Below are 72,089 nucleotides of genomic sequence, written 5' to 3'. Positions count from 1 at the left end.
CAGGATTCAAGGTTGTAGACGTTGGATGCTGTCCAGTACGCAGTGATGGTCAATGTATTCCAAACTCAAATCCGTGCAAAAATAGGACTGAATATGTATTTTGGGACGCTTTTCATCCTACCGAGGCTCTCAACCAAATCACCGCAAGAAGATCCTACACAGCTTTTCTCCCTTCTGATGCTTACCCCTATGATATCAGCCATTTAGTTAAAATCAAGCTCTAACTGAAGGAGCATAATTCAGACTTCAGAGATAACAACTATTTTTATATTTATGTTTTCTTGGTCTCTTCACAGCTGATATTAACTTCATATGTTAAAACAGCAGCTCAAGAAATGGGGCAACATAGACTTTTTTTACCTCTCTAGCCCGTTTGGGGCTGAGTTTCAACATGCTTTTTGACAAATTTTGAATTTTTTTTTTTGCTGAAATTGAGTGCGGTTTATACTTTTTGGATCGTTTTGATGTGCTGATATCAAAAATAATTTTTAAAAAATGAAAAAACATTATTAGCATGCTTTTCGGCACGAAAAGCTATTTAAAAAGCAACAACTACCACACTCCCAAACATAAGTCATGCTACTGAAAACATTTTATTTGATTTTTGTATTCATTAATGTAATCTTTATATTCACATAATCAAGCCTAATTTTCACATAGCTCTGTAAGGATTATCTACCTTTATATTCCAAACAAAAACACGTAATCAAGCAGCCTTTCAGCTAGACAATTTATCTTTTTATGATCTGCTTACCATGCTTCCATTCTGCATCAAATTGTGTAAGATTTGGCTTGTCATGGTCAAAATATTAAAGAAACAATTTACTCATGGAGCATCAACATTGTTACGGGGAATGAGATTTTGCTGTGGAAAGCGTATTGACGATTTTTTGTTTTTGTTTTTAGCTAGTGTGGTCAAGGGCATGGGGCAGAATAAAGTGGACTTTTCTGTGACAGGAGACTTAATCCAGGATGCAAGTTTGACCTCAATAACTTCAGGGCTTGGAAGATATCCCATGTCAAAAGAAAGGGAAAAAAATGTTGCATATGGTTCGGCTTTGGATATGCCAAGGCCTTGTCTGATAGGGGGGCAGGGCTAGATGTGACCCTTCTGTTTGTTGTAGCGGTGCAGCTTGTATGAACACATTGATGTAATTGAGAGTTCCAGGACCAAATTGACAATAGGCATAAATTTGAGGGATGTCAGTGTAGGTTAGCCCAAAAAACTTGATAGTTACACAGTGGAGATAGCCCAACAGCAAAGCGGAAGAGAAAATACCAAGCACCCTCAGAATAAAAGTCTCAGCAAATGACTGGAGGAGAGTCGAACACAGAAAACCAATATCTTCTGTTAAGTCATATACAGCTTCTTTGTAGATATTTATTTAATTCTATAAAATGTGAAATTAGCTTCTGTTGTAAGATTGCAACTTTGACTAAGCTATTTTATAAGCATATCATTACATGCTAGAATCATTATTGATTAATCAAGATAATGATCCTGGGCTGATGCTAGAATCATTATTGATTAATCAAGATAATGATCCTGGGCTGATGTAGATGAAGAATCAATCCATGGTCCATCTGACGAACGCACGAGGGGCTGATTTTCACTGATGTTCCTGAATGAAGATTGATCAGACTTGTGTTTATAACCCTTGAACCTCGATGGATCACCGAATGTACTTGGATCCATGACTAATTCCTGAACATCACCCTTTCCTTCAAGCATTTTTACTACTGCAGACATTTTAGGCCTAAGTGCCGGAGATTGGTTTGTGCATAGCAGTGCTACTTTAATCAATATAACAGCCTCTTTCTTGTCGAATCCGGACCCTAATTTTGGATCAACCAACTCCATTATGTCTCCATTTTGTTGTAAATTCAGAGCCTGAAATAAACCAAAAGGAAAAAAGTAACTAAAGTGACTGAACATGAACAAACAGACAACAGAAAACAAACATGTAGTGGTTGTTATGCTATCTCATGTTCGCAAAAAGTTCAGACTTGATTAGAAGAGAATGTATGGAATTTAGCAGTTAACTTATGTTAAGCTGGTTGTAAAAAGTATGCTGTCTTCGAAGATACAACATGATAAAAAGTAGTCTAACCTAGTCTGTTGTGGAGCTTGTATTGCCTGCACAGAATAAATGGAACTCATACAACTTACCCAATCTAGGAGGCATACAAAATCTTCATCATGTCGAAATCTCATGTTGTTCATCCCAGCAACAATTTCCAATGCAACAACACCAAAACTGTAAACATCTGCCTTATAGGTCAAGTAACCATATAATGCATATTCTGGTGCCATGTATCCCCTGCACGGGAAATAACTCAATGAACTTAGCTTCACTAAAACAAGTAAAAAAAGAAGAAGCTAAATTAAAGTAATTCATTCATAGTGGTACTGAGTTTGTCAGTAAATATGCCCATCTATATCGCAATTATTGTATTCTGATCAAGGTCAACATTAGTCAAATATTAGTTTTGTTTAACCAAACTACTTGAAAAAGAAAGCTGCAGTGATACTGGAGATATGCACAAACACTAGCTGAAGAGTGAAACGGGGAGATATCAGATACTCACATAGTTCCAGCAACTCTGGTGGTGATATGGGTATTGTCCTCCTCGTCAAGCTTTGCCATGCCAAAATCAGAAATTTTGGCATTCATATCCCCATCAAGGAGGACATTTGTAGCTTTTATGTCTCTATGAACAATTTTTAGAGTGGATTCCTCATGCAGGAAAGCTAGACCTTTTGCTATACCAACACAAATCCTCTGCCTAGTATGCCAGTCTAGCTTTCTCTGGTCTTCCTTTTTGCCTGTAATCAGTATGCATAGCCCAACCAATCAAGCTTTGTACCTTAATTCTTTCTGCTATCCATTCACAGTGCTTTAGTTTCTTAAATCAATTTATAAACGATACTTCAAGGAAATGAGCATAGCGTACCGTACAAAACATGTGCAAGGCTATTGTTTTCCATGTATTCATATACCAGTAACAATTGCTTCCCCTCAATGCAGCATCCATACAATCTAACAAGATTTGGGTGTTGCAAAGCAGAAATCATTCCTATTTCATTCACAAATTCACGATTTCCCTGCTTTGATTTGGCCGAAAGCTGCTTAACTGCAATTATAGTACCATCTGATAGCACTCCCTGAAACGAGAAGAAATTTTAGATAAATAAGGAAATGGATTCACTCAGGTCATTCTTCAATGTTATGAAGTGTAAGAAAAAAGAAAATACTTGATAAGTAGAAAGATGAAAGAAAAAGTTGCGCTATACTTTGTAGACACTTCCAAAACCACCTTCTCCAAGTTTGTTTTCTGGATCAAAGTCATTTGTTGCAGCTTTGATTTGTCTGAAGGTGAAGATACCAGTTACCAGATCTAACCCAACTAGTTCTGCCCAAGGAACAAAGAGGATAAGTTGTGCTGCACAAATGATTCATCAGGAAAAAACTAACTTGTAAAAATACATGTCACTCATGGTGCAAATATCTCAGCCTTGCAACACACTTGTATAAATCTGAGAGACCAAAAGTGATACATTTCAGATTTTAGACATTCATACTTCTCCTTCCTAGCATCTTAACATGAGCCATACTACTACGTGAAAAAGGCAAGCATGTGACAAAAAACCTTATATGATGAACAAATTAGGTCACACAATCATCACTGTGAAAGGGAAGAAACAAATACTTTTTGCAATCCTACAGTACACAGCCTCGAGGTTGCTAATTTTCATTTTTTAAAGTATGTATTAATAGGAACAATAGAACTCGCAGATCAAAAGAATGTTTATACAGTACCTGGATCCCTTGATTTCTTTCCTCCAAGATAACCTTTCCACCAAAGAGTAAATAGAAGCATGAAAATGAAGAACAATGGCAAAACCACAGCACCAGCAACAATGAGTCTCTTCCTCTTGCCTTTATTAGGAGGCTTGAATTCTATGCAGAAATTGAAACAGAAACAGCAATTAATGTCAGATTATAGAGTTATTCATTTCTATCTGCTTCATTATACATCAACCTACTCCATGCAACATTGAAGTGTATATCAAAATTTCAGATATAAAAGGTATGACTTACGAGATTCTATATCAATGGCTGATATTAAAGGACCATATATTCCAATTTTTGGTGATGTTGTCGTCCCTTTCCCAGCCCAATGAAGGCGGATCTCTAAAGCTCTATCCGTAACTAATGCTGTAGAATTATGAATGTATACCTTATCTACCCCTTGTGCTGCCTTTACAATATCAAAATCCTTTAACACAACTATGTCCTGCAAGAACAATTCTTCAATCAATTCGTCTCTTATTACATAAGGAATAAATATGTGATCTTTAATACCTGAATATAAACGTCAAATATCCTTCTTCCAAGACTATAGAAGGATTTGTTGTCCCTCATTACTATTTCTGCAAAGTGAAGCTTCACAGTGTAATTCCCATTTACTAGACAGCGCATGTGGTATGTGAGAGACAAAGGAGTGAGGCGTGCATTTGTGTACAGTTGAGAGTTGCTCATTCTGAGCATGGACTTATTTTGTGCCATGTAGTCATCTGCAGTAGGACGAACATCCCAGACATGTCCTGTGGTACTTAATTGCCAAACCTCTCCTTTTGGTACATATTTTGTTGCACCTCCAGGCTCATCATCTGCTTCATAGATCGTATTTCCGATGGTGGTTTCTGGTCCACCACAATTTATGTGCACCGAGTATTGGTCTACACAGAATTGTGAAAATGTTGATGGTTATCAATGAGCATTGAGAACGCAAGAAACAAATGTAATTTACTTTGGGATATACGATTGAACATAAAACGTCATAGCATTACAAAACAAAGAAGAACATATACCATAATTTTGATGAAAAAACATAAGTACCTTTTGAACAATAATCAGTCAGGCATTCAACAGGTTTCCTGGACAGATTGGCGAGAGAGAACTGTCAGCTTATCTTAAAAAACAGAAACTGAAAAAGAGGAGAAAATGAAATGACATCTTATTGGAGTAGAAGCTTACGAGTAGTTCCCTCCCCAAGAACTTTTGAACAAATTCCTGCCAAACAAACACAGAAGGTAATTTTGAATGCAGACACAGAGGAAGCTGATATTCCCCAATTAAAGGAAAGACAAAGAAAAAGAAGTCAAACTTACAGTGTTTCTTTACAATTAGTTGGCAATGGGATTTCAGTGAAATTGTTGTAAGATAGATCGAATTCACTGCATGCAAAGACAGCTTCTTTCAACATTCAGACAACTTTGCACAAATTTTTACAATACTTGATAAAGTTATTGACATAAACTTTAAAGATATTGAAATTGGATATAGCTTGATTATTCTTCAAAATCTAGGACTATTCTTAAGCAACAGAACAATCATTAATCCTTCAAAACTATAAAAATAATGACTTTATGCTCTTACACGACAACGGCAAACTCAAGTTGCCGGTAAAAGTCAATCATTTTAGTCATTCATATGACATGGTCGAGTGGATGGATAAAGAATTCCATAATTCTCTGTATTATGCATGCATTAAAGGGTTATTTATTTATTTATTTTTTTTTTTTTTATGAAAGTACACGTTTCCCAGGAAAGAATAATAAATATATTATGAACTGAGATTTCTAACATAATTCATATAGAAATTAAGAAAAATAGCATACTAGCGAGTATTTCTGCTCTCAATCCAGGTTGGGATGGATCCAGAAAGCATGTTCCTTGTAAGATACCTACACAACAAGCAAAAATTATCATTCAAATGAATATCTATCCATGACTACTGTTGCCAAATCCTGTCCTGAGAATGGAAACAATTTTGAAGCTTAGTTGATGGCTTGGGACAATAAGAATATCCTATCAGACACATAAACTACACAAGATGATCATATGAATTATCGTATACACTAAATATCAAATCTGAGCTAGTTTAATATACTTAAGTAGAGAACTTGCTGCCGGATTTGGGTTGCAAACTAACAAAAGATGACTACTGAAGAAAGCCACCCTCGTGAATCTAGAATACTTACATTTTCTCCAAGCTTACTAGGGAATCATAATTTGTTGGAAGATCACCTGTCAATCTGTTGAAACTGAGATCCCTGTAACCAGAAAGAAAAGGAAGCATAGATTATTTGTAACACTACATTATGGAAATTGTTTGAAAAAAGGTACAAATAATAACTAATTAGCAATCTAAAGTAGGCTGCTCTAAGTATGCTTGGAATTCATATTACAATATTCGTGTGGAAGAATGACAAAATTGACAATAAGGGTTAGGGTAGATTACAAAACTTTCAGTCGTGTCATTGTTGTCAAGTATGTGGGAAAAGATCCTGACAAGTTGCAGTTGCTTAACATCCTGCATCATACATTTCTTTCATGTAAGCTAAATACTGCATTGTACATATCCTGATATGACCGCATCAATTGCGAGAATGACTCACAAATAGGTCATGCCTTCCATAGGTTCTATGTTTGGAAACTCTGAACCATCTCCAAGCAAGTTACTGATTCTTCTGGGAAATAATAACCACATATAAATGTGAGATGTCTATGTTTTTATAGAAGAAGCTTTTGCATCTGTAAAAGAATACAAGATTACATATTAACTAAGACCAATGAACACAACTTACAGTTCAGTTATACCAGTCAAGAGAGAAATGTTTGAAGGAATCGGTCCTGAGAAACCACCAGCTTGGATCTCTCTGTTAATATAAAATTTGAGGCTGATTAGTTTCTGCTTCCAGAGCTGCAATGATAAGATTTAGAATTTGTGGTGGAAAGAAGCACATACAATTTATCAAGTTGTTTCCAGCTTTGAATAAAATCAGGTATTCTTCCAATGAAGTTATTACTGCTAAGCCTACTGCACTTGCCCAATAGCGAAGACAATGAAGAAACTTAGAGACTCAAGTGATGAAACTGTTATCAAATACCAAAACCTTAAGTTATAAGAACCTACAGTTCCTTTAATTTGGTCAAATTAGCAAGGGCCAGGGGTAGCTCTCCAGTGAGATTGTTGGCACTAAGAGTGCTGCAATAACAAAAATTGATGTCAACTTAGTTCAACTGTATTCATCACATGAAATTTACCATTCAATAACCAGATATGGATTTCTAAGATAAAAGGTTGACTGGACTGACATATTCTCCAGGTTAGTCAAGTTTCCAAGTTCAGGGGGAACTGTTCCTGAAAACATATTGTTCTGAATGTTCCTGCATGAAAGCAGGCCCTCAATATTACCACTGGCTAAACATTTGAACAGCTTGAAAATGAAAAGGAGACAAGAAACTGATGAATACAAAACGCATACAAGTATCTAAGTGTGGTAATCCTTCCCAGGTAACTAGGAAGTGGTCCAGTTAAGTTGTTCACGGCAACAGACCTGCAGCATATGCAATCAATTAATTCAGTAAGGCCAAGCAATTCTTTAGCAGAAAAAAACATGAAAATGCATCAATTTCTTACAATATTTCCAACTTTGTATTAGCCCATTCCTGTGGTATGGTACCACTCAGGTAGTTGGCCCACAGATCACTGCAAGGTAGATAGAATCTCTAATTGAATCGAATCATATGTTTAGAATTCATAATTGCAAAAATTTAAAGATGTAGTAATTGAAAGCACTTCTTACAGATTCTTAAGGTAAGGTAATTTCACAATAGATTTTGGGAGATTACCGGCAAGATCTTGCCCTTTGAGAAATCTGCTTTGCAAGAACACTTGGATCCATCAATTCCTCATTAAAAGGTAAAAATCCCAAACTTCAAACATTGCAAAATCAACTTTATACAAAAAAGAATATACAAAATAATAGACAATTAATGGACCCAAAATCTTTCGACACCTAGCAGTACTCACCTTCTCTTTAATTGATTCTAAAGCCTAAGAGTTTAAAAAGTTAAATCAAATCTTAGATAAACATCATTTCTTTGCAATAAACTAAATTCTCAGCATGATCATTGTTTCTTCACAATTTCATCTGAATTTCCCAACTTCACCTCAATCTTGCTTCATCCATCAACTAAACCAACAATATCACAAACTTTTACAAACTAATTCAAAAGGGTTCTGGCCTTTCAGCTAGCTACCATCACAACTTTGGTGAAATCCCAAGAAAAAAGACAATCCTAGGCTAAAAATTCAGCTATCTACAACGCTGCTGATAAAGATACTTTCTTGTTCCTAACTCTGCCATATCCACACATAGATGCTACGAAGTTAATCAATTAAAAAGGGGAAAAAAACATGGACTATTAAGAGAAGAAATATACATGGCAACAATGTGGCACACACCCCCAGGAAATGAGCAATCGCAAACAACTTTATTATCAAACATTGGCCTTTGAGATGAAGTTGGTGTTACCCAGCTTGTCTCATTACTGCATGGATCCACATTATTATTCCAGTCCCTCTTCCCTACTTGTGTTGCTATTTCAAGTAAAGCATCCACTGCAGGGGGGGAAAAAAAATTCTTTGTCTGAGTTAGTAAAAAATTACAAGGTAGATGATACCTTTACAAAATTAAACATACACAGGTACCTTCATCAGAAGCAAGAAGCCCAGCTTGTGCCTCCAGTTTTATTGCTTTCATGCAAAGAGTTAGTAGCATAAGCAAAAGGAAGCTAAAGGTCATCCTCAAAATATCAGAAACAGCGGTAGCCATCTTCTTTCTCTGTAATGAATTTGCTATCTTCTCCTTGATTGCCTTAAACCTTGATAGCCTCTCTGAAGATGACTTTTCAATGTACTGTAAGAGTCAAGCCTACATGCACCGGATCAGATAAAAAAAATAAAAAAACAAGTCCAGACGTTATCGTTTGTTTATACCAAGACACATGTGCCCTTTCCTTTTTTAGAGCATCTCCCTTGGAGATGATAAATGAAAAGCTAAAAAGAAAAAAAAAATTACTTTGCTTTTCAATATTTATTAATATAAAATAAAATATCCCTTTACTATTTTTCTTACAAAAACATTATTCTTCCTCATCTTGCAAAATATCAAAATAATATTAATTATAATAAAATTTTTTAATATTTTTTTTTCTTTTATTTTTTAAAATATATGTTTTATTTTTATTTTTTTATAAGATTATCTTGATTTGAAGATTATAAGTTTACTTGAATTCACTCAAGTTTTTTTAATTAAATATTTTTTAATTATATTTTTAATATTAAATTGATTAAAAATTATTCTACTGTATTTGCTCAGTATTTGAAAACATGGTTGTATCTATATTTTTAAAAAAATTTATTTTTTTATATATTTCGGATTATTTTGATACATTAATTTTAAAATAATTTTTTTTTAAAATTATATTATTTTAATATAAAAAATATTTTTAAAAATAATAACAACTAGATTTTCACATATAAACCATGGCCATAACTTATGAGGCACACTTTTTTTCACCTTCAAATTTGCGATTCAAAAACCTCGCCTAATAGGTCAAAGCTATAACTTGTAAAGGCTTTCGGTTTGCAAATGGGAATTGAATTGTTAGGTTCCATTGAAGTTTTCAGTGATGGTGGGCTGTAAAGGTGCTTTTTAAGTGCAAAAGTCAAAGCACGTTATGTGCAAATCACGTAATCTTGTTTTTTAGAAGATAAGAAATAATATAAAAAATCTTACTGTATTTATATAAAGATTAGATAAATTCTTTATAGGAATTGTTTCTGCACGCCACATAAAAAGTGAAATTAGCTTGGAGGAATGGAGATATTTGGAACGAAAAAAATTGTTACAATCTTCCAGTAAGATATCTTTTGTAAGCAGATTAAAAACTATTTCTAATTAAAATTATTTTCTTAATCAATAATAATCATAAAATTCCCATTATTCACATTAAGCAACCATAATGAATAACTTTTCATCATATCTTTTATACAAATATGTGTTATTAATAGTAATAAATGATCTACTTGAAATCTTCATTGTTACGTTTAAAGGACAAAAAATCTCTTTCAAAAATCATTGTATCTAGGTTGTTATTGACAATAAATGAATTAAATTCTAAATTTAATTCAAACAATTATTTTTATCTTTTAAATTTTTTAAAATTCTCAATGAAGAATTTCTATATATCTTTTTAAGGCATTCCATATATAGTTTTTATAGGAAAAATAATTTAACAAATTCTGTTAAGTGATTATAAAAGAAATTTATAACTGAAGAATTAAAATAATTTTAGAGTATACAAAAATTAATTTTTGATAAAAAAAAGATACTATTTTAATAGTTTTGGAATATATTTAAAACTTTTCTTTTCATTTTCTAAAAGAAAATTTGTGAAGCACCAGGAAAGTGACTTTCATTGGAATTTATTTTTCCATCAACATGTGCCTAATTACTCCTGTTTTCGACGGCTCTCTTGGAACAGCACGACCATTTAATTTATTTACCAGTCAATTCAATTCTTTAACGAGATTAATTAAGAAAGGCAGTGAATTAATTTGATTGTTGATGGACCTTTTCAGACCGAAATTCTGTTTATATATATATATATATTTGATGCACTTTTCTCCCATTTTAACAACCACAGGAAAATTTATGACACTTAAATTTCAGAGTCGGCAATATCATATGAAAAACTTAGATTTCTATTTAACAAAAGAATTATGTTTATAAAATGGAAATTATTTTTATTTAATAAAAAATTCCAAGTATAAAATAAAAATTACTCAAAATTTCACTTGTTAGATAGACATAAAAAAAAAATATATCTCTTTATAACTATCAATATTTTTGCTTAATAGCATGGGTATAAATATTTGCCTCTCTATTTATAATAACTTTATTAACTAAATATTGACAGTTAATTATCGAGTATTTTAAAATTTATCTATATTTTACAAGTTCATTGGATTAAATCAAATTCAAAATTATTTATTTTAGTCCAGCCATGTTTGTTTTTGTATTTTAAAAATATTTTTTAAAAAAATTAATATTTTTAATTGTAAATTAATATTTTTTTTTCATATTTTTAAATTATTTTAATACGTTAATTTTAATAATAATTTTTTAAAAATAAAAAAAATATTATTTTAAATAAAAAATATTTTAAAAAATAACTATAATTATATTCCTAAACAGCCGGACTGAATTATAATAAAACTATGGGTGCCTAAGGTATGACCATCCAAAAAGAGGGATTAGACAGTTTGCTTTAAGAAGGAATCTTTGCATGCCGGCTAGAGCGGTTTCTTCTCTAAGCATGTGAGATTATTACGCTGATAGGGGTCACGTCAAGTTAAATTTTTTCTTAATAAAAAAATAACTCAGTGATGATAATATTTTTTTAAAAATAAAAAAATTACTTGAAAAAGTTCGATAAATATTATTAATTTTATAATATAATAAAAAAGTAAATGATGACAAAAATAAATATTTTCCATTAATATAAAAAATATATCTTCTCAATATTTTTACAAGATCTTAACAATATTATTTAATAACAAAAATAAAATAAAAGAAAAGAAAAGAAAATAACTTGACAAAGAGAAAAATAAAATAAATTCAAAGCTTAATTATCAACATAATAAAAATTGAATAATGAACGGGAAAAGTTTTTTTAAAAAGAATAAAAAAAAAATCCTGATTTGAGTTAACATGACAAACCCGCGGTCCGATCATGAGACCGGGATAACCCTGCATAGAAAAAATTGAATAAAACAATAGAAGTCAACTCTCAAGTAAACTAAATAATAAAATGTAAATCTAAAAAAATAATTTTAAAAACATATTGAAAAAAAACCCGAGTCAACCCGAAATAACTTGATTAGTCTGTGACCCAAGATATAATAAGATTTGGATAACCCCATAAAAAAAAAAAAATCACGAAGGCCAAAGTCTAGTAACCCAATGTCAAAAGATGATATTAAAAAAAAAAATCTATTTTCAAAATAGAACCTCAGAAAAGACCAAAGTTAAATGAGGATAATTCTCGAAATACATGATCTAGGTCATGAGATCAATATTACAACATAAAAAAACACATGAAAAAATCACAAAACAAAATTCCTAATCATCCAAAATTTTAAAATAAAACAAATAACAATCAAAATAATGAGAATCAAATTTGGTATAAAAACTAAATGAAAGAAAATAATGAGGGGCAAAATTGAAAAATAAAAAAAATGAAGAAAAGAAAAAAAATGAGGATAAAATTGGATAAAAAAACTAAATGAAATAAAATTATGATGGATGAAATTGAAAAAAAAATCAAGAAAATAATAAAAGAAAAAAATAACAATTAAAAAATAAGGAATAAATTGAATATAAAAATAAAAAGAAATAAAATATCAAGGGATGAAATTAAAAAAAAATAAATAAACTTCAACAGAAAAACAAAAGGCAATAAAAATAATGCGAACCAAAATTGATACAAACACAAATTGACAAGACATTTTATTTTTGCTAGGGTTGTCATGAAATTCTAGGTGAGGAGAGAGAAAAGAGGAAGGAAAAAGAAAAAAAATCTACTAGATCCAAATTGCTACTACTCTCCATATGCACGCACCTAACCACCATGAAAAGGACTTTGTGATGCTTCAAATGCCATTGTGGATAGTAGTGTTTGATCATCGAGAGGCACTACATGCACCGTCCAAAGACAGTGGGTGCTTCCAACTCAGCAACGCATGCATAACCACTTTTATTTTTTATATTATTGTTGTATGTGTGCGGTGTCGCGATGATTTTTCACTTTATTGATTTTATGTAATCAGGAAAATAAAGGAGACAAGGATTCCTTGTCTTTTATTAGTGGAACGAGAAAATGGGACTCGTCACCTAGTTTTTGGTTATTAAGAATCCTAACTTGTCTTAAAGTTCGGGCACGAGGACATATTGCGTAAATAGAAGGTATTAACACCTCAAATACGCCTTACCTAAGGTAAGCTGCATTGTATGAATTTCTGATATGAACTAAGGTATTATTGTATTTCTAATTGTTGGTCCATCTAAGGTCTAAGAAGAGTCCTTCTTAGTAAGGAGATCCTCATCTTATCAGGTAAAACCTAACCGTGCTAGTGTCAACAAAGAGAAACTAATTTTTATTTACTTAGGAATACATCTTACGTGTAAGTATATAATCCTAAAAATTAGAAGAAAACAAAATATTTTTTTTTGAAATATTTCAAATATTGGCCTAGTTCTTGTGTCTTTAATAAACTGGTTATTAAAGTAAAAAATGCATGCTAAAACATATTTTTTTGGAATTTTGCTTTATGAAAATGCGATGTGATTTTGTATTTTATTATATATATATATATATATATATATATATATATATTTGCAACATTTCAGAGAAAACTAGGTACTTTAATGTCAAATTTGTATTTTTACAGTATAAAAATGCCAACCAATATTAATCTAGAATGGTGGAAAAATACTCTAGAAAATCATAAATGTTTTTGAAAGGATTTTGAAAATTTGGTGAAATTTTCTTTGTTTATATATATATATATGCCCAGCCCAATTATATGGGTTGAGCCTAACCTGATTAGGCTAAGTCTAGCCCAAAAAGAAGATGGGTCATGACCAGCCCAAAAGGAAAAAATAGACACCGGGCCACAACAAGCCCATAAGAAAATTGGGCCGAAACCAACCCAAAAAACAAAAACAAACTCCTTTCATAAGGGTGGACTCAGCCCAGCTGCGTGGGCTGGGATGATGGTCCAGCCTTAAGCAACCATGGACTGGTTACTATGCTAAGCATAGTAACGAGTCCATTATAATTAGCTGGTTACTGTGTTCATGCATAGTAATCGATTAATTATATTTCTTGCTATAGAAACATGAACAATTCACGTTTTGCATGCAAGTATACAATCAGGAAGACAAAAAGGAGAAGGAGAGTGTTACCTTGAACAAAAGGGGCTCTGGTAGCTGAGCTGGTGGTGGCGATCGGGAATAGTATCGGTGGCGGTGTTGTGGCTCACAGATAGTGGCTCCAGGCGACGGTGGTGATGCTATTATTAGCAATGAATAGAGAACGACTCTGTTTCTTTTTTCTGCCTCTGTTTTTCGTTTCCCTTTCTTTTCCCTTCTTGCTTCCCGTTGTGCTTTCCTTTCCCTTCTGTTTCCCCTTCCCTTTTCGTTCTTCCTTTCTGCCCCTGTTCTCCTATATTGCCCCCCTATTTCCCTCTATTTCTTTCCCTTTTTTCATTTTCTTGCTTCTCTCCCCTTTTGTTCTCTCTTTTTGTTTCTCTTTTTTTTTTGTTCGTCTCTCTCTCTTCTCAAAAACTCTCTCCTCTGTTCCCCTATTCTTTTTTTCTCTTCTCTTTCTTTTTTCCCTCCCTCATTTTTTTTTGGCTCTGCTTCCCTGTATTTATAAGCAGGAGGAGAGGGCCCACCGTGTCTTGTATTGTCATGGCACAGGTAGGGTGGCATGGGGTGTTCTCTGCAAGGCATGGCTTCTCTCTCTTTTCTTCAGCGTGATTACAGGGCGTGTAGAGGGGGTACGACTTATAAGTGTTTGGTCAAGTTGAGGGGAGAGAAAAAGAGAGAACACGGGACAAAAAAAAATTCAAAAACCTTCTTCTTCATCTACTACATGTCCAAGGAAAGAGGAAGAATAGTGTAGCTAAAAGCGACACTGTTTCGGTTTTTTAAGTGAATAGTGCATCAAACAACATCGTTTTGACCAAAACGCATTGTTTCAATTAAAAGAAAATGAAACTAAAATATATTAATTTCTAAATCAGTCATTAATTTTTGATTTGTTAAATCAAGTCCTCATTTGCAATTTTAATTTTAAAAATCAATTTAATTGCATCCCTACTAAAATTCCAACGCTGGCCCTAATGTTAGCTGTCTTTTTCAATTTGATCCTTAGTCTTAGATTTATGCAATTTGACCTTCAATTGATTAATAAACTTTTAATTTCTTCAATTTAGCCCATGATTATGTCAATTCTAGCCCCCTATATTTACGTGCCCTTTTCATTTTGATCCTTAGTTTTAGATTTCTTCAATCAAGTCCCTAATTGATTATCAAACTTCAATAATGATTCAATTAAGCCCCTGATTTAACCAAATCAACTCTTAAAAAATGTAATTTGACCCTAGAACTTTAATTTCTTCCAATTAAAGCCTAAATTGATTTAAAATCAATTTTTCTTGCAATCAAACCCTCCATAAATTCAATTAAACCTTCAATAAAATTTAATTGAGTCCATAAACATTTGATTTTGAACGTTTCTTCCTCAAATTAAATTTTTTTATCAACAAGGCTCTTATCGGTAAAAAATATATTATCAAATTTCAATCTTTGTATTTTTGATTTTTCTCTACCAATTTTTGGCCACTTTCTGAGCGTTCTGACATCCTCTTCTCACTACTACACATATTTTTTTTTTGTTTTCTTTCAAATATGTTTTTTTTTTTTGTATTTTCTCTTTTTTTTTTTTATATATAGAGACCCAAAAATGGATAAAAACAATTATATTTATCAAAATGGATTATAACTAAAAAACCAAGATGAAATACTAAAATTCCCTTGACTGTTAGTTTTATTATGCAACCAAAGGGTAAAAAACCAAAAGTCCATAAGCCCCATGTTTATTTATTTTTTATCTTTTGCTTTTAAGGGTATTTAAATTATTTTAATGTGCATCTAAAATGTAAGAAGACCAATTTGTTCATGTTCAATATGTAAATGACAAATGAATCCCATGGAAAAGTCTGTTTTGCCCCCAATATCTAGTTACATAATTTTGTTTTGGATGAGCAAAACAATCATTTCACTATTCCAATCCACAGTGAATTACATCTTATGCTACAATGATTGGCCAATGACTTGTAGTTTTTTCTGTAATATTCTAAGTACCACTTGCTTTACTAAATTAATGTCATTATCAAGTACTTTTTTTTAGTTCTTATCTACCATGCAAATGATCTTAGTGCTTATCCTTATATTATTGTGGATGGATTGTGCAAAATTTTTTATTTTTCTAATTTGGTTCTCAAACTTTTTTTTCTAACAATTTTGTCCTAATTGAAGACTAAATGATTTTTATTTCTTATGAAAGGTTGGGATTGAAAGAAGAGGGACCTAAATTAAAAAGGTTTCAAACATGGGTGGCGTGCCATAAGTTTTAAAAAAGGCTGATCAATAAAAGACAACAATTTATCATAAAAACCATTAACATTTAACAAACCTATAGGTTTTTGGTGAATGTGCAGTTAGACCCAAGAGAAAATATGAAAGATCTCTTCTAATGTGCCCAGACCACTTGATAAGGCAATGAAGGCGTCAGTATGGTTAAACATTGCATTCATTCGATCAGACATCGTGGAGACCTGTAGTTCTTCTCCAATTCTTTTTCCAATAATGTCCCCTTTTGCTAAAGCTTTGGGGACGACCCCCAAAACTTGTCTGCCTCCTAAAAATACAGATATTGACGCCCCCCATTAACCCAAGGCCGCCTCTCACATACACTAAATGAATCTTTCTCTCAGCTAGTACCTGACCAAGATGATTTGCTGATTCTAAAAACTCATTTTCTTTCCCAAGACTGGATCCATCGAAAGCACAAATATTTCTTATTTGATGACTTAAGGAACTTGCCATTTCTACACACTTTGATATCTGTTGAATGTGTGGGTTGAGTAGAAATGAAGGGAAGGAAGAGAAGATTTTATAGATGAGAAATTAAAAATGCAATCATACCACCTATATGTAAGCCAGCTGAAGACTCTCTCTCTCTCTCTCTGAAAACATGTGTATGTACAAGTAATTGTGATTGTGGCTCACATCTTCCCTTGGTTTTATGTCCAAGAACAACTTAAACACCTTTTATAGGTTGGAGATAGGCTTTCCATTAAGTTTTCTTAAAAACTGGTAAACAAGGTCTTTTTTAGTCAGATTCCCAAATATGTCGAGCATGTTTTTTATGGAATTATGGCCATAAATCATGAATTGCATGATGCACATCTCCACTAGGGTGCGTCTCAAGAGTTAATAGAAGATTATCTAAAGACCCCTTACTCAGGCCATCCTTAATGAATTGCATTTGATCTTCACGATTTATAGATACCATTCCTAAAGAATGACATTTTGCATTACAGGTCCATCTAGCACATTTGTGATAGACTTTCAGTCATTTTGCATGACGTTTCTTCGCAAAAGTGCTTTTACTTGTTCTAGGCATGTATGAAATGAAAGAATTGAAGGACTCACCTGCTAATCAGACATTTGATTCAATTAGCTAGCAAATATATTCAGGAATTCCATGGGTCATTAACATCCTCAATCTTGCACACCTAGCACAGTAAAGTTTTGTAATTGCATTCTGAGGCAGAGCGGGAAAATACTTTTTCAATTTTTCAAGATTGGTGTCCATTTTCAAATGAGAAGAGATGCAAAGAAGGGAGAAAGAGCAAATAATTGCAGAAATATATACGCAGATATCAGTAATCATGGGAAACTGAAAGAACCGACTAAAGAGTCACGGAGTACCGTTATCCACCATTTAACCGAGGTGAGATAAACTAGCAAAATAGAAGTCACACTAAAAAGAAACACAAAAACATATGAGAAAAATAATCAATCTTTATATACAGGATCACCCAATTCAATAGAGTCATTTTCAACTAAAAAATTATCAAAGTAAACTTTCAAACGATGTCCATTTACCTTAAAAACATTACCATTCTTTGGATTCTCGAGATCATAGGCCCCATATGGATACATGTTTCACAATAAAAGGATTGCTCCATCTTGATATTAGTTTTCCAGGAAATAAATGGAGTTGAGAATTATAAAACAAGACTTTTTGACCAACATTGAATGTTTTTCTTAGTATTTTCTTGTCATGAAACTCTTTGAGTCTTGCTTTATGAATTCTTGAATTTTCATATGCATCATTTCTTATTTCTTGAAGCTTATTTATTTGTAATTTTCACAGCTGGCTAGCATTATCAAGGTTTGAATTGAAAGCTTTAATAACCCAATAAGCTTTATATTCAAGTTCCACAGGCAAGTGATAAGGTTTTTCATAAACTAGTTTATAAGGTGACATGCCTAATGATGTTTTATAAGTAGTTCAATAAGCTCAAATTGCATCATTAAGTCTTAAAGACCAGTTTTTCCTATTAAGGGTTCACTGTTTTCTCCAAGATATGTTTGATCTTCCTATTAGCAAGTTCTACTTGTCCATTTATCTGGGGTGATAAAGGGTGGCAACTTTATGTGTGATTCCATATTTCTTCATTAAAGACTCAAAGGACTTGTTGCAGAAATGTGTTCCACCATCACTTATCATGGCTCGAGGGATTCTAGATCGACTTAAAATATTTTCTTTCAAAAACTTTATTACTGTTTTGTGATCATTGTTTCGACTTGGAATTGCCTCTATCTATTTTGAAACATAATCTACTGCGACTAATATGTACAAGAAACCAAATGATGGAGGAAATGGACCTATGAAATCTATACCCCAACAATCAAAGATCTCAATGATAAGAATAGGATTTAAAGACATCATGTGACATTTTGAAATAGATCCCAACTTTGACAATTTTCACAAGTCTTGTAGAATGCATGCGAGTCCTTGAACATAATGGGCCAGTAAAATCCACTTTGTAAGATTTTTGCATATGTCTTTTTTGATGAGAAATGACCCTCACATACCTTAGAATGATAAAATTTAATGACACTACTTACCTCATTATCAGGAATGCATCTTTGAAATATTTGATTAGGACAATATTTGAATAAATAAGGTTCATCCCAATAAAAGTTCTTCACTTCGTTCAAGAACTTTCTTTTGTCTTGGGTACTCCAATGAGCTGGCAATTGTTCTGAAACAAAAAAATTAACAATATTAGCAAACCAAGGCATTATAAAGACATAAAGTAAATATTCATCAGGAAAGTAATCATTGATTAGTGTGATGTCAAATTTTGAATCTATTGTCAATCTTGACAAATGATCCGCGACAACATTTTCGGTGCCTTTCTTGTCTTTGATTATGATATCAAATTCTTGAAGTAACAAAATCCACCGCACCAATCTAGCCTTAGAATCTTTCTTATAAAAAAGATATTTCAATGCTATATGATCACTAAAAATAACAACAGGTGAGCCAACAAGATAAGACCTGGATTTTTCACATACAAATACTACTGCAAGTAATTTTTTTTCAGTGGTAGTGTAATTTATTTGAGCACTATTTAAAGTTTTACTTGCATAGTAAATCATAAAAGGTTTCTTATATTTTCTTTGTCCCAAGACAGCACCCACGATATAATCACTAGTGTTATACATTATTTCAAAATGTAATGACCAATCAGGAGTTGAATAACATGAGCAGAAGTAAGCAAGTTTTTAAGTTTAACAAAGGCTTCTTCACAATGTTCAATCCATTCAAAAATATTATTCTTTGTTAGAAGGTCACTCAAGGGCTTAGATATTACACTAAAATCTTTGATGAACCTTCTATAAAAACCAACATGTCCTAAGAATGATCTAACATCTTTAATAGATTTTGGTGTTGGCAAGTTAGCAATTAACTCGATTTTAGATTTTTCAACCTCAATTCCTTCGATGAAACAATATGACCAAGTACAATGTTGTTTGTTACCATAAAGTGATATTTTTCCCAATTCAGTACAAGATTCTTCTCTTCACACCTGCTCAAAACCTTTTCTAAGTTAGTCAAATAATCATCAAATGAATCACCAAAAACAGAAAAATCATCCATAAAAATTTTAAGAAAAAGTTTAACCATATCACTAAATATACTGAGCATCTTTGAAACGTGTCTAGTGCATTACATAATCCAAAAGGCATCATTCGATATGCAAAAGTACCAAATGGACATGTGAAAGTACCAATGCAATTTCAATTTGGTTGTAACCTGAATAGTGACACGACCAAAAGATTGATGTCTTCTTCCAAGTGTAGGAGTGTCGAAGTAATAAATAACCCGGCAAGACCGGGGTCGAACCACAGAGATGTTAATTGTATAAATTATAAACAACAACAACAACAACAACAACAACAATAATAACAATAATAATAATAGTAATAATAATATTAACAGTAATAATAATAATAATAATACTCAGTACGTGGCGTTGTTATACCTGAGAATGATCTAAAAGATCGGGTCACAGGTTTCCAGCCTATATACTGAGTTTATGAAAAGATCAAAGAGATATATTATATAATATAAACAGATTTCAGATGCGAATGAATAAGGCAAGACCAACAATGTCAGGATCCTTGATTAAACACAGAGCATACTTAACGTACATAAAATATAACAAGAATGTAAATAATAGTAGTAGTAGTACTAGTAGTAAAAAAGAGAAGAGGAAGAAATTAATGAGAACTTTGAGATGGAAGATTACTCTAAGGATTAAACAATGATAAAAAAACATGTCAAGGTTAGATGATCCACTAATGATATTTCAAACAACTATAGTATAAACTCTTATTACTCAATTTGGAAACCACACACGAAGGAGGTTCCAATCAGATGATTTGTCATTAATAGCTCATTATAAATTGTTAACATGATCATATTAATTATCTTATTTACGTAACACCAAACTTTTAAATATTGTCAGGAATTCATGATGCTAACTTATTTTAACAACAAATCAAGTTCCTTTCATAGCACAGGTGTAGGTAATACCATACGGTTGGGCTATAAGAGTGTCAAGGATTTGTTGTACCAAGTGTTATACAACACAAATCTAGATTAACTATTTAACAAGCAAGGTATTAAGAATTAGTAAGATAAAAAGATAAGACATGCTAATATTAAACATTAAGGTCCATGTTGAGTTTACACTATACTTATTCTTACACCATTAGTGTAACCTTTTCACCTTCACATAATAAACTTAGCTAAACATAATGAAGATGAGAAACATAAATAAACAAAACAAGAACATAAATAAGATACAAGTTAACTAAGGAAAGGAAAGGAAATGAAAAGCATAAACAAGATATTAATGAAAGCAAAACTTAAGAATTACAAAAAAAATATAAAGAGAGAGAGGAAGAGCAAACTCTTGATCTGAACAATCAAGCCCCTAAATACATGGCAAATGCCTCCTTTTATAGGCCAAAATTCAAAATTATTGATTTGATGACTAATTGTTGAGTGGGTGGCCAACTCTTGATTTTGTGAAAATCCTTATCTTCTTGTCTGAATAAAACGAAATTGCTAGTATCAGAATTGGAACCACTTGAAAACATGAAAGTTGTAGGAAATTGACTCAGCTTTCCATAAAAAAAAATGGAGGTTATTTGGACTTCTAGAACTCCAGATATGGGCCACACACTGAACAGTATTCAGGCTGCAGGACAGATTCGAACTTCTTCGTTGTTGCTATAATTTGGACTTGCAAACAACCTTATTAGATCTTGGTGTCGACATGCAAGTTGTAGCCCTATATATTACTGAATTTTTGTAAAAATGTGAGATCATTTTGACATCTAGAACTTAAGATATGAACCAATTACCGAACAGTGTTCCAGTTTGAACTGCACCAACATCTCTTTTCTAAGTTTGGCCCTCTCTTTGTCCTTTCAATTTCCATACTTACACTCATCAATCAATCCTTTGATTTATGTGATAGACCTGTATTTAAGATGAACATTTACCATATAGTAAGGCATTTTATAGTATTAGACTTGTTATTATAAAACATGTTTTATTTAAGGAGTTATTGATACTTTAAGTTTATAATGATGATATAAAACCTTGATAAACATGCACTTTTAAGTACTAATCAAATAGCCATATAGGAAACAATAAAATTCATGACTTGCAACTCTTTCTAGTATTTAATCCATGAAAGGTAAAGGAAAAGTTTTCTATAGTCAATACAAATGCGCCAACCAATAATAGTCCTAGTTGGAATTAATTTATTTTTCTCATTTGTTATCACTGTGACTCCAGACTTTTTGGATACAACTTGGGTAGGACTTACCCATTTGCTGTCAGAAATAGGATAAATGATACCATTATCTAAAAGCTTAATGACTTCATTTTTTACTATCTTTTTCATATTAGGATTAAGCCTTCGTTGCATTTCTCTAGATGGTTTAGCATTTTCCTCTAAATAAATTTTGTATGCAAATCAAAGGGCTAATTCCGTTTATGTTAACTATGGTCTCATAATGCATTTTTATGCATTTTCAGAGTCTATAATAACTTACCTTCTTGATGTGCATTAAGTTTGGAAGAGATTATTATTGGAAAAGTTTCATTTTCTCCCAAAAATGAGTTTTTGAGATTGAATGGTAACGACTTCAAATTAGGTTTTGGTGGTTGAACACTTGAAGGTATGGATTCAATTGATATTGGTGGAAATTCCTCAATTTTTGGTCACCAACTATTTGCCTTTGATTCTTCCTGAAAATAAACTATTTGCAAATCTTTAGATTCATTAAACTCAATTTCACTATAAGTGGTTTGAAATTGATCATTAACTAATTTTTCAATAAAGTCCACTTCCTGTAAATCATTATCATCTCTAGGTTGCTTGCAAATGTTAAAAACATTCATCTCCAATGTCATGTTTCCAAATGATAACTTCATTAGTCCATTCCTACAATGAATCAATGCATTAGAAGTTGCAAGAAATGGACGTCCTAAAATAACAAGAATTAAATTACATGCTTCAACAGGTTGTGTATCCAAGATAATAAAATCCACATGATAAATGAATTTATCAACTTGTATTAACATATCTTCAACTATTCCTCTAGACGCTTTTATAGATCTATCAGCAAGTAAAAGAGTTATAGAAGTTGGTTTTAACTCACTTAGATTGAGACTCTGAAAGACTGAATATGAAAGTAAATTCACACTAGCTCCAAGATCTAGTAAAACTCTTTTAATTTTATGTTCTCCAATAAAGCAAGAAATTATAGGATGACTAGGGTCTTTATATTTCAAAGCATTATTGTTCTGAAGAATGGCACTTACTTGTTCGACTAAATAGGCTTTCTTTTTCACATTTAGTTTTCTCTTCACGGTGCATATATCTTTCAAAAATTTAGCATAAGAAGGTACCTGTTTAATAGCATCCAACAAAGGTATATTGATCCTTACCTGTTTGAAAGTTTCAAAGATTTCAGAGTTGTGATTGACTTTCTTTTGTTTGGTCATGGCATGAGGAAATGGAAGTGCTGGCGGGGAGTCGGTCTTTTCTTTACAAAGTTCAGATTCAATCCCTTCCTTACCCTTAGAGATTAACTCCTCATCTTTCTCACAAGGTTCAAGAGTGGGTTTTTCAATAACCTTACCATTGCGAAGAGTGATGACTGATTTGACTTGATCCATGTGATGGCTTTTGGAACTACTTGCATTTGCATTGTATTGCCCCTTGGGATTTTGTTGTGGTTGAGATGGAAAGTTACCTTTCTCTTGAAAACTGAGAGCAGATGTGAATTTTGCAAGAGCATTTTTTAGATTTGCCATGGTTTGAGCATTTTGAGTGTTGATTGTCTCCTGCTTTTTAATGAATGCATGCAATGTTTCCTTAAGATTTCCTCTAAGAGGCGGAGCATAAGGAGGTGCATATCCATGAGAATTTAGGAAAGTATGGTGTGCTTGAAACGGCGGCTATGAAGTTTGTGCATTATTGTTACCACTCTTTCAACTGAATTTTGGGTGATTTCTCCAACCAGGGTTGTATGTTTGCGAGTATAGGTTATGATTGGGCCTTTAGAAACTGTTTAAAGCATGGGTTTGTTCATGGAGGCATTCCTAAAAAGAAGGCAAAGTTGGATAGTCATTGGTTACATGTTCATTCGTTTCACAGATTTGACACACAATGTCTTGAACAGATTTTAATTGACCACTCTTTTTAAATTTACATGCCTCGAATTTTCTAGCTAAAGATGCAAATTTGGCTTAAAGGTCATGATCTTCCCTAAGGTTGTACATACCTCCACTAGATGTATGAGTTTAAGTTTTACCTAGTGCCTCATAAATGCCCGCAGTGTCCTAATTTTGAGCATTTTCAGCTAGCAAGTCTAGGTACTCTATTGCTTCATCAGGGTTTTTATTTTCAAAATTTCCATTACACATCAATTCCACCATTTGTCTATCTTTAGGTGTTAACCCTTCATAAAAATATGAAATCAATCTCCATGTTTCAAAACCATGATGAGGGCAAGTATTAAGCAAGTCTCGATACCTATCCCAACATTGGTAAAATATTTCACCTGGTTTTTGAGTGAAAGTGGTGATTTGTCTTTTGAAAGAGTTTGTTATTTGAGATGGAAAAAACTTCTTTAAAAATTATTGTTGTATTTCATCTCAAGCACGAATGGATCCTGACCTAAGATTTTGTAGCCATGTTTTAGCTTTATCTTTTAGTGAAAAAGGAAAAGGCTTAATTTGATGGTATTCTTGCTACAATTGAAGTGATTATAGGTGTTACAGACTTCTTCAAATCCTCTCAAATACAAGTATGGATTTTCTAGATCTAAGCCATGAAAACAAGGTAAAAGTTTAATAATGTCTGGCTTAAAATTGAAGTAAGATGCATCAGGAGGGAAAACTATATATGAGGGTGCACTTGTTATTCATGTGGTCTTTAAGTGTTCTAACTCGGTTATTCTCATTATGAAACGACTGGTTATCTTCTTTGACCATATTTTCTAAAAATGATGAGGATACCCTACAAAGTCTACCACTTAATGTACGTGACCAAACACTAATGCATGTGTAGAAAGAGAATAAAAGGAAGAAGAAAACAAAAGAAAAGGAAACAAAACAAAAGAAACAAAAGTTAGATATAAGAAAAGTGAAAAGAGAAAATAAAATAAATATTATAATTTATACAAGAATTTACTTTCCCGGCAACGGCATCAAAAACTTGACATGATCAAATAGTTGATGTCTTCTCCTAAGTGCATAAGTGTCGAAGTAATAAATAACCCGGCAAGACTGGAGTCGAACCACAAGGAGGTTGACTATATAAATTATATATAACAACAACAACGATGATGATGATGGTGATGAGTTAAAGAGGACTTTGAGATGTAAGATTAATGTGAAGATTAAACAATGGTAAAAACAATTGTCAATGTTAGAGGATCCACTAATGGTATTTCAAATAAGTATAATATAAACTCTTTTTATTACTTAACTGGAAACCACACACAAAGGAGGTTCCAATCGGATGATTTGTCATTAATAGCTCATTATAAATTATTAACATGATCATATTAATTATCTTATTTAAGTAACACCAAACTTTTAAATATTGTCAGGAATTCATGATGCTAACTTATGTTAATAACAAATCAAGTTCCTTTCATAGCACAGATGTAGGTTATACCATATGGTTGGCTATGAAAGTGCCAAGCATTTGTTGAACCAAGTGTTATACAACACAAATCTTGATTAACCATTTAACAAGCAAGGTATTAAGAATTAATAAGATAAAAATGATAAGACATGTTAATAGCAAGTTGTTTAGGATATAAGCATTGAAGTCCATATTGAGTTTATATTATACTTATTCTAACATCATTAGTGAAACCTTTTCACCTTGACATAATAAACTTAGCAAAACATAATGAAGAAGAGAAACATAGATAAACAAGATAAGAACATAATTATATAAGTATAGTAAAGGAGATGAAAAGCATAAACAAAAAATTAAGGAAAATATAACATGGAATAAAACTTGAACATTACAAAATACAAAGAAAAAGAGCAAGAGCAAGATCTTGATTTGAACAACCAAGATGCCTAAATGCATGGCAAATGCCTCCTTTTATAGGCCAAAATATAGAACTATTGATTTGATGACTAATTGTTGAGTGGGTGGCCACCTTTTGACTTGGTGACAATCCTTATCTTCTTATCTAAACAAAGCATCATTGCTAACGTTAGAATTTGAACAGATTATCTTCATGAAAGTTCTAGGAAATTATCTTAACTTTCCAACAAAGAAAGAATCGGTGCATTTTGAATTCTAGAAGTTGAGATATGGGCTAAACACTGAATAGTGTCTGGGCTGTAGGACAGATTCCGACTTCTCCGTTGTTGCTACAATTTGAACTTGAAAATGGCCTTTTTGAATCTTGGTCTCCCCTGAGTTTTAGGCCTATGTCTTAGCTTTCTATCCATATAGGACAGACCTAAATCTAAGTTATACAGCTCCAGTTATGATTCAATAACCGAGTGGTGTTCTAGTTTGGATTGAACCATCATCTCTTTTCTAAGCTTAGCCCTCTCTTTGTCTTCTCAATTTCAGTAGTTAAACTCATTAATCAATCCTTTAATTTATCTGATAGGCTTGTATTTAAGATGAAAATTTATTATAAATTAAAGGTATCTTATAATATTAGACATGATATTATAAAACATCATCTAGTTAAGGAGTTATTGATACTTCAAGTGCAAAATGATGATATAAAACCTTGATAAAAATGCACTTTTAAGTACTAATCACACTTCTAGGCCAAAAAAGTGTGCCATTAGACCACTTTTCAGCCTTCTGTCATCTCAAACTCTTGCACCATGCTTTTATTAAAATCCTCAACTATGGTAGGATTGTTGCCGGTGAAAATCAGATCATTGATATATAAACATGAAAATAATATGCTTCCATCATCTTCTTTATTTACATACATTGTGTGTTTATATGGATATTTTTCAAATTCATTTTCTTGAAAATACCTATCAATTTTGGTATTCCAAGCATGCGAAACTTGTTTTAAATTGTAGAGGGCTTTCTTGAACTTGTATTCTTTGCCTTCATTATTGGCTTCAACATATCTAAATGGTTGTTTAACATCGATCTCTTCTTCTAAGATGTAATTCAGAAATGCCAACTTCGCATCAAGTTGATAAATCTTCCATCTATATTGTGCAGCTAGTGAGGTCATTAGTTTGATTGTCTCTAGTTGGGCTACAAAAGCAAATACTTCTCTAAGTCAATACCTTTTCTCTACTTTTAGCCTTTTGCCACTAATTTTTCTTTATATCTCTATACTTCAGTTTTTGCATTCTTTTTGGTCTTATAGACCCATTTAACACCAATTGCTTTCTTACTTTATAGTAGATCAATTAGTTTCTAAGTGTCATTCTTTTTAATAACATGTATTTCTTCATCCATCACTTCTATCCATTTATCTTCTGTGACAACTTTATTAAAGCTAAGTGCGTCATTATGTGCAAAGAAACAAAATAAATTTGTATCTTTAATGGCTTTAGTGACATCATACAAATTGTCGCACGTGTGTGGCGTCGCGACGATCATCCACCCTCAAGGTAAAATGTATGTTATAAGTCTGGCAAGCATAGGGAGACAAGGAATACTTGTCTTTTATCGATGGAAAATGTGAATGGGAGTCGCCACCTAATATTTTGGTCACTAGGAACCTTAACTGGTCATAAAGATGGGGTACATAGACTGGTTGCGTAAAGGAAAGGTATTAGCACCCTAAATACGCCCTACCTAAGGTAGGCTGCATTGTTTTAATGTCTGATAAAATCTAAGGTTTGATTGTGGTTTCTAATTGTTGGTTTTGTCTGTCTAAGATTTAAGAAAAGCCCTTCTCTATAAAGAGGTTCTTGTTTTAATGGGATAAAACCTAACCGTTCTAGCGCTCGAAAAAAATTTAATATCCAGAATACGTATTACGTGTAATGTCGTATCCCGGATTCTAAAAGACAAACAAAATAAAATTTTTGTTGTTTTTGAAATTTTGGCCAAAGTTCTCTTGACTTTAATAAACTAGTTATTAAAGCCAAAATGTATGTTAAAACATTGTTTTTTGGTGTATGAAAAAACACAATATGATTTTTTAGCTTTGAGACACTTGGCCGTATGCACAAAAACATTTTTTTTTCAAATTGTTTTGTATTTTGGAAGTTTTGATGAAAACCGGGTATTTTAATACTGAATTTATATTTTTACGATGTAAAATATAGACCGATATTAAAAAAAGACATAAATCAAAAAGTGGGGAAATCACAAGTATTAAAAAATATTTTTTTCTTTTATATTTTTTTTTTGAAATGACCAAAACCGGCCCAAATTCGTGGGCTGGGCCTGACCCGGCCCAAAACCAAATGGGCTGGTTATTGTGTATAAGCACAGTAACTAGCTCCCCTCATCATTTGCTGCAGAACGTGAATTATTCACGTTCAGCATGCAAATGCAGACAGTGGCTGAGCAAGAGAGAAATAGACGGGGCAGCCGGGGGTTACCTGGGGTGGCGTTAAGGTGGTGCTGCTGGCGGCGGAGGTGTTGTTGTCGCGGTGGTGGTGTTGGTGGCTGGCGATGCTTCTCCTTATTCTTCCTTTCCCTCATATGTTTTTTTTTTCATTCTTTTTGTTTCCTTTTCTCCTCCTGTTTTCTCTCTTCTCTCTTCATTTTTGTTCCCTTTTCTTTCGGTCTTCCCCCTCTCTTCTGCTCTCTCCTTTCTCCTCTCCTCTCCTCCCTTGCTCTCTCTTCCCTGTTTTTATAGGAAAACAAAATGGGGGAGAAAGAGGATGGGGCAGTGACACGACCAAAAGATTGATGTCTTCTCCCAAGTGCAGGAGTGTCGAAGTAATAAATAACCCGGCAAGACCGGGGTCGAACCACAGAGAGGTTAATTGTATAAATTATAAATAACAATACAACAATAACAACAATAACAACCACAATAATAACAATAACAGTAACAGTAAGAATAATAATAATAATAATAATAATAATAATAATAATAATAATAATAATAATAATAATAATACTCAGTACGTGGCGTTGTTATACCTGAGAATGATCTAAAAGATCGAGTCACAGGTTTCCAGCCTATATACTGATTTTATGATAATAATAGTAATAATAATAGTAATATTAATAGTAATAATAAAAATAAAAATACTAATAGTATTAGTAGTAGTAGTAGTAGTAGTAATAATAATAATAAAAAGAAGAGGAGGAAGAAATTAATGAGAACTTTGAGATGGAAGATTAATGTAAGGATTAAACAATGATAAAAACAAATGTCAAGGTTAGAGGATCCACTAATGGTATTTCAAACAAGTATAGTATAAACTCTTATTACTCAACTTGGAAACCACACACGAAGGAGGTTCCAATCAGATGATTTGTCATTAATAGCTCATTATAAATTATTAACATGATCATATTAATTATCTTATTTAAGTAACACCAAACTTTTAAATATTGTCAGGAATTCATGATGCTAACTTATGTTAACAACAACTCAAGTTTCTTTCATAGCACATGTATAGGTAATACCATACGGTTGCGCTATGAGAGGGCCAAACATTTGTTGTACCAAGTGCTATACAACACAAATCTAGATTAACCATTTAACAAGCAAGGTATTAAGAATTAGTAAGATAAAAAGATAAGACATTTTAATATTAAACATTAAGGTCCATGTTGAGTTTACACTATACTTATTCTTACACCATTCGTGTAACCTTTTCACCTTGACATAATAAAGTTAGCTAAATATAATGAAGAAGAGAAACATAAATAAACAAAACAAGAACATAAAGAAAATACAAGTTAACTAAGTAAAAGAGAGGAAATGAAAAGCATAAACAAGATATTAATGAAAGCAAAACTTAAGAATTACAAAAAAAATATAAAGAGAGAGAGGAAGGACTAATTGTTGAGTGGGTGGCCAACTCTTGATTTTGTGAAAATCCTTATCATCTTGTTTGAATAAAACGAAATTGCTAGCATCAGAACTGGGACCACTTGAAAACATGAAAGTTGTAGGAAATTAACTCAGCTTTCTAGGAAAAAAAAATGGAGGTCATTTGGACTTCTAGAACTCCAGATATGGGCTGAACACTGAACAATGTTTGGGCTGCAGGACAGATTCGGACTTCTCTGTTGTTGCTATAATTTGGACTTGAAAACAGCCTTCTTAGATCTTGATGAAAACATGAAAGTTGTAGGCCTATGTCTTACTGAATTTGTGTAAACATTTGAGATCATTTTGACATCTAGAACTCGAGATATGACCCAATTACCAAATAGTGTTCCAGTTTGGACACCAACATCTCTTTTCTAAGTTTGGCCCTCTCTTTGTCCTTTCAATTTCCATACTTGAACTCATCAATCAATTCTTTGATTTATGTGATAGACCTGCATTTAAGATGAACATTTACCATATATTAAGACATTTTATAGTATTAGACTTGTTATTATAAAACATGCTTGAGTTAAGGAGTTTTTGATACTTTTAAGTGCAAAATGATGATATAAAACCTTGATAAATATGCACTTTTAAGTACTAATCACACCCCCCAACCAATTTATTACTAGTCCCTAGTAATCAAAGCGTTAAAATAGAAAAACAATTTGCAAATTCCATAAAGCAAGGCATTCATCATTCAACTTCCATTAATCTATCCAGATAAACAAACTCTCATTAAATTTATATTCCTGCTTCATACTTCTTAAACAAGATATTAATAAACCTTCTTTTTATGTGCTCAATGTATGAAGACATAGATGATGGGGCTTTTGTTGGAAGAAAACAATATTATGTTCGAATGTTTAAGGTTAACTTCCTTGGGTTGGGATTATTATTATTATTATTATTATTATTATTATTTTCTTTTTTTTTTTCTTTATTTGTATACACATACAACTTAAAACACAATGTATCTTTAACCCATGTAATGAGTTTTAGGCTAATAACTCCCAGACCAGTTGGTCTTAAGGCATTAGGTGTTGAGACACCCCTACGAGCTTAGCAACTCGGGTTGTAGATATTGATACGTAGATAGTGCAATGTTTGATTCCCTTAAGCTTTTCTCCATAACCCATGTAACAAGCTTTGGGCCAATAGCTCCCAAGTCAGTTGACTTTAGGTTATTAAGTGTTAAAACACCTCTTCAGGCTTAATTGCTTAGGTTAAGGAGGCTACGAAACCAAACTTATCTACCTTTTTATTATCATTATTATTTTTTTTTGGTTTTTTTTTTTTGCAAATTATGTACTATCTCTTTCCCTTAGTTGTTACCTTCAACAAAAGAACATAAATAATGTAATAATCCAATGTGCAACCCACAATCATATGTTAAAGTGTGTGTGGAAATGAAGATTTAAGAATACTTGTTAAATGAGCATATGAGCAGAATCAATTGCTACCAATACAAGAGTTTGCAAACCTGAATATTTCAAGAAGTATTCTGATAGACCTTGTTAAAAATGTTTACTAAGATGCGTCTCAAGAGTCACTTTAACAAAAGAACTCCTTTTACTCTACCATCCTAGCAACAACAATTTTGCAAATAGTTTATGAAATAGAAAACACAGTTTTTTTTTTTTTAATATATCAACTACTACCCTTTCCCCCCAACCAAAATGAGACATTGTTCTCAATGTCTTAAGGTAGAAAGATAGAGTATAGAAGACATCACCTGAAATAGCGAACACTAACAAACCTGAAACACACTTAAACAAATATAAGAAACAACAAAACACAATAATATAACCAAAAGATGCAAATATTTACAAACGCAGGCTTAAATCCAATCTAATCTTTTTACGGCTTTCCTTAGTTGACTAATTTATGTGACTCATGGAGGGATTAATTACAGGGATGAAAGATTGTAGTTGGTCAATCAATTGTTCAGCAGTAGCAGCAAAGATTATGATTTATCGTGCTAAAGATGTTAGACATTCCTGTTCCATAACATGATTAAGAAAAGATAATAACTTATCATAAAAACCATTAACATTTAACAAACCTATGGGTTTATGGTGAATGTACAGTTGGGCCCAAGAGGAAATATGAAAGATCTCTTCCAATGTGCCCAGACCACCTGGTAAGGCAATGAAGGCATCAACATGTTTAAACATTGCGTTTAGTCGATCAGACATTGTGGGGACCTGTAATTCCTCTCTAATTGTTTTTCCAATGATGTCCTCTTGTGCTAAAGCTTTGGGGACAACCCCCAAAACTTGACTACCTTCTAAAAATGCAGCTATTGACACTCCCCCCATTAACCCAAGGCTGCCTCCTCCATACACTAAATGAATCTTTCACTCAGCTAGTACCTGACCAAGATGATTTGTTGATTCTAAAAACTCTTTTTCTTTCCCAGGACTGGATCCACCGAAAACACAAATATTGTTTATGTGATGACTTGAGGAACCTGCCATTTCTACACACTTCTATATTTGATGAATGTATGGGTTGAGTAGAAATGAAGGGAAGGAAGAGAAGAATTTATAGATGAGAAATTGAAAATGCAATCATACAACCTATATGTAGGCCAGTTGTAGTCTCTCTCTCTCTCTCTCTATTTATTTATTTTGAAAAGACATGTTTATGTATAGGTAGTTGTGATTGTGGCTCACATCTTTTCTTGGTTTTACGTCCAAGAACGGCTTAAACGCCCTCTATGGGTCGGGGATAGGTTTCCCATTCAGTTTTCTTAAAAACTGGCAAACAGGGTCTTTTTTAGTCAGATTCCCAAGACTAAGTCGAGCATGTTCTTTATGGAATTGTGGCCATAAATCATGAATTGCACGATGCACATCTCCACTAGGGTGCATCTCAAGAGTCAATAGAAGATTATCTAAAGACCCCTTACTCAGGCCATCCTTAATGAATTATATTTTATCTTCACGATTTACAAATACCATTCCTACAGAACGACATGTTGCATTACAAGTCCATCTAGCACATCTGTGACAGACTTTCAGTCGTTTTGCACGACATTTCTTCGTAAAAGTGCTTTTACCTGTTCCAAGCATGTATGAAATGAAAGAATTGGAGGACTCACCTGATAATCGGACCTTTGCTTCAATTAGCCAACGAATATCTTCAGGAATTTCATGGTTCATTAAAAACCTCAATCTTTCACACCTAGCACGGTAAATTTTTGTAATTGCATTCTAAGGCAAAGCGGGAAAATACTTTTTCAATTTTTCAAGAGTGGTGCCCATTCTCAACTGAGAATTGGAGGAGAGATTCAAAGAAAGGAGAAAGAGCAAAGAATTGCACAAATATATACACATATATAAGTTATTGTGGGAAATTGAAAGAACCGACTTAAGAGTCACGGAGTACCGTTATCCGCCATTTGACCAAGGTGAGAGACTAGCAAAATAAAAGTCACACAAAAACAATGTGAGAAAAAAGAATCAATCTTTATATACAGGATCACCTAATTCAATAGAGTCATTTTTAACTGAAAAATTATCAAAATAAACTTTCAAATGATGACCATTTACCTTGAAAACATTACCATTCTTTGGGTTTTCGATATCACAGGCCCTATATGGATACACATGTTTCATAATAAAAGGACTGCTCCATCTTGATCTTAGTTTTCCAGGAAATAAATGGAGTCAAGAATTATAAAGCAAGACTTTTTGACCAACATTAAATATTTTTCTCAGTATTTTCTTGTCATGAAACTCTTTGATTCTTGCTTTATAAATTCTTGAATTGTCATATGCATCATTTCTTATTTCCTCAAGCTCATTTATTTGCAATTTTCACAACTGACTAGCATCATCAATGTTTGAATTGAAAGCTTTAATAGCCCAATAAGCTTTATGTTCAATTTCCACAGGTAACTGACAAGGTTTTCCATAGACTAGTTTATAAGGTGACAATTAGCAATTAGCAAGTTCTACATGTCCACTCGTCTGAGGGTGATAAGGGGTGGCAACTTTATGTGTGATTCCATATTTCTTCATTAAAGACTCAAATGACTTTTTGCAGAAATGTGTTCCACCATCATTTATCATGGCTTGAGGGATTCCAAATTGACTTAAATTGTTTTCTTTCAAAAACTTTATCACTATTTTGTGATCATTGTTTCGACTTGGAATTGCCTCTATCCATTTTGAAACATAATCTATTGCAACCAATATGTACAAGAAACCAAATGATGGAGGAAATGGACCCATAAAATCTATACCCCAACAATCAAAGATCTCAATGACAAGAATAGGATTTAAAGGCATCATGTGACGTTTCAAAATAGATCCCAACTTTTGACAATTTTCACAAGTCTTGCAGAATTCATGTGAGTCTTTGAACATGGTGAGCCAGTAAAATCCACTTTGTAAGATTTTTGCAGTTGTCTTTCTTGATGAGAAATGACCCTCACATACCTTAGAATGACAAAATTTAATGACACTACTTACCTCATTGTCAGGAATGCATCTTCAAAATATTTGATCAAGACAATATTTGAATAAATAAGGGTCATCCCAATAAAAGTTCTTCACTTCGTTCAAGAACTTTCTTTTGTCTTGGGTACTCCAATGAGCTGGAAATTGTCCTGAAACAAGAAAATTAACAATATTAGCAAACCAAGGCATTCTAGAGACAAAAAATAAAGATTCATCAGGAAAGTAGTCATCAATTGGTGTGATGTTAGATCTCGAATCGGTTGTCAATCTTGACAAATGATCTGCAACAGCATTTTCGGTGCCTTTCTTGTCTTTGATTGTGATATCAAATTCTTAAAGTAACAAAATCCACCGCACCAATCTAGCTTTAGAATCCTTTTTTGAAAGAAGATATTTCAAAGCTGCATGATCACTAAAAATGACAACAGGTGAGCCAACAAGATAAGATCTGAACTTGTCACATGCAAATACTATTGCAAGTAATTCTTTTTCAGTGATAGTGTAATTCATTTGAGCACTATTTAAAGTTTTACTTGCATAGTAAATCACATAAGGTTTCTTATATTTTCTTTGTCCTAAGACAGCACCCACGACATAATCGCTAGCATCACACATTATTTCAAAAGGTAGTGACCAATCAGGAGGTTGAATGATAGGAGCAGAAGTAAGCAAGCTTTTAAGTTTAACAAAGGCTTTTTCACATTGTTCAGTCCATTCAAAAATATTTTCCTTCGTTATAAGGTTACACAATAGTTTAGATATTACACTAAAATCTTTGATGAACCTTCTGTAAAAACCAGCATGTCCTAAGAATGATCTAACATCTTTAACAGATTTTGGTGTTGGTAAGTTGGCAATTAACTCGATTTTAGATTTGTCAACCTCAATTCCTTTCGATGAAACAATGTGACCAAGTACAATGTCGTTTGTTACTATAAAGTGACATTTTTCCCAATTCAGTACAAGATTCTTCTCTTCACACCTGTTCAAAACCTTTTCCAAGTTAGTTAAACAATCATCAAATGAATCACCAAAAATAGAAAAATCATCCATAAAAATCTCAAGAAAACGTTCAACCATATCACTGAATATGCTAAGCATGCATCTTTGAAACGTGGCTGGTGCATTACATAACCCAAAAGGCATTCTTCGATATGCAAAAATACCAAATGGACATGTGAACATAACCCAAAAGGCATTCTTCGATATGCAAAAATACCAAATGGACATGTGAAAGTAGTCTTGTCTTGATCTTCCAATGCAATTTCAATTTGATTGTAACCTGAATAGCCATCTAGGAAACAATAAAATTCATGACCTACAACTCTTTCTAGGATTTGATCCATGAAAGGTAAAGGAAAATGATCTTTTCTAGTCATTGAATTAAGTTTCCTATAGTCAATGCACATGCGCCAACCGATAATAGTCCTAGTTGGAATTAACTTATTTTTCTCATTTGTTATCACAGTGACTCTAGACTTTTTAGGTACAACTTGGGTAGGACTTACCCATTTGCTGTCAGAAATAGGATAAATGATTCCATTATCTAGAAGCTTAATGACTTTATTTTTCACTATTTCTTTCATATTAGGATTATGTCTTTGTTGCATTTCTCTAGATGGTTTAGCATTTTACTCCATATAAATCCTGTGTGTGCAAATCAAAGGACTAATTCCTTTTATGTTAGCTATGGTCCATCCTAATACATTTTTGTGCATTTTCAGAGTCTGTAATAACTTTCCTTCTTGATGTGCATTAAGATTGGAAGAGATTATTACCAGAAAAGTTTTATTTTCTCCCAAAAATGAGTATTTGAGATTGACTAGTAACGGCTTCAAATAAGGTTTTGGTGGTTGAACACTTGAAGGTATGGACTCAATTGATGGTGGTGGCAATTCTTCAATTTGTGGTCTCCAATTAAATGCCTTTGCTTCTTCCTGAAAATAGACCATTTACAACTTGTTAGGTTCATCAATCTCAGTTTCACTGGAAGTGGTTTGAAATTGATCATGAACTAATTTTTCAATAAAGTCCACTTTCTATAAATCATTATCATCTCCAGGTTGCTTGCAAATGTTGAAAATATTCATCTCCAATGTCATGTTTCCAAATGATAGCTTCATCAGTCCATTCCTACAATTAATCAATGCATTAGAAGTGGCAAGAAATGGATGTCCTAAAATGACAGGAATTGAATTACATGCTTCAACAGGTTATGTATCCAAGACAACAAAATCTACAGGGTAAATGAATTTATCAATTTGTACTAACACATCCTCTACTATTCCTCTAGGCACTTTTACAGATCTATCAGCAAGTAAAAGAGTTACAGAAGTTGGTTTTAACTCACCTAGATCGAGACTTTGAAAAACTGAATATGGAAGTAAATTCACACTAGCTCCAAGATCAAGTAAAGCTCTTTCAATTTTATGCTCTCCAATAAAGCAAGAAATTGTAGGACAACTAGGGTCTTTATATTTCAAAGCATTATTGTTCTGAAGAATAGCACTTACTTGTTCGGCTAAAAATGCTTTCTTTTTCACATTCAGTTTTCTCTCCACAGTGCATAGATCTTTCAAAAATTTAGCATAGGAAGGTACCTGTTTAATAGCATCCAACAAAGGTATATTGATCCTTACATGTTTGAAAGTTTCAAGGATTTCAGAATTGTGATTGACTTTCCTTTGTTTAGTCATGGCATGAGGAAATGGAAGTGCTAGTGGAGAATTAGTCTTTTCTTTACAATGTTCAGATTCAACCCCTTCCTTACCCTCAAAGATTGACTCATCATCTTTCTTACAAGGTTCAAGAGTGGGTTTTTCAATAACCTTACCACTACGAAGAGTGATGACTGATTTGACTTGATCCATGTGTTGGCTTCCGGAACTACTTGCATTTGCATTGTATTGCCCCTTCAGATTTTGCTGTGGTTGAGATGGAAACTTACCTTTCTCTTGAAAACTGAGAGCAGATGTGAATTTTGCAAGAGCATCTTTAAAATTTGTCATGCTTTAAGCAAGTTGAGTGTTGATTGTCTCTTGCTTTTCAATGAATGCATGCAATGTTTCCTCAAGATTTCTTCTAGGAGGTGGAGTATAAGGAGGTGCATATCCATGAGAATTTTGAAAATTATGGTGTGCTTGAAACGGTGGCTGTGAAGTTTGTGCATTGTTGGTATCACTCTTCCAACTGAAATTTGGGTGATTTCTCCAACCAGGGTTGTATGTTTGCGAGTATGGTTTATAATTGAGCATTTGAAAACTGTTTAAAGCATGGGCTTGTTCATGGAGGCAGTCCTTGAAAGAAGGCAAAGTTGGACAGTCATTGGTTGCATGTTTCACAGATTTGACACATAATGTCTTGAACAGATTTTAATTGACCACTCTTTTTCAATTCTAGTGCCTCGACTTTTCTAGCTAGAGATGCAAACTTGGCTTAAAGGTCATGATCTTCCCTAAGGTTGTGCATACTTCCACTAGATGTATGAGGTTGAGTTTTACTTGGTGCCTTATAAGTACCCGTGGTGTCCCAATTTTGAGCATTTTCGGCTAGCAAGTCTAGGTACTCCATTGCTTTATTAAGATCTTTATCTTTAAAAGTTCCATTGCACATCAATTCAACCATTTGCCTATCTTTAGGTGTTAACCCTTCATAAAATTGTGAAACCAATCTCCATGTTTCAAAACCATGATGAGGGCAAGTATTAAGCAAGTCTCGATACCTATCCCAACATTGGTAAAATGTTTCACCTGATTTTTGAGTGAAAGTGGTGATTTGTCTTTTGAAAGAGTTGGTTCTGTGAGATGGAAAAAACTTTTTCAAAAATTGTTGTTGCATTTCATCCCAAGCACGAGTGGATCCTAACCTAAGATTTTGTAGCCATGTTTTAGCTTTATCTTTTAATGAAAAAGAAAAAAGCTTTAATCTAATGGTATTCATGCTACAATTTAAGTCATTATAGGTGTTACAAACTTTTTCAAATTCTCTCAAATGCAAGTATGGATTTTCTAGATCTAAGCCATGAAAAGAAGGTAAAAGTTGAATAATGCTTGGTTTAAAATTAAAATGGGATGCATTAGGAGGGAAAACTATGCATGAGGGTGCACTTGTTCTTGTGGGATTCATGTGGTCACTAAGTCTCCTAACACGGTTATTCTTATTATGAAGTGACTGGTTATCTTCTTCGGCCATATTTTCTAAAAATGATGAGGATACCCTACAAAGTCTACCACTTAATGTACGTGACCAAACACTCATGCACGTGTAAAAAGAAAATAAAAGGAAGAAGAAAACAAAAGAAAAAGAAATAAAATAAAAGAAACAAAGTTAGATACAAGAAAAGTGAAAAGAGAAAAAAAAATAAATACTATAATATGTACAAGAATTTACCTCCCCGGCAACGACGCCAAAAACTTGACACGACCAAAAGATTGATGTCTTCTCCAAAGTGTAGGAGAGTTGAAGTAATAAATAACACGGCAAGACCGGGGTCGAATCACAGAGAGATTAATTGTATAAATTATAAATAATAATACAATAACAACAACAATAGTACTAGTAATAATAATATTAATAATAATAATAATACTCAGTACGTGGCGTTGTTATATATGAGAATGATCTAAAAGATCGGGTCACAGGTTTCCAGCCTATATACTGATTTTATGATAATAATAGTAATAATAATAATAGTAATAGTAATATTAATAGTAATAATAAAAAATAATAATACTAATAGTATTAGTAATAGTAATAATAATAATAATAATAATAAAAAGAAGAGGAGGAAGAAATTAATGAGAACTTTGAGATGGAAGATTAATGTAAGGATTAAACAATGATAAAAACAAATGTCAAGGTTAGAGGATCCACTAATAGTATTTCAAACAAGTATAGTATAAACTCTTATTACTCAACTTGGAAACCACACACGAAGGAGGTTCCAATCGGATGATTTGTCATTAATAGCTAATTATAAATTATTAACATGATCATATTAATTATCTTATTTAAGTAACACCAAACTTTTAAATATTGTCAGGAATTCATTATGCTAACTTATGTTAACAACAGCTCAAGTTCCTTTCATAGCACAGGTGTAAGTAATACCATACGGTTGCGCTATGAGAGGGCCAAACATTTGTTGTACCAAGTGCTATACAACACAAATCTAGATTAACCATTTAACAAGCAAGGTATTAAGAATTAATAAGATAAAAAGATAAAACATGTTAATATTAAACATTAAGGTCCATGTTGAGTTTACACTATACTTATTCTTACACCATTAGTGTAACCTTTTCACCTTGACATAATAAACTTAGCTAAACATAATGAAGAAGAGAAACATAATAAACAAAACAAGAACATAAATAAAATACAAGTTAACGAAGTAAAGGAGAGGAAATGAAAAGCATAAACAAGATATTAATGAAAGCAAAACTTAAGAATTACAAAAAAAATATAAAGAGAGAGAGGAAAGGCAAGTTCTTGATTTGAACCACCCCAAGCCCCCAAATACATGGCAAATGCCTTCTTTTATAGGCCAAAATTCGGAATTATTGATTTGATGACTAATTGTTGAGTGGGTGGCCAACTCTTGACTTTGTGAAAATCCTTATCTTTTTGTCTAAATAAAACGAAATTGCTAGCATCAGAACTGGGACCACTTGAAAACGTGAAAGTTGTAGAAAAGTGACTCAGCTTTTTAGGAAAAACAATGGAGGTCATTTGGACTTCTAGAACTCCAGATATGGGCTGAACACTGAACAGTGTCTGGGCTGCAGGACAGATTCAGACTTCTCCGTTGTTGCTATAATTTGGACTTAAAAACGACATTCTTAGATCTTGATGAAAACATGAAAGTTATAGGCCTATGTCTTACTGAATTTGTGTAAAAATTGGAGATCATTTTGACATCTAGAACTCGAGATATGACCCAATTACCAAACAGTGTTCCAGTTTGGATGGCACCAACATCTCTTTTCTAAGTTTGACCCTCTCTCTGTCCTTTCAATTTCCATACTTGAACTCATCAATCAATCCTTTGATTTATGTGATAGACCTTCATTTAAGATGAACATTTACCATATATTAAGGCATTTTATAGTATTAGACTTGTTATTATAAAACATGCTTTAGTTAAGGAGTTATTGATACTTTTAAGTGCAAAATGATGATATAAAACCTTGATAAATATGCACTTTTAAGTATTAATCAGGCGGCCACTATGCTGCTGCCCCTCAACCACCCCTCCAACATTGGAAAGTTTTGGGCAAGTGGGGGTCCGTAGTTGGTGTCTTTTTAATGCTTTTTAGAGGAAGAGAAGTCGGTGAAAACAGGGGAATGCAACTCCCTTCCCCTGTTTCTCTGCACGTCTAGGGGAAGAAGAAAGTCTGTAGTGTCCTTCAAAACGGCATCGTTTCAGGCTTTTTTTTTTTATGAACAGTGGATGAAACGGTGCCGTTTCGGTCAAAACACGTCATTTCATTTAAAAGGAAAAGGCGGAAAAAACATGACAGAGTTCACATTGGTCCTCAATTTGTGGTTTGTTCAATCAAGTCCTCAATTACAATTTTGATTGTATAAATCAATTCAATTGATGAAAATCAGGTATTTTAATACTGGATTTATATTTTTATGACATAAAATACAGATCGATATTAAGCAAAAAAGGCATGAATCAAAAAGTAGGGAAATCACAAATATTGAAAAATATTTTTTTCTTTTAATTATTTTTGAAATGGGCCGGACTCGGACCAAATGCATGGGCCGGGCCGGGCCTAGCCCAGCTCGTGTGAACAGTGGAGGCATGGCAGGGATGAAGTAGGAGAAAAAAGAAGGGGAGAAGGGCTGACCTGCGGTGGCTATTATCATTGGCGGAGCTGTTGGAGGCGACATGCAACGACGCTGGCGGTTTGCGGTGGTGGCAGTGGCTCTGTTTTTTTCTTTCCTTCTCTCTCTCTCCTCTGTTTTTTGTTCTCTTCTTCTTCTTTGTTTTTTTTTTCTTTCGGTCTTCCCCTCTTCCCCCCTTCTTCTCTTGCTCTCTTGTGCTCTCCCCTCTCCTCTGCTCTCTTCCCCTGTATTTATAGGAAAAAAAGGGGAGAGAGAGGCAGGGCGGCCACTATGTAGCCGCCCCAAAAACCACTAGAGGGGCATGTCCCCTCTGTTTTTCACCGCCCCGTAGTAGGCCACAGGTCAGAGTTTATGCAAGTGGCTATGGTTGGTGTCTTTTTGATGTTTAGAAGAGAGAGGGAGAGGAGAAAGGTCGGAGAAAATAGAGGAACAAAACTTTCTTCTTTCCTGTTTTACGTGCGACTAGGGGAAGCAGAAAGGCTACAGTGCCATTCAAAACGACACCGTTTTGAGTTTTTTTTAATAGTCTATGAAACGACGCCATTTTGGACAAAACACGCTATTTCATTTAAATGAAAACGACAACAAACTTATGTCAAAGTCCAAATCAGTCTTTAATTTGTAATTCTTTCAATCAAGTCCTAAATTGCAAATTTAATTTAAAAATCAATGCAGTTACATCCCTGCCAAAAATCAAACAGCGGCCCTGAAGTTGGCCGCCTTTTTCACTTCGGTCCTTGGTCTTGAATTTATGCAATTTGACCCTAAATTGATCAATAAACTTTTAATTTATTCAATTTGGACCCTGATTCGGTATGATTACAACCCCTCTATTTATGTGCATTTTCATTTTGGTCCTTAGTTTCGGATTTCTTCAATTAAGTCCCTAATTAGCCATCAAACTTTAATAGTTATGCAATTAAGCCCCTGATTTAACCAAATTAACTCTCAAAAATTATAATTTGACCCCAGAACTTTAATTCCTTCCAATTAAAGCCTAAATTGACTTCAAAATCAAATTTTCTTGCAATCAAACCCTCCATAAATTCAATTAAACCTTCAATAAAATTTAATTGAGTCCATAAACATCTGATTTTTTACTTTTCTTCCTCAAATTGAATTTTCCTTGTGAACAGGGCTCTCATCAGTTAACAAAATACTGTCACATTTTAATCTTTGTAATTTTGAACATCCTCAACCAATTTTTGACCATTTTCTGAGCATTCTGGCATCCTTTTTTCATTGTTATATATTTTGATTTTTTTGTATTTTTTAAAAGAGAAAAAATGTGAATTGGGGAATAATCCAAAAATGGGTTATGCCAATGCTAGAGTCAAAAATAAAAAGTTTAAATTGGAAGACTTGGTGCTAAGAAAGTTTGAGGCTGTTGACAATAGATAAAGTAAGGGCAAACTAGCCCCGAAATGGGCAAACCTTCAAAATCACGAGGGTAGTCAAGGCAAACACTTTCCATTTACAAGATATAGAAGGGAAGAGTCTCCCTCATGCTAGCACTTTGGTAATTTGAAAATGTACCATAATTAATGACTAAGAATGTAAGTTTCTCATATATGAATTAACTTATTCATAAACGATGTTTTCATTTTCTCCAAGTTATGCTTCACGACCTCTCATTAACCTTTTAATGATAGGATTGGCATGGTCTTCTTAGTGTGATTGCACAAATCACTTTAGAAGGGATTGGCATGGTCAACCTAATGCAATTGCACAACTCACATTGGAAGGGATGGATCAAGGATCTCCCTTGTGTGATTGCATAACTCTCAAAAGAGGGGACTGCCTCAATCTCTCTAGGGAAATAACCATATAACTCTTTAAAAGATTGAATTGGTCTCCTTAGTGTAATAACATCAATCTTCATGTAATGACTAAGGGCATCTCACCAATTCACTAGGGATTCATTTAGACAACCAGATTAAATGAGTAAGAACTCTAGGATAAGGATATACTTGCAGCCTAGATTTCCTCTCGGTTCCAAGCAGGTGGAGAATCCTACTAAGGTTAGGCACAATTCAAATATTGCAAAAATTAGAAATTTGTTTTCTAAGTATAGGCTTTAGACCTATACAAATTGCCTAGAGGATTTCCTTATAAATATTTTTAAGTATAGGCACTAGTCTCATACAAAATCTTGAATATTTTTCTAAGTATAGGCATTGGACCTATACAATATACCTATAGAATTTCCTTTTAAATATTTTACTAAGTATAAGATTTAGACTTATACATACTTTTAAATATTTTCTAAGTATGGACATTCGACCCATATACTACATAATATTTCTCAAAGTAAACAATGAAGTGAACAAAAACAATTTCATAAAACATTAAAATTTTAAAAAATATAAGATATATTATAGAAAGTTAAACTCGGACTAGGATTGTTTACAAGGATAAAGGAAGTTGAAGAGGTTAAAGTTTAGATATCGAGGTCAGGCTCCTCAGTAAGGTGTTCTCCATGTTGGGTAGTTGTAGCCCTAATAGGGAACACATCTACAAAATTAGGTGTCGGGACTTGATGGAAGAAAACACTGAAGCCCATCTATATTGTTCTCGACTGATTAAAGAAGTATATGTTGAACATAACAATTAAGATCTTATCCTTAACTGTCTCGGTTAGGGTTATGAACCCTTTAAAAAACTCCTGAAACACCATAAAATAGTTCCTCAAAGCCTTCATCTGTGCACAAGAGCTTTGGGCTCTTCGCAATATAGAGCTTGGTCTTCAGACCATCTCGGGTGGCCTTCGCCTCAAGGATCCCCTATTTCATGGCGTCTACTTCATTATAAGTTGTTTAAAGCTATTTTTTAGTGGAGCCCAGCTGGAAAAAAAATACCTTGTATGTTATCCTTCAGCGAGGTATAGGCTACCTTGAGGTTCTTCATTTCCACCGCCATAATAGCCTTGTCCTCCTTTAGTTGTTGAAGAGCAGTTTGGTATGCCTTATGCTTAGCGATGACCTCCCTCACTCCTCTTGGTAATCTAGCACCTTTTTGAATGGTTGCACATCATGAAAGTCTACCAAAAAAGATTGTTAGAAAAAATGGTCATAAAACTAAACTAAAGAGGTTATACAAAAAAGGTTTATTACATAAGACATTATCAAGATGTCTGAAGGAATGGTGAGAACCCTCTCCCACTGCTTCACCACCTCTAGGTCAGTCTCTTTAAGGCCAGACCTTCCACCAATGACAACCCTTCATGGCTTGCCTTTCCTCATTTGTTAGGATGGGAAAGTGAAGGGGGCTCAACCGAGGACGAGGCCAACAAAAACATCTTTAAACCTTTATTCAACTTCCTGAGAAAAACCTTGGGTAAAGGTCCCATCAGCTATAGCCTCTGCGGCTGAAATTAGGGGTGGAGGCAGAGGGATCGTCATCATAGAAGAAGGCTTTATAGTTAAGGCTAAAATACTAGTCTCAATAGAGGTGAATATCCTCTTTCTTTTAAAGCAGGCAACAATACTCATAATTACTTTAGGGGGGTCAATTTTTCTTAACATCAACCTAGGAGAGTATGACTTCCTTCAGCTTATATTCCTATGGTAGTGGTGGCTCCTACCATTATTTTTTCAGGAACATAGTCCTCAAGAATAGTGAGCTCGTCTATGTTGATGAGGGTTATGCTCCATCTCTTCTCTATTCATGGCTCCACTTAAGTCAAGAGATAAAAATCACCTTCTTGATGCAAACAAGATCTTCTCTGTGGACCTTGTTGAAGTCTCTCCATCTTCTTCAACTATTAATCTTGCAAAAGAAGAAGAAGAAGTTAGAAATGAACTTAAATGCATAAAAAAAAACAAATGATAAAGAGGCTACATACTTTGTAATATGGCCTAGTAATTCTCTTTGGCCATTTTATTGATGTCGTACTCAGTTGAGACCGATGTCGATGCAACACACATTTTCTCCTCATCCAAACTTAGACGATGCCTATTATTTACCTCAGGGGAAGGCACTCTCCAATAATAGGCATAACCTCAGATATGTTACATCCCATTTTTTGGGTCTGACTAACCCATTATACCTAATTATCAACCACATCCCTTTCAATTTCTTAACATGCGCACGTTTGCTCTACAAAGTCCCCTCCATGGCTTCCATGGGTTTGTTGATGAAGGTAAAAAACCAATGATTATCATTGCCACCATTAGTGCCAGTGACCAAATGGTAGTAAGTTCTAAAAATATTGAGAGTAAGCTTGATTTCAACGAGCCTAAAGGACTTGTTTAAGGCAATCAAGATTATCTATCCATTTGGATGCAACTAGCCTAGACCCAACCAACGAGCCTAAAGGACTTGTTTAAGGCAATCAAGATTATCTATCCATTTGGATGCAACTAGCCTAGACCCAACCAACGAGCCTAAAGGACTTGTTTAAGGCAATTTGTAATTTTTTATGTTCAATAACGAATAAATCACCTGCCTCTAATATTTTTCATGTCTTCTTTTATTTTTATTTTCTCATAGAAAAACTTTAAAGTTGACCATTGTCATTATCATCATCATGTAGTGATTCACGTTATTTTCTACTACTGGAATGACTAAAGTAGTAATATACTAGATAATTGGCACGTGATACGTTGTAGGTCAAATTAACTTTTTTAACATAAAACAATATCTTGTTTTCTCTAGTAGAAAAAAAGAAACCATGTAAGAATTGATATAATGTGATTCGGTCGCTTTGACGGATCCAAAGATAACCTGGATAATCGGTAAAAACATAACTTGACTCAAAATAAAAATTTAAGAAGAGATATTTTTAAAAATCATTAAGACGTCAACATATTGAATTGATTCAGGTTAACCCGGGTTAACTTGTCAAATCGCATACCATGTCATGAGATCATGATAACCTCATAAAATCAATTCAAAATAAATTATGAAGTTCATTCTAATAAATCCAATATTGAATGATGAAACTGAAAAAAAAATCAATTAAAAACAATCTAAAAAACAACCCGAGTCAATCAAGGTTAACATGCTAAACCCAAAACTAGGGTCATGAGACCAGGATAACCTAAGAGAAAAAAAAATTAAAACAAAATTATAAAGCTTAATTCTCAATCAACTTAGTGTTAAAATATAAAATTGAAAAAAAATCAATTAAAAAAAGGGCATAAAAAAACAACTCGGGTTAACTAGAGTTAACCTGCCAAACTCGTGACTCAAGTCATGAGATGAAGATAACTCCATAGAAAATAGACTAAAATAAAATCACGAAGTCTAGCCCCAATTAACCCAATGTTGGAGGATGAAATTAAAAAAAAATTTAATTAAGAATATGGGAAAAAACTTGAGACAACTGAGTTAACCCGTCAAACCTACGGTCTAAGTCATGAGTACAGGATTGCCTCATAAAAAATAAATTAAAAAGAATTATGTAGTTTAATCCCTAATAAACATAATGTTGAAGAATATAATTGAAATGGAAAAAAATATATATTAGAAAAAAATAAGAAAATAAAATAAAAAATAATATTTAATTGAATAGTATTACGGGAAAAGGGGTAGTAGAGTAAAACCTCTTTTCCATTAGTTTTTTTGTTAATATTATTTAATTTAATAGTTTTATCTGTTGCTAAATTTCTTTCTCTAATATTGTATTATTAGTCTCTACTATATATATATATATATATATATATATATATATATATATATATATAGCACTCATTTATTTTAATTTTTTTCTTCTTTGTCGAACATCTCTTGTAGTTCATTTAAACTAAACTTGCTTAATTCACTATGCTTTTTTTAATTTTTGTAACGGTGCATTTTATTAAGGATCTTGAAAAGAATAACTACATTTGCAAGGTTCACAATGTTCCCATTTCCTTTGGCAATAACTAGTTTATATGCCTATGGGAAAAGTCAATTTTTTTGTTAACGTAAAAAAAGTCTTAGTTATGATGGAATTTTTTTTTTAATATTGTTATTAAACTTTAGTCATTGGTCTCTGATTTATACAATTTGATCTTCAATTGATCAATAAACTTTTAATTTTTTCAATTTGGCCCCTGATTCGGTTTTAATTACAACCCCTCTATTTACACGTGTTTTTCATTTTGGTTCTTGGTTTTAGATTTCTTCAATTAAGTCCCTAATTAGCCATCAAACTTCAATATTTATGCAATTAAGCCACTGATTTGACCAAATTAACTCTAAAAAAAATATAATTTGACCCCAGAACTTTAATTTCTTCCAATTAAATTCTAAATTGACTTCAAAATCAATTTTTCTTGCAATCAAACCCTCCATAAATTTAATTAAACCTTTAATAAAATTTAATTGAGTTCATAAATGTCTGATTTTGGACTTTTCTTCCTCAAATTGAATTTTCTGTGTCAGCATGGCTCTCATTGGTCAACAAAATACTGTCAAAATTTTAATTTTTATATGTTTGAACCTCCTCAATTAATTTTTTAGTCCTTTTCTGGGCGCTTTGGCATCCTCTTTTCACTATTATATTTTTTTATAATATTTTTTATATTTTTGTATTTTTTGAAGAGAAAAATGTGAATTGAGGAATAACTCAAAATGAGTTATGAAAGTTGCCCCCGTCTTTACAATGCTTACAACTGAAATCTCACAAGAGTTTTTAGATAGTAAGCTTTGTAAAGAAGAAAAAGGAAAACAATCACATTATCTTAGGCAACTTGCCCCCTTTTGAAGAAAATTGGTCTGCTTTCACAAGCGACCTCCCCTTTTGAAGCAAAATGGTCTATTTTCACGGGCAACTTGCCCACACACTCATATTTACCCTGGTCTATTTTCATGGAGACCTACCCTCATATACTCAAAGTGGTCTATTTTTAGGGGTGATAAGCCCACACACTTACGCTTACCTTGGACTATTTTCATGGGCGACCTGCCCACACAAACTCAAAGTGATCTATATTTAGGGGCGACCAGCCCACACACTCACGCTTACCCTGGTCTATTTTCATGGGTGACTTGCCCACACATACTCAAAGTGATCTATTTTCAGAGGCAACCAACCCATACACTCAAACTTACCCTAGTCTATTTTCATGGATGACCTGCCCATATATACTCAAAGTGGTTTATTTTCAGGGGCGACCAGCCCACACACTCACGCTTACCCTGGTCTATTTTCATGGGCGACCTGCCCACACACTCACGCTTACCCTGGTCTATTTTCATGGGCAACCTGCCCACACATACTCAAAGTGATCTATTTTCAGGGGCAACCAACTCACACACTCACACTTACCCCTAGTCTATTTTTATGGGCGACTTGCCCAAGTATAGAAAGGAAGAGTGGTGTCATTGTAATGGGTGACCTACCCAAGTGGAGGAATGGTCTCATTGTAATGGGTGACCTACCCAAATAAAAAAACATAGAGAATGGTCGAATTGTAATGGGTGACCTACCCAAAAAAATAGGAAAAAGGAAGAGCAGTCTTGTTGTAACGGGTGACCTACCCAAGTGAAAGAATGGTCTCATTATAATGGGTGGCCTACCTAAATAAAAAAAACATGGAGAATGGTCGAATTGTAATGGGTGACCTACCCAAAAAAATAGGAAAAAAGAAGAGCGGTCTTGTTGTAATGGGTGACCTACCCAGGTGAAAGAACGGTCTCCTTATAATGGATGACCTACCCAAATAAAAAAAAATATGAAGAATGGTCGAATTGTAATGGGTGACTTACCCAAGTGGAGGAATGGTATCATTATAATGGGTGACCTACCCAAGTGGAAAAGGAAAGAGTTTTGAAAGGGATGAGGGCTCAAAGATACACTCGAAAGGAGGCAGGGTTATAAAAATCACTACCCAAGTGGCGAGGGCTCAAAGACGCATTCAAAAGGAGGTAGGGTTAGAAAATGCACTACCTAAGTGGTGAGGGCTCAAATGCGCACTCAAAAGGAGGTGAGGGCTCAAAGGCACACTCAAAAGGGAGTAGAGCCCAAAGGCGCACTTGAAATGAGGTAGGGTTATAAAACGCACTACCCGAGAAGTGATGGTGTAACACCAATCCGTCAATGATGAAAGAAAATGCATTATGATTAATATGCATGTATACTTACCTGAGAAATATAGGTCCCTATTTTTTCATGAAGTCTTTCTTTTCTCAAAAGTGGAATGTTGATAGTAAACTTCGATGGCATTTTTACTCTTGCTTACTCGAGTCATATCTTGTGATTTTGACCCCTAAGAAGGGCTTGATATCATCATACTTCTTTGTCCTCCACCTTTTATCTTAAGGGTTGCTAATATTGCCCGACATTTTCCTTAAAAAAGGAATTATGGAGCCAACCCTACCACGTGCTTTTGGATTGCCCCTTAGCTTGATAATGTCTCAAAGTGTTCAGATTGGGTTTACTTTGGGGTGAGGATATGTGAAAGCAAGTTTGGGTTTTTTGTACAAGAAAATGTTTTCATACAAAATTTTTGGAACTTCCAAGTTATTCCAACCACAAAAATCATTTTGACATTGGTTCAAAATAAACTTGTTCTAAAGAATTCAAGCGATTCCTATGGACAAGTTTCTTGAAATGATGAAAGCCTTTTGTTTTGCTTTTGGGTTAAAGATGAAGTGACATCTGGGTGGTTATAAAAAGTTTAAATTTCAATTTGAGGGTTATTAAGAACTGAATCGGTTCAAAGCTTTATTTTATTTTCATAAATAATGATTTGACCCGCACGAGAAAGCACTGCCTACCGATCCAGATTGCTTACCTTTGATAAAAAAGGGCTTTATCATGTACATAATGTAGGCTTTAGCTATTGGTTACGAAGAAAAGGATACTTTGCAGACTCAAAAGGTGTTTAAGGGATTTCAAGACCAGGATCACTTGTGCTTGTTTCCTTACCTTTTTCTTTTGAATTTCTTTCTAAAATGGTTTGTCATGCCCCCTAGTTTTTGGTTTGGGCTCCTTCTCTTTGTTTTCTTCATTTTTGTTTGGTTGAGTATAATCACCTCAGTTGTTTTTATGAGAAGCTCAAATCTTTTGGATCCTTTGGATTTTCTTTATCATGCCCCAGCTTTGCGTGGGCAGCTTTGATCATTGAGTTTTTTTGCACTTGCCCCCCCAGTGTGGGGTGTGATCCTAGTCAAGGTTATTTTAAAAAAATGTAATAGGCTCAAAATGAGACTGCAAATGATATATTTCAGCCTCATGAAAGGATTATCAAATATGGCATTTCCTCATCTCAAACTCATGCATTAAGGATCGATAAGTCTTGCTTTTATGCGCGTATGCAAAGTGATTTATTCATTTAAATAAAACTCAGATTTTAAGTCACCTCATGGTTTTTTTTTCTTTGTTTTTGTTTTGTCTTTTTCTTTCAAGTTTTCTAGGTATATAAACACCTTTCTAAGGCATGACTTGAATTTTCAGAATGTATTTGTTTTGGATAAATACCAACACGATTTCTTTTCTTGTACTCATTTTGGAGGTCCTAAAAAAATCTTTGAAAACATATGAGAAAATGTTTAGTTTTTGGAAGAAAAAGGAAAACACCAAAGGATTCTGTGTTGTAGTTTTGTGAGCAAAAGTTGTGCTCAAAATGTTATTTAGATGTAATAACAACAAAAAAAGAGTGTGATATGAACACACAAAAACACATGATTTTATTTAACAAGAAAGGCTATTTTGATAGAGAAAGTCTTATGGCATTATAAGCTTACCACTAAGACCAAAACATACATGATCAAAAGCATTAAATAAAACGCAATAATAAGGCAGACTTCATTCCTTTATTTTGGCGAATCTATTCTTAGGCTAGTCTTCTCCCCAAAAGTTATGTGTAGAGGACTTAAAGACGATGTAGAACAACAATACAATCAAACTTTATGTCCTTCAAAATTCATGTTATCATTTCCACACCCATGCTGGACCATTGATGCTTTCCAGTTCCCCAAACATTTCATCCTAATGTGCTTCAAGCAGGATTAGGTAGCAAGTTCGTGTTTATATTAGGGGTGTTTTCCAATTCTATCCACCCAACCTTGATTAATTAGAGAAGCTTTCTCTTGAAGGCATTGCAAGTATGGATGCTATGCCCAACAATACTAGCATGGTATTCACAATTGAGTTCTAGCTTGTACCAATTAGGATAAAGTGGTTGCACAAGTGTCAGAGGTTCTGGAGCTATATGCCCGATGTTTAATATCTTTTGATACATCTTATTCAGGGGTAACGGTAATGGAAGTAGTTATTCTTGGACCCTTTGGTAATTTCCAATTTGGCTTTTAGCTTGAAACTTTTAGGGTTTAGGTTTTTTGATGTTAGCAATTTGGGATGAAGTGTGGTAGTTTTGAGATGATTCAGTGTAGCTGATCCTACGTGCAACCGGATTTGAGATTGAATCTGAGCCGTTGATCAGGCAAGAATTGTTTTGATCAAAGCTTAGCCGTCTGATGTGCGATTTGGACGATTCAAGACATGTTTCCAGCTAATTTGATCATTCCGGATGCAATGGTACGGTCCGATTGTTGAGATTTGAGACCGAAAATGACAGTGGTGAATTATTAAAAAGAGATTGCTCGATCAGGAGGCATCTAAAGGTCATCATGGTGGTCAATGGAGATGAAGAAGAAGAAGGTGCACATGTTTACCCAATTATATGTGTCAAACTATGAGCCACGATAGGAGCCCTAGTTTAGACCGTCGCATAACGACAAGCGGAGACACTTTAGAGAAGGTGTGAGGGCCATGAAAGGAGCCCAGTTCAGAAAGCGTGTGTTGAAGAAGTAACATGACAATTGCCCACATAAATGGCAAAGGGGGTGATTGTTGGAATATTGCCAATTATGTGGCTGCCTTGTCAAAGAAGATGGCTGCCATGTGAGAGTCAAAGAAGGAGGCTTGTTGGTGGCAACCACCAACCTTGACTTTGGTAGCCACCATTGTTGAAGAAGAGATGAGTTTGGCAGCCACCATTGATGACAAAGGAGCAAGAGGAGCTGTCATTGAAGCCTATAAATAGACACCAAGAGTGCATCACAAAATGAGAGAGAGAGTCTTGTAGGAGAGCTACAAAAGAGAGAAGAAGAGAGAAAGAAAGAGAAGGGCTGCCACTAGCAGCCCTGCTGCCACCAGCAGCAGCTGCCCTATGTAGCAATGAGAGATGGGAGTTGAGTGGATGTGATCCTCCTCCATGTATTGTATTCTTTCTCTATCTCTAAATAAAATGAACCTCTCCCGTGGATGTAGGCAATTTGCCGAACCACGTTAAATATTGTGTCTCAGTGTGCTTACCCCTCCGATGAGCAATGATCAGTACATCACCGGTCCCGGATTCCGCCCCATCATCAATAACATCTGTGAAGACCTCAAGTTCTTCAAGGGTGCCATACACATCGTAAGCATCATCTAATGTTGTTATCAGAGCATTAACCCTGGTCGCCATTTTTCGATAATATCCAAACTGAGGCTCAAATACCTCTCCTACCGTCCACAAAGCGTTCTCCATCAATCTGTCCCTGGTGTAGAACAACTTGTTTCCTAGATCCATACTAGTCCACCACCTTAACATTAATAGAGAGTGTAAAGCATTTTTTTTCATTATTATACTTTACGAAATAAATGCTTCTCTTAATTGTAAACTTTGATGCTTGTCATATATGATATATCTTCTTGGTATTCAGACTCTATGAATTCACTATAAGTTATAATAAAAACACCTTCTGAATCATTTTGTTTTTTTTATTTCAACTTCCAAGCTATAGAGTGCTTTGATGAACTCTCCTTCCGTTCTATAATTTAATCCATTCCCTCAATAAATAACATGTAAGTTGTACAAGTTCCTTATAAATAACAAACTACCATATAAGAAATTGATAAAAAGAACATCAAAAAGTTAAAATTATATAAACATTACGATAAAAACATGATTTAAGCTATTTTAATATTATCATCAAGAAATAAATCCTTGATATATGGTTTTATGACTTTTTGGTGACTTGCTAATACTTTTCAAAGAAAATATACGACTTTCATGTGATATTTAGATTTAGCGGAATGAAGTAGAAGAGGTGTCAATCAAGGAACTTTTCGCAATTACTAATTTTATACCTTGATGCTTAAATCATGTAATTTCATGTGATATTTCATTATAAATATACCCATATAGTATATACAGATGTGGTAATTTTTTAATTTGGGAGCTAGAGCAGTCCAAATTTGGGGTGGAAGGGGACCAATGGGGTGTTAGGAATACAATTAATGTTATTTTTAAGGTACTTAACAAGGATTACCCCAAAGAGCAAAGGTTCCATGTGAGGAGATACGAAAGATTCTTGGTGTTTTTTTGTCTTTTTGAAGCCAATCACCTCTGTCCTGTCCTCCGACTGCTCTTTCCTTTTGTTTCCAGATGGGGGAAAGTGAACGGCCCAGATTTGATTGTAAGGCTATTTACCTTTTCTGATTGATGTGATTGGTCAGGTTTTCATTATTATTATCACTGACAACTTACAAGACCTCCCTGTCTCCATTAGGGTTTCTCTTTCCATGCTCAGCTTGTCTTCTTCTCCGCACATTTGGTGGTTGGCTTCTGCTTACTATCTTACTAAAATACCCTCCAAGGTTTTTTCTTTTGTCTGGGTGCCGCTCCAAGCCTCCAGTAGACTTTTTGGGTCATTTGGATTTGACACAAATGCCTCTCATCTGTCCATGCATGTCATCACCTTTTCAGAATGTCTAAAATAACCTCACCTTATGCGCATGGAAGCGTAACTCTCCTCTCCCCTCTCCCCTCTCCTCTCTCCTTCTCCTCCTCTACTTGAAGTTATTGCCATGGCGCAAGGCTGTTGTTTTTGACACGAGTCAATAAAACACCACAAAGGTAACTCCATCAGCTGAACATATTGAGTTATTCCCAGAGAATCAGTGCAGGAGTTACGTACATTCTCTTAAAACATTTTGTACAAAAGGAATAACTATGGACCAAAAAAGACTAATTATAGCTGCAAGAGATTATTAGTTAAAGCTTAAACAATAACGAGAATTTAGTTGATTATAGGTAGCATGGCGCTATGCTTGAAAACCTCATGGCATGCTAGAATATCGATCACAGAGGCGGTTCCATGGTACAGCAACTTGGGGGTTGTCAAGCATGCCTACTTAGCATACCAAACAGTTAAAAGTATAGTTCAAGACCTCGTAGAATTATATATAGCACGGCAACCATTTGAAAAAAATTGAAGGGCTAAAATACGGACTTGTGCACATACACAGTTCCATAGCACAACAACTTTAGGTTCTCAAGTGTGGATATATATTTTAATTAGCACGTCTGAAAATAAAAGGTATGAACTTGTGCACATACACGGTTCCATGATTTTATATTGCTGTTTAATAAGTAGGCATTAATTCACGGATTAGGGAGTTTGTCTTCGAAACATTTACCTTCTTGTAAAGGCAAAGGCAGTTGTAATTGATACTTTGATTGTAGCTAGAAGCTGCTCATTGATTCGATTCTCTGGACTCTCTTCATCACTGTCATTAGAAAATGACATTACCTATTCTCCATGATGAACAATACATGATAAGAGTTGTTTTGAAGTGTTGAAGTTGATTTTCATTGGCCTGGCAAATTCTGCCTCTCACCAATCAAAAATCACCTTGTGAAATATTTTTTTTAGAGCTCAATGAGCGGCCTAGACTCCTGATGAGGTGACTCAATTCCCAAAGTGTGCGTCTTTTTCATTCCATGTACTCTTCGAATGGCAGCCAAGTTCTTTCAATATAGTTAAGAACCAGCACAAATTCTTTACTTTGAACCTCAAATAGACGCCAAGCTTCATCAGATAACGATTCATCATGAGAGTTTATCAACTTCATCTAATCGGATAGAAATGTCTCCCGATCACTTGGATTTTCAAAATAACGACGCTTAAATCTATGAAAGGTCTGAGTGAGTGCAAGTTAACATCTCCGTTAGGGTTGTACCGTCAAATTCTTGGGCATTATCTCACAAAATCTATGACATGTAAAGCCACGCGCTTTTTCTGAAAAGGGGCTGGGGGTTTCAAGTTTGCAGGAAGCATTAAAGTCTGAGAAGTGGAGACCTAAGGATAGTTTGGGCATTTGAAAAAAAGAAATTCATGTGCTGTTTCGTTAAGGGTAGTTCCGTCTATCACTATAAGACAAAGAAGAATTGGAGCGGTTCTTTTGTTTGTTTTCCCCTTGTTTTTTGTGTGCCACCTTAACACCTTCTCCACCTCGTAGAGTGTGTTTGTTTTTACTGTAATTATTGTGGTGAAGGTTGGAAAAAAATGATTTTTTCATAAAATATTTTTTTTATGATTTGTGTATATATTTTGAGTATTTGGTTAAAAATATGGTTTGATTTTATTGTGGTTAAAAATATGTTTGGTTAAACTGTGATTGAGGTTGCTTTTGTACCCAAAATGATTAAAAAGAACATAAATAAAATAATTATTTATGTTAAGAGGAAATAAAACATTTTTTCCACATAAATACCGGCAAAATAATAAAAGCGTGCTTTGTTATTACAATTAAACATTATTGACTCATCAAACTATTTGCAATGCCATCACGAATATAATCCATATGTGATGTCCTCTGGTGTGCACTTGTTTGTGATTGTGGAACGACATCAGGAAAAGTATCTGGAAAAACGAAATCAGGGTGGCTATCAAACTTGTTGAATGCAACATCTTGGCCCGACTTCCGTCGAATATAGTTGTGCAACGCCATTGATGCGACAACAATTTTTACCAGTGATTTGTAAGGAAACTCAGGCATGGTTTGCAAGATTCGTCATCTTTTCTTCCAAACTCCAAATGTACGTTATATTATGTAAGGAAACAAATGTAAATTGCATGTCAAAGCTACATGCTGCCATTATATTATGCGTCGGTATACCTTTTCTACCAATAAATGGTATTTGATTTTCTTGTGAAACACATGTACGTACATGTGTTCCATCAATCGCTCCAATACAATTCTATAAAAACAAAAAATTTATTGCCGAATCAATTTAATTGCACGTAAATATTTGATTATCACCTTTTGAAATATTTAACTACTTGTACATAGTATTGCTCACCTTGAAATTGGGCATGTATTTCGGATTCATTTCAATTTCCAATGGTGTTGTTGTGAATTCTGGATCTACTGGTCTTATTAAATTATCTGCTAGCAAGCACACAGAACAAAGAACCTCGTTGAAATTTCTGGAAATAGTTTCACCTAAATGCTGAAAACGCTCTTGTACTTCCCTAATCGACGCACCGAGAGCTAAAGTGTAGAGAAACATGCCTAATTTCTCAATAACACTCATCCGTCTAGACAGTTTCAACTCATATATCGTTTCCAACTCAAAAGCCAAACTCGTCAATGTGTTAGCATCCATACGAAACATGTTCACACAACGGGTCCAATACCCATGTAAAATTTCAACCAACCATCGCATGCCAGTGTTGTATGAATTCATACATGGCTCTTTATAAATATACGTATTGTAATACAAAGCCAGTGCTCTAGCAGTGCAGATGACTAATTTAGTGCGATCACACTCTCTATGCCAAAATAACTCGCCACTGTCATCGTCATCCTGTTGATTTAGGTCGTCGTCCTGAACCTCACTATTGTAGTTTCCATAACCATCACCAAAACTACCTTCAAAACCACTTACAGAACTTGTACCAGCAAACCCATCAGACACATACCGACCAACATTATTCATAACATTTTTATAATGGTCATCAAAAAGCACATTAAACCAATTTGCATCCATAGCTACAAACAAAAATTAATATCAATTTTCAACCTGCATTGTACCGGTACAAAATACATGTTCATTGAATAATTTGTTTTGAATTTTTGTGTCATTAATGGTGGTCTTAAAACAAAACATTTATGTTCCATCAAGCGTTACATATCGAACATCTTTAAATTATACGTAACTCATCCAATATTTTTGAACACAACAATAATTGTAATTTTCAACATGCAACGTAATAGTAACATGACAGTTTTTTTTTGCGTAATTTTTTTACAATATTTTTAACATTAGTGGCAACATCAACATTATTCATAACATCTAACTTGCAGCAATCCCTAATAAAAATTAAACAAAATAGGATTGAAAATATAATGTGTTAATTAATATGCATTTAAAGTAGATACAATTTCTATCCTGCACAACAGACTAGTAGACAAGCTTCACCAAACCACACACGTCACAAAAATTAAGATGGAAACAGACCACACCAAAAGTAAAGCATCTAGTGCTGCTTAGCAGGGTATACAAGTGATTTTAAGTTGATACCTTTTCCAAAGCAATATGGGTATAGACAATAACAACAACCATTTTGCAAAAAACATAAATGCACTTGTTTTATTAACAATAACAGCAGCCATAACATCATTTACCACCTAAATTTGGTAACAAAACATAAAGATAAAGCTTTATTAACTAAAAAGCATCCCTAAAATCAACAACTAACCTTCTAAAGTCAATGAACTTGACATTGTAGTGTAAAAACAAACACAAAACCTCCTAAAACAGCCCTCAACACATGTGGGAATGCTTGCAAAATTTGTGTCCAACCAATGAAAATGCTTTGGACTGATAATGCATCTTAAATAGAAACACACGCACAACACAAACCAACATATATTTACTGCCATACCCATTAACAAACCTGTATTTGTACCATTACCAACCATTCAACCCAGCAACTCCCATTCAACCCACTATCAAACATTCAAGTAAGAAACAATACTTCACAACATTAACTACCTTTCAATCAGGGGGTATGTTTCATGCCACCATGTACGATAGCCGTTACTTTGTTGCCAGAAAACATCTGTATCCTCTGGCTATAAAAGCCAGAGGAAATAAGCAGCCAGGGGAGGACCGGAGGGGGAGAAAGAAAAACAAGGAGACAGGGGGAAAGAAAGAAAAGGAGAGAGAACGGTGGGAAATAAAAAGGCAGAGGGAGACGTAAGGAAGAATTGGGCAATAAAGGGTGGAAGCAACGAGAGAGGAGAAAGAAGAACAGAGGGGTAGAGCCACCAGGGCAGGAGAAAACCAAGAGGAGGAAGTGCAAGAGAAAACAGAGAGAACACAAAAGGAAAAAACATAAAAAAGTACGGAAAGGGAAATACAAAAAGAGGGAGAAGGGAAGAGAAAAACAAAAACACAAAGAGAAGCATTGCCAGCCATTGTCTTCGTCACCAAGCACCAGCTTCGCCTCCAGCTGCACCAGGGAACATCGAAGAAGAAAACGAGAGAGACGCCAAACAAAAACAGAAAAAAGAAAAAAAGAAAAGGAAGAACCATAAGAAAAACAAACGAAAAGGAGAAGTTAAAGGTCCAAAGTATGTTTTTGCCTTCGTTGCTTCCAAGTAAACTTCTCCAACTTTGCAGATAATGCATAAACACTGTGCACTTGAAGATTAATTACACCATGACTGTAGCAAGCATGTGTGAATTGTTCACGCACGCTTGCAAGGAGAAACCAGTTGGATGCAGCCCCGCTATATGGGCTGGGCTAGGCCCAACCCGAAAAAAAAATATTTCAAAAAATCTTTTCAATTAAAAAATTTATGATTTTCTCACATATGTTTTACTATATTTTGATCAATATCAGTTTGTATTTTTATAATGTAAAGATACAAATCCAGTATTAAAATACCTGGTTTTTGTCAAGATATTAAAAAAAAAATTTTGTTTTCATGCATACGACTAAGTCTCTCAAAAATAAAATAAAATCATCATATTGTATTTTCATACATCAAAGAAAATTTCAAAAAATATGTATTAGCATGCATTTTGGCTTTAATAACCAATTTATTAAAGCCACGAGAACTAGGCCAATATTTTAAAAATTCCAAAAAATTTATTTTGTTTCTTTTAATATCTGTGGTTATGACCTTATACGTAGCATATATTCTGGATATTAAATTGTTTTGCTGATGTTAGAACAATTAGGTTTTACCCGATAAGATAAGGATCTCCTTACCAAGAAAGACTTTTTTTAACCATAGATGGACCAACAACTAGAAAACATGACAATACCTAAGATTTTATCAGACAATAAAATAATGCAGCTTACCTTAGGTAAAGCGTATTTGGGGTGCTAATACCTTCCATTTATGCCACCAGTCCCCGTACCCAATCTCTAAGACCAGTTAGGGTTTCTAGTGACCAAAATACTAGGTGGCGACTATCATTCCAATTTTCCATTGATAAGAGACGAGAATTCCTTGTCTCTGAATATTTGCCAGATAGATAGAAGATAACACATTTTAAGGGTGGATGTTTTCGCCGCGATGCCGCTCACATGCGACAAGCAGCATATATTCACATTCCATCTATAAATTATTGTACAGTTATTAGCATTTATATTTCAACTTAATCCTTGGAATCATTAGCAGGTATTCAACATTCATTAGCTGAGATATAGGATTATGTTCCCTTTTTCATGTAATATATACTACTGTAACAATGCAGAATAATACAACAGAACATAACAATTCTCTTCTTCTTATATGGTATCAGAGTAGGTCTGTATATTTCTACAAGCATATTTCTTTAACATTTTTTTTCCAATCATGTCAAATACCACATCCTAGATAACCTCCTCTTTCACATCTCCATCTATTCAAGACATATCCTCACCATATTTCCTTCATTTTGCTAATCATCCTGGTGCCATTCTAGTCTCCACTTTTCTTAATGGTGACAATTATCCTACCTGAAAGAGGCCAATGAAAATGGCCTTAAATGCCAAAAACAAATTGGTTTTCGTTAACGATACTCTCTCCAAGCCAATATCTTCTGTAGTAAAAACTCAGCAGTGGGAACATTGTACTGACATAGTCTTATCATGGATTCTTAATTCCATTGATAAATCCATTGTTAACAGTTTAAACTACCATGCTTGCCCCTGTGATGTATGGCTCAATCTTGAGGATCGTTTCTCTAAAAGCAACAATCCAAGAATCTTCAAACTAAAACACGACATTGCTACTCTTGCTCAAAGCTCCATGACCATCTATGCATACTTTACAACACTTAAAGGCCATTGGGATGAACTAGCCATGCTCACACCTACACCACAATGCACTTGTGGCATCTTAACAAAATTGAATCACATGCAAGATACTAAACATGTTTTTCAGTTTTTAATGGAGTTGCATGACTTATACGCTTTGATTCATAGCCAAGTTTTGGCCATGGATCCTTTACCTCTTATTAACAAGGTATATTCAATCTTGCATTAAGATGAGAAACAACTTCTTCTTCATATTCCCATTATTTCAACTGAGTCTGCTGCTATGATAGTTCCTCATCACCTTTCTCATCGTTTTGACAATAAGGGGTAAGGGCGTGGTCATCATCCCAAATGTGATTATTAGGACCGTGATGGTCACTGGAGAGCCCACTGTTATAAGCTCAATGGATATCCCAGCAACAGACCTCAACCTCGTGGAACACTTGATGGAATATGTGGTTCGTCAAATGCAACAAATAATGTCATTAGTTCTTCCACTCCAACTGGTTCCTTAAAGACTAAAAATATTGTTACTAGTCCTTCAACCTCTCCTAAGATAGCTATTCTTGGCCTCACAAGTGATCAATACAATCAACTATTGGAATTCTTATCGCCAGCGAACACCAACTCTGCCAACTTTGCTGGTAACCTCATCTACTGTCACTCTACTTCTTTTTTTAACTGTGAATGAATTATTGATTCAGGAGCCTCAGATCATATGACTTCCAGTTTTTCATCTCTTAATAATACTTAACTTCTTAATCAACCATGCCCTATTACACTTCCAAATGGTGACATCATCTTTATCACTCATACTGGCACATTGCGTATTTCTCTAGAAATTTCTCTTCCTAATGTTTTATATGTACTATCATTTAAATTCAATCTATTGTCCATCAACAAACTCACTAGTACTCTCAATTGTGTTGCTATTTTATTTCCTGACTTTTGTGTTTTTTAGGATCTATCCACGAGGAAGCTGATAGGAACGAATGAAGTATGGGATGGACTTTACAACTACAAACCTTTCTCTGCCTTCGTTTTCCATTCTCAACGCATTTCTAACTCTAATCTTTGGCATCAACGACTTGGTCACCTTTTTATTTCAAGTATTCCAACAACCTTAAATATTCCAAAATCACATTTGCCTTGTGATGTTTGTGCTAAAGCAAAACACACTCATTTACCTTTTCTTTTGAATACAAATAAGAGCATATGTTGTTTTAATCGGATTTATTGTGATTTATGGGGTGTTCATCCAATAGTTTCACATTCAGGTACCCACTATTTTTTAACAATTATGGATGATTACTCATGTACTATATGGGTCTATCTCATGCTTATGAAATCAGAAACTCTTACTTGCCTTACAAATTTTTGTTCAATGGTTAAAAATCAATTTAATTGCACCATTAAGCATGTGTGCACCGATAATGGCCAAGAGTTTTTACCTAATAAAATCCAAACTTTTTTCACAAATATTGCATTCTTCACAAACGCATATGTGTGGATACACCTCAACAAAATGGCGTTGCTGAACATAAGCATCGCCACCTTCTTAATGTGGCTTGGTGTTTACATTTTCAAGCCAATCTTCCCATTTCCTTTTGGGGTGAATGCATTCTCATAACTAGTTATTTGATTAACCACAATCCTACACCCCGCCTTAATCATAAGTCACCTTATGAACTTCTTTTTAAAAAACAACCATTATATACACATTTACGAGTGTTTGGGTGTTTATGCTATACCCAAACCACTCGCCAAAATCACAATAAATTCTCTCATTGTGCTTTACGATCTGTTTTCTTAGGCTACCCCATCCATCAGAAGGCTTATCGTGTCTACGATCTTGAATACAAAAAAATTTTCATTTCTTGTGATGTTACATTTGAAGAAAATATTTTCCCTTACCATCTCATCACCCTTGATCCAACACCTTCCTTGGTGCTTCCTCTTCCTATCCATGAACTTCCCTCCTACACTATTTCTGCATGGCCTACTCCATCTCCTTCCCTTCCCTCCTCACACGAACCCTCATCCACATCGTCTATTCAACTCTTTCCCACACGACCAAAATGAGCTGTCACTCGTCCTACTTACTTAGATGACTATCTTTGCCCTTCTTTGCCAAGGTCCTCCACAGCTTCACATGTTTCACGCTCTTCCTCATGCATAGTTCATTATCTCTCATCCTTTTTATCTTATAATCGTTTCACTAATAAACATCTACCCTTTCTTTCTGCACTATCTCATCACCCTGATCCCACCTCCTATTCTAAAGCTACCCATCACCCTTACTGGCGTGATGTCATGGCAGCTGAAATACAAGCTTTAGAAGCAAACCATACTTAAACCCTTTAACCCCTTCCATCTAGCAAAACTCTAATTGGCTATAAGTGGGTTTTCAAAAAAAAAAAAATTCAGGCTGATGGATCCATAGAGAGACACAAAGCTCGCTTAATGGCCAATGGATATACTCAGGTAGAAGGTTTGGATTATCATGACACGTTTGCTCTTGTTGCTAAACTCATTACTATTAGATGTGTTCTTGCAGTGGCTGCAACTCGTCATTGGCACCTTTTTCAGTTGGATGTCCACAATGTCTTCCTCCATGGCGACCTTGATGAGGATGTTTTTATGACTCCTCCATCAGGCTATTACAAACAAACCGATACTCGTGTTTGTCATCTTCAGAAATAACTCTATAGCCTCAAGCAAGCCTCTCACAATTGGTTCTCTAAATTATAATTTGTTTTACCTACTACATGTTTCACCTAATCACAAGTGGGTCACTCTCTCTTCAATCGCCATTGGGGACAATCCTTCACTCTCATACTTATTTATGTTGATGACATCCTTTTGGCAAGAAATGATCTAACGGACATCAACAGTTTCAAAGCCATGCTTGCTTAACGCTTTAAGCTTAAAGACCTCGGCCAACTCAAATATTTCATTAGCCTCGAAATTGATCGCTCTCCCACTGGCATCTTTCTTAATCAACGCAAATATGCTCTTGACATACCTGCTGATAGCAGTCATCCTGGTGCTCGTCTCTCTTCCTTTCCAATGGAGCAGCATCTCAAGCTTAATAATATTGGTGGTGATCTGCTCCATGATCCCAGTTCTTTCCACCGTCTTGTTGGCCATTTGATATATCTCACAATCTCTCGTCCTGACATTGTTTTCCCTATCAACCTTTTGAGTCAGTTTATGCACTAACCCTGACAATCCCATTATAATGTTGTTGTTCGTCTTCTGCATTACATCAAGGTTTCTCCAGGCCAAGGTTCATATTTTCCTTCTATTAACACTCTTTAAGTCTCAACCTATTCAGATTCGGACTAGGCTAGTTACTTGCTCACTCATCGCTCCACCACCGGTTTTTTCATTCAGCTTAGCACTGGTCCTATTTCCTGGCGCACTAAGAAGCAATATACGGTCTCTTGATTGTTTGCTGAAGCTGAATATCGAGCCCTTGCTTCCACTACTTGTGAACTTACATAGCTCAAAACACTTTTACATGATCTTGGTGCCCACCATTCCCAGCCTATGCTTTTACATTGTGACAACCAAGCAGCTCTTCACATTGCTTAGAATCTTGTTTACTATGAACGTACCAAACACATAGAAATTAATTGTCATGTTGTTCATGAAAAGCTTAAAGGTGGCCTTATCTCCACCAAGCACATTCCTAGTCACAGTCAACTGGCAGATATCTTCACAAAAGCCTTAGGCCGTGAAGCTTTCCAAGTATTATCACGCAAGTTGGGCATTATGAATCTCCATGCTCCAACTTGAGGGAGAGTATTATTAGCATATATTCACATTTCACCTATAAAGTAATGTATAGTTATTAGAATATATATTCCAACTTTATCCTTGGAATCATTAGCAGATATTCAACATTCATTAGCTGAGATATAAGATTGTATTCCTTTCCTCATGCAATATTTACTACCGTAACAATGCAGAATAATACAACAGAACATAAAAATTCTCTTATTCTCATAAAGATAGAGATTTTATTTTTTTAAAAAAAGGTTTAATTCCATGGCAGCTCTTTCGTGCAACCATTGATCAAGATCAGATAAAATAAATATAGTTGGTCAACAAGCTTGTATGTAACTAGGGCCTTGTTTGTTTCCCGGAAAGTAGTTTCCGGGAAACCATTTTCCAAACTTTCCTGTGTTTGTTTGTCATTAGGAAAGTTGGTCAACGGAAAACAATTTCCGGTCAGCGGAAAACACTTTCCGGTCAACGGAAAACACTTTCCAGTCAATTTTAGTCAAAAAAAAATTTGACTTGGTTTTCAGGAAAGTGTTTTCCTTTTAGCTGTGTTTGTTTTCCGGAAAGTGGTTTCCGGGAAATCACTTTCCAAACTTTCTTGTGTTTGTTTGCTAGTAGGAAAGTTGGTCAATGGAAAACACTTTCCAGTAAAAGGAAAATTTGGCTTGGTTTTCAGGAAAGTGTTTTCCTGAAAAATTTTAGGGGAAAACACTTTCCGGAAGTTGTGAAAAATTTAGAAATGTCATTATTTGCTGATTATATCAAATTTGATCCTCAAACTTTTGATTGCTATATATATTTTGTTTTGAATATTTATTTTTCAATTTCATCTCTTAAAATTTTATTTTTATATTAACTTTGGTCCTTATTTTTATAATTGCTATTTGCTTTTTTCTTATCATTTTTTTATTGAAAATTTTTATTTATCAAATTTAATCCTCATTCTTTTGATTGTTACTTATTTTATTTGAAATAATTTATGAAATGTTGATTATTATTATTTTAATTTCTTCATTTTTCATTTTTTTTTTTAATTTTTTAGATTTGATCCCTATTATTTTGATTATTATTTGTTTTATTTGAGATAATTTATGAAATTATATATATTTTTTTTTCAATTTCATTCTCATTCAACTTTTTAATTTGTAAGATTTGTTCCTCATTATTTTAATAAACTTTAGAAAAATAAAATATTAATAAGTTATTTTCCAGCTCATTTTCCATGACATAACCAAACACTAGAAAGTGTTTTCCAGTTCATTTTTCATAACACTATCAAACATCGGAAAATATTTTCCCGGAATTCACTTTCCAGGAATTCACTTTTCCCGGAATTCACTTTCCAAAAGAAATTCACTTTCCTGCAAACAAACGGAGCCTAGATGAAAGAGTCCTTGTCGTGGCTAATTTCATTATAAATATACCCATATAGTATATACAGATGTGGTAATTTTTTAATTTGGGAGCTAGAGCAGTCCAAATTTGGGGTGGAAGGGGACCAATGGGGTGTTAGGAATACAATTAATGTTATTTTTAAGGTACTTAACAAGGATTACCCCAAAGAGCAAAGGTTCCATGTGAGGAAATACGAAAGATTCTTGGTGTTTTTTTGTCTTTTTGAAGCCAATCACCTCTGTCCTGTCCTCCGACTGCTCTTTCCTTTTGTTTCCAGATGGGGGAAAGTGAACGGCCCAGATTTGATTGTAAGGCTATTTACCTTTTCTGATTGATGTGATTGGTCAGGTTTTCATTATTATTATCACTGACAACTTACAAGACCTCCCTGTCTCCATTAGGGTTTCTCTTTCCATGCTCAGCTTGTCTTCTTCTCCGCACATTTGGTGGTTGGCTTCTGCTTACTATCTTACTAAAATACCCTCCAAGGTTTTTTCTTTTGTCTGGGTGCCGCTCCAAGCCTCCAGTAGACTTTTTGGGTCATTTGGATTTGACACAAATGCCTCTCATCTGTCCATGCATGTCATCACCTTTTCAGAATGTCTAAAATAACCTCACCTTATGCGCATGGAAGCGTAACTCTCCTCTCCCCTCTCCCCTCTCCTCTCTCCTTCTCCTCCTCTACTTGAAGTTATTGCCATGGCGCAAGGCTGTTGTTTTTGACACGAGTCAATAAAACACCACAAAGGTAACTCCATCAGCTGAACATATTGAGTTATTCCCAGAGAATCAGTGCAGGAGTTACGTACATTCTCTTAAAACATTTTGTACAAAAGGAATAACTATGGACCAAAAAAGACTAATTATAGCTGCAAGAGATTAGTTAAAGCTTAAACAATAACGAGAATTTAGTTGATTATAGGTAGCATGGCGCTATGCTTGAAAACCTCATGGCATGCTAGAATATCGATCACAGAGGCGGTTCCATGGTACAGCAACTTGGGGGTTGTCAAGCATGCCTACTTAGCATACCAAACAGTTAAAAGTATAGTTCAAGACCTCGTAGAATTATATATAGCACGGCAACCATTTGAAAAAAAATTGAAGGGCTAAAATACGGACTTGTGCACATACACAGTTCCATAGCACAACAACTTTAGGTTCTCAAGTGTGGATATATATTTTAATTAGCACGTCTGAAAATAAAAGGTATGAACTTGTGCACATACACGGTTCCATGATTTTATATTGCTGTTTAATAAGTAGGCATTAATTCACGGATTAGGGAGTTTGTCTTCGAAACATTTACCTTCTTGTAAAGGCAAAGGCAGTTGTAATTGATACTTTGATTGTAGCTAGAAGCTGCTCATTGATTCGATTCTCTGGACTCTCTTCATCACTGTCATTAGAAAATGACATTACCTATTCTCCATGATGAACAATACATGATAAGAGTTGTTTTGAAGTGTTGAAGTTGATTTTCATTGGCCTGGCAAATTCTGCCTCTCACCAATCAAAAATCACCTTGTGAAATATTTTTTTTAGAGCTCAATGAGCGGCCTAGACTCCTGATGAGGTGACTCAATTCCCAAAGTGTGCGTCTTTTTCATTCCATGTACTCTTCGAATGGCAGCCAAGTTCTTTCGATATAGTTAAGAACCAGCACAAATTCTTTACTTTGAACCTCAAATAGACGCCAAGCTTCATCAGATAACGATTCATCATGAGAGTTTATCAACTTCATCTAATCGGATAGAAATGTCTCCCGATCACTTGGATTTTCAAAATAACGACGCTTAAATCTATGAAAGGTCTGAGTGAGTGCAAGTTAACATCTCCGTTAGGGTTGTACCGTCAAATTCTTGGGCATTTTCTCACAAAATCTATGACATGTAAAGCCACGCGCTTTTTCTGAAAAGGGGCTGGGGGTTTCAAGTTTGCAGGAAGCATTAAAGTCTGAGAAGTGGAGACCTAAGGATAGTTTGGGCATTTGAAAAAAAGAAATTCATGTGCTGTTTCGTTAAGGGTAGTTCCGTCTATCACTATAAGACAAAGAAGAATTGGAGCGGTTCTTTTGTTTGTTTTCCCCTTGTTTTTTGTGTGCCACCTTAACACCTTCTCCACCTCGTAGAGTGTGTTTGTTTTTACTGTAATTATTGTGGTGAAGGTTGGAAAAAAAATGATTTTTTCATAAAATATTTTTTTTATGATTTGTGTATATATTTTTGAGTATTTGGTTAAAAATATGGTTTGATTTTATTGTGGTTAAAAATATGTTTGGTTAAACTGTGATTGAGGTTGCTTTTGTACCCAAAATGATTAAAAAGAACATAAATAAAATAATTATTTATGTTAAGAGGAAATAAAACATTTTTTCCACATAAATACCGGCAAAATAATAAAAGCGTGCTTTGTTATTACAATTAAACATTATTGACTCATCAAACTAGCTTTTGTGGTTGAGTTTTGTGCATAATTGGGTTGTACCTAACCACAACCTCAACCACAAAAGCTAAAACAAACAACAAGAATTTAGTTGATTACAGGTAGCATGGCGCTATGCTTGAAAACCTCATGGCATGCTAGAATATCGATCACAGAGGAGGTGTAGGCAGTGTATGGGGCAGTGATGAAGAGAGTGACGAGGGTTGTATGAGAGGAAGTAAAGTGACGGGTATAGAGGGAGCAGAGGGCTGTTTAGGTGTTGCTGCAGTCTGTTTAGTTTTATCAAGAGGAAAAACAGTTTCATGAAACCGGACATGACGTGCAAGATAAATTCATTTGGATGACAAATCAAGACATCGATAACCGACATGCGAGGTACTATATCCTAGAAAAACACAAGGGGTGGACCGAAAATCTAATTTGTGAGCATTGTATGGACGAAAAAAAGGAAAGCAGAGACACCCGAAAGTACGAAGAAACGCATAATCAGGAGTCGATTTTAGAAGATATTCAAACGGTGTCTTATAATTAAGAACTGGAGTGGGCATGCGATTAATCAAATAAATAGAACTTTCAAAAGCATAACTCCAATATTTAAGGGGAGCATGACACTGACCAAGGAGAGTGAGTCCAGTTTTAACAATATGTCTATAACGGCGTTCAACCATGCCATTTTGTTCATGAGTGTGCGGGCAGATCACACGATGATGAATACCAATCGTTTTAAAATATGTATTTAGTTTTCGATATTCACCACCCCAATCGGTTTGAACAGACTTAATTTTTAAGGAGAATTGGCGCTCCACAAGTGCCTGAAACTGATGAAAAATTGCAAAAACATCAGACTTAGCAACCAAAGGATAAAACCATATAAACTTTGTATGAGCATCCACAAAAATAACAAAATAGCGAAAACCATTAGATGACAACATAAGGGATGGACCCCAAACATCACTAAAAATCAAGTCAAGAGGAGCTCAAGTTTGATGACCCGTAGTTTTTTGAGTCAGACGCGATGACTTGCCTAGAGGGCACGTAGGACACTGAAAATTAAACTTAGTGGACATACATGACACTTTTTTATTTTTCACTAGAAAATGCAGAATACGTGGACTAGGATGTCCAAGGCGACGATGCCAGACATCAGCTGTAGTAGATAGACAGGTAGAGGAAAAAACTTGAGGCAACGACGTTGCAGACAAAACATTTAGACCATCTTTACTCTGACTGGAAAGAAGAATTGCCTTTGTCATGAGATCCTTAACATAAAATAGAGAGGAATGAAATTCAAAAAACACGTTATTCTCAAGACAAAATTTTTGAACAAATAGCAGAGGTTTTTTAATGGTAGGAACATGTAAGATATTGGATAACATAAATATGCGGTTTGGTGAGTGAATTTTAGAGTGAGCAATATTTGAGATAACAAGGCCCTTACCATCACCAACATGCAGATGATCATTTCCAAGATAAGGTTCTGAACTCATCATACTTACAAGATCCGGCGTGATATGATGATTTGCACCTGTATCAGGAAACCAAGTAACAGGAGTGGTGGAAGGGGCAGTATTAAATGCAAGATTAGCATTAGCTTGCATATGATGAGTAGCCAACTGAGAACACTGTTGAGCAGTATGCCCATATTCATAACACAGCTGACATTTTATATTGCGAGGATAGCCACCAAAACGATTTCCTTGCTGCCCAAAATTACCTGTTGGCCGTGAAGAAGAGCCAGATGAGAACCGGTTTCCATGTGAGCTATATTGTTGTCCTGAGGTGTAGCTGTTTGCTGGTCCATTTCCACTATAAAAATTGCTACGATTGTTAGGTCTCCAGCCCCCACGAAAACGACCCCGTCTACCAGCACAAAGAACGCAGCTGGTTGCTGCGTTGGAGTCGGTAACAGAGGGGTTGTTACAGATGGCTGGAGGGAGGCTTTGTGAAGAAACTCATGTGTAAGAAGGCTGCTATGGAGATCAGTATAGCTGATGGGGGCATCCTTAGTGGACAAGCTGGTGACAAGATCTTTAAATTCACTGCGCAATCCGTGAAAAACATACAGATTAAATTCTGCCAGGGAGATTGGTCTACCAGCGGTAGCCAATTCATCAAACAAGGCCTTAGCCTTCTGCAGGTAAATACTAGCAGAATCATCATTCTGTCTTAGCTCCTGGAATGAGCCGTGGAGCTGCATAATTCTGGAATTTGAGGGAGAGGCCAAAGTTGTTTCTAACGTTGTCCAGATGGCATGAGAAGTGTTGCAATCTACAACCAAGTGCAGAACTTCCACCTAGAGAGAAGATAGGAGGGCACTCATGATTAGGTGATCTTGCTGCTTCCATGACACATATGCAGGGTTGGCAGAGAGTGTAGATGTCTCAGCCGATGCCAAATGTGAAGGAGGACATGGTGATGTGCCATCAACAAATGAATAAACGCCTTGGCCCAAGAGAAAAGGTTTCATCTGCATCCTCCAATATAGGAAATTATGGTTGGAGAGTTTTAAAGAGACTACCTGGTGTGTGTTAGGAAGAGGAATAAGGGAGGCAGTAGGCGATGCCCCATACATGACTGATTGCGCTACAGGGGAGAAGGAAGATTGAAGAGCTGATGCAGCGCCAGCAGATTGTTGATTGTCTATGTTGCTTAGGGAGGAGAAGTTTCAGTTTCTACTTCGTGATAAGTGACAGAAGAGGGAGATGAGTGATATCTGCTAAGGAGAAGCTGCTGCTTTGTGAATTCAAACTGAGGAAGAACGGCTGCTAAGAAGGTTCCGATGCTGCTGCCAGCTCCCATGGTTTCTCCCCTGTTCGCTTCCCTGTTATGGGTACTTCTTCTGCTGGGTCTCCATCACGATCTTCTCCTATATTGAGTTCTTCCTCCACAGGTTCTTCCTCTCTTTCCCCTCCTGGAATTAACGTATGTGTTGATCTATCTAAATTCAATCTTCAGCACATCCCTGCCGCTGTCTCCTCTCCATCTTAGCGGGTTCGCACCCATCCTATGGTGCTTCGCCCACGGCCAGAAAGAAATGCTAATCTTAGCATTGCGGAATCAAGATTGAGATCTGATCCTGGAAAGCCGAAATAGGTCTGATATGAGTGTGACATAATGGAAACCTGCCCCAAGGCACCAACACTATTGGAATGAGTAGAATGACGCCACGAAGCCAGTTAATCTTCGATAAGTCAGATTCAGTTCGTTCAAGAACTGAAGAATGCAAGAATCACTCTCACACGTTAAAACTGAAAAATTCAGAATAATAATCATCAAAGCTGCCGAAATTGTGGCTTACATGAGTTTAAATAGTTCTTGAAAAGTTAACCCTAATGGACCCCTTATGTGGACTTATATGAGGTCCACTCAAAACTAGCCCAAAACCCTAAACTGAAAAGCCCATAACCTGATCCAAACAAGTCTTGGACCCTAGCTCAAAACAAAGTTTTAATTAAGCCCAAACGTTAAAGAAAATAATAAAAATAACTAATCTGTCATTAAATACCACCAGCCCTTCTTTCCTTGTGTAGCTAGGATGAATAAGGAATCCTTATAAGAAAAGGATTCTGAAACATTAATGAATCACTGCCACACTTGTAGATTATATTGCAGCTCATTAAAGATCCTTGTGGAACTAGGAAATTCCCAAAGCCAGCTGCCACATCCTTGTAGGAAAAGAATCCTAACCAAATAGGAAGTCCACAAGTCAAATGGAAGTAAATAACAAAATCCGTACAGCCTCCATTGACTAGTATTGAGGTTCCTTCCCGAACTCTGATTGACCTGAATTTTTAACCCAAGGTAGTAAGATATATATGGAGAGTCCACATAAAATATTATCCTGATCCAACGGTCAGATTGAGAATTATGATTGTTGCCGTAAACCTGGACTGTTGCGCTTTTTACGCCAAAATCCGAATCTGACCTTACTTGGGTCGTATCACATGGCTGAAACGTATCATTCCCTCCCTCTTCAAGAAAATTCGCCCTCGAATCTTGAATACGATTAATAGTGACTGTAGTAGCCTCTTGTTTAAGCCTTCGGAATCCCCTTCTTGCTAACACCGTTCTCAAAAAACATTGTATAGAAGTAGTGACTGACAAGAATTTCAAATAAGCACGCCGTACTAACCACTTGCGTACATACATTTGAATGATAACCACAACGACTCTCCTTCGTCTTTCATCCTTTTGGCGTTGTACCTCTTTTTCCCTTGAAGCTTGAAGATCATAGACTAATCTTCTACACTTATCAACTTGTCGTTCTAGAACCCCCAAACCATGGCTTAGTTTTTCACATTATTGATCTACAATCCTTCTCTGTTCCCTCTCCCTTAGTGAATACATGACACAAATAGGGGAAAAAAAAACATTAAATAATTGTATTGTATTGAATGCATAAGAGTAGCAGCCATACTTTGTATTTATACTTGTAG

At 34.6% G+C, this 72,089-nt stretch overlaps 2 protein-coding genes, 1 non-coding gene and 2 pseudogenes across 7 annotated transcripts in view; 2 read left to right on the top strand and 3 right to left on the bottom strand.

The window, feature by feature from the left end:
• LOC118055338 (GDSL esterase/lipase At1g29670) overlaps positions 1–406 on the top strand; it is a 3,585-nt gene extending 3,179 nt beyond the window's left edge. Inside the window, exon 5 of the mRNA XM_035067209.2 lies at positions 4–406. Coding sequence (XP_034923100.1) covers positions 4–224 — 221 coding nt within the window. The 3' untranslated portion in view covers positions 225–406. The remainder of the gene's footprint in view (positions 1–3) is intronic.
• Positions 407–1,266: 860 nt separating this feature from the next.
• On the bottom strand, positions 1,267–8,831 carry LOC118055339 (probable LRR receptor-like serine/threonine-protein kinase At1g07650). 5 transcript variants are annotated; one of them, XM_073403624.1, is made up of 24 exons: positions 8,566–8,826; positions 8,298–8,475; positions 7,658–7,729; positions 7,492–7,560; positions 7,337–7,408; positions 7,167–7,238; positions 6,985–7,056; positions 6,817–6,888; positions 6,656–6,727; positions 6,467–6,538; positions 6,310–6,381; positions 6,050–6,121; positions 5,687–5,752; positions 5,177–5,242; positions 5,043–5,078; positions 4,905–4,942; positions 4,368–4,744; positions 4,104–4,299; positions 3,822–3,962; positions 3,296–3,414; positions 2,956–3,166; positions 2,590–2,827; positions 2,171–2,321; positions 1,267–1,891 (listed from the first exon to the last, which is right to left on the bottom strand). In XM_073403624.1, exons 1-24 carry the CDS (start codon positions 8,687–8,689, stop codon positions 1,529–1,531), a joined length of 3,021 nt encoding a protein of 1,006 aa, XP_073259725.1. In that variant the 5' UTR covers positions 8,690–8,826; the 3' UTR covers positions 1,267–1,528. The 5 variants fall into 5 exon arrangements, with proteins under 5 accessions (XP_073259725.1, XP_073259727.1, XP_034923102.1 ...); XM_073403626.1 differs by having other exon boundaries at positions 8,298–8,497; positions 8,566–8,726; XM_035067211.2 differs by lacking the exon at positions 5,687–5,752.
• Positions 8,832–17,927: 9,096 nt separating this feature from the next.
• On the bottom strand, positions 17,928–26,899 carry LOC140955214 (uncharacterized; annotated as a pseudogene).
• Positions 26,900–33,504: 6,605 nt separating this feature from the next.
• LOC140955213 (uncharacterized) lies at positions 33,505–56,756 on the bottom strand (annotated as a pseudogene).
• Positions 37,832–37,940, top strand: LOC118055496 (small nucleolar RNA R71). The gene has a single exon (XR_004688661.1). It is a non-coding gene; the product is annotated as a small nucleolar RNA R71 (small nucleolar RNA).
• Positions 56,757–72,089: the final 15,333 nt, after the last annotated feature.

The sequence above is a fragment of the Populus alba genome, chromosome 1 (genome assembly GCF_005239225.2).
Source record: "Populus alba chromosome 1, ASM523922v2, whole genome shotgun sequence".
Lineage (NCBI taxonomy): Eukaryota > Viridiplantae > Streptophyta > Magnoliopsida > Malpighiales > Salicaceae > Populus > Populus alba.
Note: the sequence above shows the minus strand (reverse complement) of the source record. Positions and strands in the feature narration are given on the sequence as shown.

Coding starts and splice junctions, on each gene's coding strand:
- LOC118055339 (XM_073403624.1), bottom strand. CDS start 8,689: ATGGCTACCGCTGTTTCTGATATTTTGAGGATGACCTTTAGCTTCCTT. Junction 7,730..8,297: donor GTGTGCCACATTGTTGCCAT/GTATATTTCTTC, acceptor CTTGCAAAGCAG/ATTTCTCAAAGGGCAAGATC. Junction 6,539..6,655: donor TTGACTGGTATAACTGAACT/GTAAGTTGTGTT, acceptor ATTATTTCCCAG/AAGAATCAGTAACTTGCTTG.